The sequence below is a fragment of the Leucoraja erinacea genome, chromosome 2 (genome assembly GCF_028641065.1).
Source record: "Leucoraja erinacea ecotype New England chromosome 2, Leri_hhj_1, whole genome shotgun sequence".
NCBI lineage: Eukaryota > Metazoa > Chordata > Chondrichthyes > Rajiformes > Rajidae > Leucoraja > Leucoraja erinaceus.
Window position 1 is genome coordinate 14,046,941 of NC_073378.1, and position 72,089 is coordinate 14,119,029.

The window sequence follows — 72,089 nt, forward strand, 5'->3', positions numbered from 1 at the left end:
TCAGTAAGGCCTTTGACAAGGTTCCTCGTGGAAGGTTGGTTAAGAAGGTTCAATGGTTGGGTATTAATGGTGGAGCAGCAAGATGGATTCAACAGTGGCTGAATGAGAGATACTAGAGAGTAATGGTGGATGGTTGTTTGTCAGGTTGGAGGCCAGTGACGAGTGGGGTGCCACAGGGATCTGTGTTGGGTCCACTGTTGTTTGTCATGTACATCAATGATCTGGATGATGGTGTGGTAAATTGGATTAGTAAGTATGCAGATGATACTAAGATAGGTGGGGTTGCGGGTAATTAAGTAGAGTTTCAAAGTCTACAGAGAGATTTATGCCAGTTGGAAGAGTGGGCTGAAAGATGGCAGATGGAGTTTAATGCTGATAAGTGTGAGGTGCTACATCTTGGCAGGACAAATCAAAATAGGACGTACATGGTAAATGGTAGGGAATTGAAGAATGTAGGTGAACAGAGGGATCTGGGAATAACTGTGCACAGTTCCCTGAAAGTGGAATCTCATGTAGATAGGGTGGTAAAGAAAGCTTTTGGTGTGCTGGCCTTTATAAATCAGAGCATTGAGTATAGAAGTTGGGATGTGGTAATGTTAAAATTGTACAAGGCATTGGTGAGGCCAATTCTGGAGTATGGTGTACAATTTTGGTCGCCTAATTATAGGAAGGATGTCAACAAAATAGAGAGAGTACAGAGGAGATTTACTAGAATGTTGCCTGGGTTTCAGCAACTAAGTTACAGAGAAAGGTTTAACAAGTTAGGGCTTTATTCTTTGGAGCGCAGAAGGTTAAGGGGGGACTTGATAGAGGTTTTTTAAATGATGAGAGGGATAGACAGAGTTGACGTGGAAAAGCTTTTCCCACTGAGAGTAGGGAAGATTCAAACAAGGGGACATGACATGAGAATTAAGGGACTGAAGTTTAGGGGTAACATGAGGGGGAACAGACTTCTTTACTCAGAGAGTGGTAGCTGTGTGGAATGAGCTTCCAGTGAAGGTGGTGGAGGCAGGTTCGTTTTTTATCATTTAAAAATAAATTGGATAGTTATATGGATGGGAAGGGAATGGAGGGTTATGGTCTGAGTGCAGGTATATGGGACTAGGGGAGATTATGTGTTCGGCACGGACTAGAAGGGTCGAGATGGCCTGTTTCCGTGCTGTAATTGTTATATGGTTATATGGTTTATATGGTTAAGTCCAGAACAAGGGGTCACAGTTTAAGGATAAGAGGGAAGTCTTTTAGGACTGAGATGAGAAAAACATCTTTTAAACAGAGAGTGGTGAATCTGTGGAATTCTCTGCCTCAGAAGGTAGTTGAGGCCAGTTCATTGACTATATTTAAGAGGGAGTTAGATGTGGCCCTTGTGGCTAAAGGGATCAGGGGGTATGGAGAGAAGGCAGGTACAGGATACTGAGTTGGATGATCAGCCATGATCATATTGAATGGCGGTGCAGGCTCGAAGGGCCAAATGGCCTACTCCTGCACCTATTTTATATGTTTCTATGCTTCTATCTGTCCCCAGTCTCTCTTCTGGAATGTCGCTGGTTTCTTCCACTGTGAAGACTGACCCAAAAAACGTATTCAATTCATCATCCATTGTATTATATATAATAGCTGTGAAAGTCCCCCCTATAGCTCTCAGGACTTTTTTGAGATGAAATTGGAAGAAACTGTTACATTATTAGAAGTAGTTAAAGTGGAGGTAGACAGATCTGTGAAAGACTGTGGGATTGAGGGCTATGGGGGTCTGGCACTGAAACGTGGTTGAGGCCTGGGGTAGATCAGCTGTGATCATAATGAATGGCAGGGCAGGCTTTAGAGGACAGGTTTATTTTAGTTTAGTTTGGTTTAGAAACATAGAAACATAGAAATTAGGTGCAGGAGTAGGCCATTCGGCCCTTCGAGCCTGCACCGCCATTCAATATGATCATGGCTGATCATCCAACTCAGTATCCCGTACCTGCCTTCTCTCCATACCCCCTGATCCCTTTAGCCACAAGGGCCACATCTAACTCCCTCTTAAATATAGCCAATGAACTGGCCTCAACTACCCTCTGTGGCAGAGAGTTCCAGAGATTCACCACTCTCTGTGTGAAAAAAGTTCTTCTCATCTCGGTTTAGAGATACAGCAAGGAAACAGACCCTTTGGCCCACCAAATCCGCGCCGACCAGTGATCCCTAGGGTCAACTATTTTTTACAAGTTACCGATGCCAATTGTCCTGTACGTCTTTGTAGTGTGTGACAAAATGGGAGAACCCAGAGAAAACTCACTTGGACACAGGGGGAACACACAAACCCCGTACAAACAGCACCCATGTTCAGGATCGAACCTGGGTCTCTCGCGCTGTAGGGAGGCAACTCTATCTTTGTGCGGTATCCTGGTGCTTCTGTTTTCTAGTGTTCCTCTGAATCAGCTATCCTTGATTAACGATGAATCCGTTTCCAAGGATGAGTGAACTCTTGTGGAATGTCAGTGTGTATGAAACTAATATTTAAATAACGTCACCTACTACTTGTCAGCCCAAGCATTGTCATAAGGTCTGGAGCTATGGCTATCAATGTAGTTGTTTCCAAAGATTATCAATGGCAAAAGTATCATAGAAACATAGAAACATAGAAATTAGGTGCAGGAGTAGGCCATTCGGCCCTTCGAGCCTGCACCGCCATTCAATATGATCATGGCTGATCATCCAACTCAGTATCCCGTACCTGCCTTCTCTCCATACGCTCTGATCCCCTTAGCCACAAGGGCCACATCTAACTCCCTCTTAAATATAGCCAATGAACTGGCCTCGACTACCCTCTGTGGCAGAGAGTTCCAGAGATTCACCACTCTGTGTGAAAAAAGTTTTTCTCATCTCGGTTTTAAAGAATTTCCCCCTTATCCCTAAGCTGTGACCCCTTGTCCTGGACTTCCCCAACATCGGGAACAATCTTCCTGCATCTAGCCTGTCCAACCCCTTAAGAATTTTGTACGTTTCTATAAGATCCCCTCTCAATCTCCTAAATTCTAGAGAGTATAAACCAAGTCTATTCAGTCTTTCTTCATAAGACAGTCCTGACATCCCAGGAATCAGTCTGGTGAACCTGACTTTCAATAGTTTCATCTTATTATTTGGGAATGGGCTGATTCTCGAGTTTCTGTCCTGTCAACATTTATATCTGAAGTTTCTGCTGCTCAGCTCACTAATCCTATAATTCAAACTTGAAACATATATGGGGCATTGCATTGCATTGGCTGAATGTATCACTGGTGTTAGGTGGAGAAGTACAGAACAGGATGAGGTTGAGGATTTATCCCTGTCATAATCTATGTCAGTTCATCTCAAAAGGTCCTGATAGAAACATAGAAACATAGAAAATAGGTGCAGGAGTAGGCCATTCGGCCTGCATCACCATTCAATATGATCATGGCTGATCATCCAACTCAGTATCCCGTACCTGCCTTCTCTCCATGCCCCCTGATACCTTTAGCCACAAGGGCCACATCTAACTCCCTCTTAAATATAGCCATTGAACTGGCCTCAACTACCTTCTGTGGCAGAGAATTCCACAGATTCACCACTCTGAGGAGTGGGAGTGGCGGCGCCTAACGGCAGCGGCTCGACTACAGTCGTCTGTCTTTTTTTATTTTTGTCTTGTTAAATGTATGTCTTTGAGTTAGTTTTTATTTATTTGTTTTAGCTGTATATATGTGGGGGGTGGTGGGGGGGCTGTGGGGGAAACCGTTTTAAATCTCTTCCCTGTGCGGGGACCCGACTATTCCCTGTCGGGTCTCGGATGTCGTTGGGCCTAACATCGTGGAGCCTGCGGCGACCTCCGGCCGGGACTAACCTGAGGGCTCCAGTTGCAGAGCCTGCGGAACTGACATTGCGGAACTGACAGAGCTTCGGAACGGGAAGAGCTGTGATGGCGTGCGGCTGCGACCCGACTTTTGGAGTTCGGAGGCACCGGCCGCAGACCCGGTGGACGGGAACATCGGGAGCTCGCAGGTCCCTGGTGGGAGACCGCTTTTCCGAGCTCCGCAACGGCGACTTCTCCCGCTGGAATCGCGGGTTTAAAGGACATGGAGCCGGGGCCTAACATCGCCCGGCGTGGCTTAAACGGCCTCAGGACTTACCATCGCTCGCCGGGGGCTTTAACATCGGAGCCCCAGTTCGCCTCGACACTGCAGTTGGACTGCTAGACCGCGGGAGAAGGAACAAAGGGAAGAGATAAAGACTTTGCCTTCCATCACAGTGAGGAGATGTTGGAGACTCACTGTGATGGATGTTTATGTAAACTGTGTTAAGTGTGGGTCTTGGATTGTTTTGTAATGTAAAAAACTGTAGAAATGATATTTTGTTCAAACCTAGGTTTGAATGACAATAAATAGCATTCTATTCTATTCCATCTCTGTATGAAAAATGTTTTTCTCATCTCGGTCCTAAAAGAGTTCCCATTTATCCTTAAACTGTGGCCCCTTGTTCTGGACTTCCCCAACATCGGGAACAATCCCTGACCATTGAAATGACCAGTTTCTCTGGCCTAATGCGAGGAAATATAAAAATAGGTGCAGGAGTAGTCCATTTGGCCCTTTGAGCCAGCACCGTCATTCGCTATGATTATGGCTGATCATCCAAAACTATTTTTATTTTCTGATTCTTCTTCCCTTGCCTGCACATCAAGGGGCCGGTGCTTTTCTGGGATAAGTTAGTAATACACAAGATATATGTATCTGAATCTGAAGAAGGGTCTCGACCCAAAACCTCACCCATTCCTTCTCTCCAGAGATGCTGCCTGCCCCATTGAGTTACTCCAGCATTTTGTGTTTATATATGTTTCAAATCTAGGGAGGGACTGCTGGGTATGTGGAGATAATAACACGGAAGTCATGATGGTTTAGATAATTGCTTGATGTTCAGTGCGGACTCAGAAGCCCAAAAGGACTGTTTTCTTGCTATATGTCTCTATCTCAACCCTATCGCTGTGCCACTGTGCCTATTCTACCAAGGCGCTCTGGATCGCATGTGATTTAATCATCAGGATCACCCTACCATGAGGGTACTTGTGTGGCAGGAAACCAAAGATCTCGGAGCAAACCCACGCAGGTCATGGGGACAACGTACAAACTCCGTACAGACAGCACCCGTAGTCAGGATGAAACTTTACCGCTGTGCCACCGTGCTGCCCATTAATGGGCGCCATGAATGCAGCAGAAACCAGGCAGTGAATCTGAGGTACTTCAAGGAATCCTTCTCCACCATTCGCAAACATATAAAATTATAAAAGGACAGGACAAGCTAGATGCAGGAAAAATGTTCCCAATGTTGGGCGAGTCCAGAACCAGGGGCCACAGTCTTAGAATAAAAGGGAAGTCATTTAAGACTGAGGTGAGAAAAAACTTTTTCAAAACTATTTTTGTTATAAGTTTTATGTCAAAACTTATTGTTGTGAATTTGTGGAATTCCCTGCCACAGAGGGCAGTGGAGGCCAAATCACTGGATGGATTTAAGAGAGAGTTAGATAGAGCTCTAGGGGCTAGTGGAGTCAAGGGATATGGGGAGAAGGCAGGCATGGGTTATTGATTGGGGACGATCAGCCATGATCGCGATGAATGGCGGTGCTGGCTCGAAGGGCCGAATGGCCACCTCCTGCACCTATTTTCAATGTTTCTATGCTCTAATCAGGAAGCTCTTGGGTTGCTGCTCTGATTCACTATCTAATTCTCCCACTGTCCAGTGACACCAAAGTACACTGGGTAAATTAAGAATATGGTCATGTCAGATTGCAAATCCAACTCCCTTATCCTACTACAGTTAAACACAACACTTTTTGACCTTCATTGTATCCATTCTAGATAGGGGCTTGAAGACTCGCATTATTGGAGGATACAAGAACCAGTGGAACTACATCCAGCCTGAGTTAATGCCATCAGAATGACAAGGGGGGGGAGATACATTACTGTCTGGAATTAATATGTCTTCCGGCCTTTTTAATAGGGTTGCAGTTAAAACCTACAGTTAAAAATGTCCCAATTGTTTATTCTTGACAATCTCTTTTTTTGTACTTGTTAATCCTGCATATTTGGCAATCCATTTACTGCTATTGTGCTTCTCATCAGCCTGAAGACAGTGGTCATTTGAAACTCATCTAAACTTGACAAGTAGATAGCTGAGATAAACAGAGAGAGGGCTGCAGGCAAAAGCAAAGTCTCTGGAGTGAAAAAAAAAGTAATCAACAAGTAGATTGTTTAATTCAGCTCTGTTCATGTGCTGTTCTGTTCCTTCCTTGTACTTCTGGCACTCTGTATTCAATGACCTGAGAGCCTTTTAAAAATAGGAATGATGGTGAAATAAAATCACCCACCCCTCATTTAGAAAATAAAAACCATTATAAACAGCATGTAATGAATTGTGGTGAAATTATGTCCGTTGTTCGATCGGAATTTTAAAGCACTAGAGTATTTTTATTCTGTATAACTTATTGAGTGAAACTGAATTATTTTATTGATGTCACATTATGTACCATGAATTACACTCCATAAAGATGTTGCAGGTGGTATCTGGAAAAAAAAAAAGGCAATTCTTGCATTTATTTTCCTGGGCAGTCTTTCAAGGTTCTCTGGATAAACTTGCTTCCACTCCACGTCAGTTCAGTTTCGTTTATTGTCACGTGTACTGAGGTACAGTGAAAAGCTTTTGTTGCATGCTAACCAGCCGGCAGAAAGACAATACATGATTGCAATCGAGCCGTTCACAGTGTACAGGTAGTAAGAAATGTTGCTGCGTGGAGTAGAGATTTAAAAGTGTGGAGCGATGGTAATATATGATTGTAGATCTGCATCTGTAGCTAGCAGGCAAATAGTCGCCTGGGTTGGACGCCATCTTGGAAACAGGTCTCCAGTTCTCCAATTCTCACTAGGCCTGGTTTGTCGCTGCAAGAAGATAAGACCCTATTAAGAACTTTTGAAACTGTTGGCACCAGAAACGTGGCGACTCTTTGTGTACTGCCTAGGTGAAGTCCGTTGTATATATTTACCAGATTAACCAATGAACCATATAACCATTACTGCACGGAAAACAGGCCATCTCGGCCCTTCAAGTCCGTGCCGAACATGTATTCTCCCCTAGTCCCATCTACCTGCACTCAGACCATAACCCTCCATTCCTTTCCCATCCATATAACTATCCAATTTATTTTTAAATTATAAGATCAAACCTGCCTCCACCACTTCCACTGGAAGCTCATTCCACACAGCTACCACTCTCTGAGTAAAGAAGTTCCCCCTCATGTTACCTCTAAACTTCTGTCCCTTAATTCTCAAGTCATGTCCTCTTGTTTGAATTGTCCCTACTCTCAGTGGGAAAAGCTTGTCCACATCAACTCTGTCTATCCCTCTCATCATTTTAATGATCTCTATCAAGTCCCCCCTTATTAAGGGACAGAAGTTTAGGGGTAATATGAGGGGGAACTTATTTACGCAGAGAGTGGTGGCGGTGTGGAATGAGCTCCCAGTGGAAGTGGTGGAGGCAGGTTCATTGGTATCATTTAAAAATAAATTGGATAGGCATATGGATGAGAAGGGAATGGAGGGTTATGGTATGAGTGCAGGCAGGTGGGACTAAGGGGAGAAAAAATTTGTTCGGCATGGACTTGTAGGGCCGAGATGGCCTGTTTCCGTGTTGTAATTGTTATATGGTTATATGGTTAACCTTCTGCGCTCCAAAGAATAAAGACCTAACTTGTTCAACCTTTCTCTGTAACTTAGTTGCTGAAACCCAGGCAACATTCTAGTAAATCGCCTCTGTACTCTCTCCATTTTGTTGACATCCTTCCTATAATTAGGTGACCAAAATTGTACACCATACTCCAGAATTGGCCTCACCAATGCCTTGTACAATTTTAACATTACATCCCAACTTCTATACTCAATGCTCTGATTTATAAAGGTCAGCACACCAAAAGCTTTCTTTACCAACCTATCTTCATGAGATTCTACCTTCAGGGAACTGTGCACAGTTATTCCTAGATCCCTCTGTTCAACTGCATTCCCCAATTCACTACCATTTACCATGTACGTCCTATTTTGATTTGTCCTGCCAAGATGTAGCACCTCACACTTATGAGCATTAAACTCCATCTGCCATCTTTCAGCCCACTCTTCCAAATGGCCTAAATCTCCCTGTAGACTTTGAAAATCAGATTGTATGCAAAAACTAAGAATCTCCTTTTACCTAGGTACATGTGACAATAAATTATTGTTGAATCATTGAACCATTGTCTGAGGTGGTGAGAAAGTCAACATGGAATCCATGGACTATGTCAGAGTCTAGGGACTGCTGTTAGAGTCTTTCTGGATTCTCCTTCTCTGTTTTGATCTGTCATGGTCAGATACATCCATTTGTCCAGTGAGGATGTTACATTTTTCTGGGAGGTTTTATGAAAATCATTGAAGCCCATTCTCTGGTTTACTGGAAAGCTCCTGGCATGGCTGACCTCTGAATAAAGAAACAAGGAACTGCAGTGGCTGGTTTACAAAAAAAATGACATGAAGTGCTGGAGTAACTTAAGCAGGGTGTGAAGAAAGGTCCTGACTTGAAACATCACCTGCCCATGTTCTCCAAACCTGCTGAGTTACTCCAGCTCTTTGTGTCTTTATTTCATCTGAATAGAGAACTTTTTTTTGGATTCTGATGTCAGCCATATGAATGCTCAGTGAAGCCACCCAAGTGGATTTAAAACTTAATAGTTATATTTTGCAGGACCTCGTCATCTCAGTCAATGCCCGTGCCACCAACGGAATGATAAATAGAATCAAGGGATATGGGGAGAAAGCAGGAACGGGGTACTGATTTTGGATGATAAACCATGGTTATATTGAATGGCGGTGCTGTCATGAAGGGCTGAATAACCATATAACCATATAACAATTACAGCACGGAAACAGGCCATCTCGACCCTTCTAGTCCGTGCCGAACACATAATCTCCCCTAGTCCCATATACCTGCGCTCAGACCATAACCCTCCATTCCCTTCCCATCCATATAACTATCCAATTTATTTTTAAATGATAAAAACGAACCTGCCTCCACCACCTTCACTGGAAGCACATTCCACACAGCTACCACTCTCTGAGTAAAGAAGTTCCCCCTCATGTTACCCCTAAACTTCAGTCCCTTAATTCTCATGTCATGTCCCCTTGAATGGCCTAATCCTGCACCTATTTCCTATGTCTCTATGTTTCTACCATATTATTCTTGGTGATGGACCATGAAATGGCCCACCCAGAGCATATTTTGTTCCTTTTCTACCATCAGTGCTTCTTCCAAATTCTTTTGAACAGAAAAGAATACTGAATCTGAGGGGCGAGGGAGGAAGTTAGGTGCTAATCAAGAGGAGATTTCTTGCTCATGCTTCAAGAGTCTGGAGTGTTTAAATGCAATATGTAGTGACAACGGAACAATGGAATTCTTACTAGCAGCAGCATATCTCCTTCATTCCTGGGAATTCAGAGTTGCCGAACCAGGCCGTGATGCAACATTCAAAATCAGATTCAGATTCAGATTCAGATTCAATTTTAATTGTCATTGTCAGTGTACAGTACAGAGACAACGAAATGCATTTAGCATCTCCCTGGAAGAGCGACATAGCAAATGATTTGAATAAATAATAATAAATGTCCGGGGGGGGGTGGTGATTGGCAGTCACCGAGGTACGTTGTTGAGTAGAGTGACAGTCTCTCCGTTCCTCGACCTGCTGGTTCGGCAACGGAGAGACCTGATAGATAGATAGATCCTTTATTGTCATTCAGACCTTACGGTCTGAACGAAACTATGTTGCCTGCAGTCATACACAGAATCAATAATAACAAAACATACAATAAACACCAATTAAACATCCACCACAGTGAGTTCACCAAGCACATCCTCACTGTGATGGAGGCAAAGTCTTAGTTTCCATCTCTTCCCTCCTTGTTCTCCCTCTGCGCTGAGGCGGTCGATCCAGGCCGGAGATGCCGCTCTCCAGTCCAGCGGACCTCCGTGGTGATGTCGCCGCTGCCGATAGCCGGAACGCCATCCCCGCTCCGAGACGGCCCGCCACAGTATCAGTTCTCCGGGCCGCCGCCCCAGCTCCAGGTCTGGATGCAACATCAGCTTCTTGGTTTGGTCGCCGCCCCAGCTCCAGATCCTGCAGTCTCCGAGCCATGGGTACGCTGTATGTAGCTCCAGGGCCGATGCCCCAGCTCCAGGAGCTGCCCCAGCTCCAGGCCGCCGAAGAAAGCTTCTGGTCCCGCAGTCGCTGCTCCAGGTCCCGCCGTCTCCGCTCCGGGCCGCTGCCCCGGCTCCAGATCCTGCAGTCTCCGCTCTGGGCCGCTGCCCCCGCACCGGGCCCCTGCCCCAGCTCCGGGCCCCGCTGCATCAGCCCCAGGCCGCCGCCGAAAGCCAGAACGCCGCACCAGCAAGTCGGGCCACCTGTAGCGTCTCCCGGATGGTAGGAGGTCAAACAGTCCATGGTTGGGGTGAGAGCAATCCTTGGCGATGCTGAGCGCCCTTCGCAGACAACGCTTGCTTTGGACAGACTCAATGGAGGGGAGCGTGGAACCGGTGATGCGTTGGGCAATTTTCACCACCCTCTGCAGTGCTCTAATGTGTACACCTATAGAAGTACAAGAAAATATTCATCAACATACCAAATCTCCTCAATCTTCTAAGGAAGTTAGAGGCATTGACAGGCTTTCTTTGCAATTGCATTAATGTGCTGGGTCTAGTGCAGATCTTCACACCCAGGAACTTGAAGTTGTTAACTCTCCACCGGCATCTTGTCGATGTAGACAGGTTTGCAGATCCTCGGCTTTCGTTTTATCTGGAGTCAACAATCAGCTTCTTGGTTTGGCTGGCGTTGAGGGTAAGATTGTTGTTCTGGCTACAGAGCCATGGGTACAGAGTATGTAGAGCAGGGTATTGAGCACACAGCCCTGAGGTGGTCATGTGCTGATGGTTATCAAGGAAGAAATGTTACTGTCAATTCATACTGATTGTGGTCTGTCATTGAGGAAGTCGAGGATCCTGTTGCATAGCGATGAACGGAGACCCAGTATCTTGAACTTGGTAACAAGTTTGGAGGGGAATTAATAAATAGAGTCATAGAGTGACACAGCATGTAAACAGGCCCTTCAGCCCAACACCCAGACTTCCATCTATTCTATCCACGTACTGAAATTTGGAACTGTAATGTGTATTGTAATTGTAATTTTTAATATTTTTTTAAAACATTTTTAATATTTAATATAATCTTTAAACATCTGCCTAAGAATACTACCTATTCATCCTTCACCATTTTGCCTTTATAGATATGTATATAGCGCCGCTGAATTGTGCACCTATCCCCTCCCCCCCCTCTCCCTTTTGTTTTTGTTTTCTGTTTCTTGTTTTCTGTACTAAATTATATGTATGCACTGAGTACAAGCAGCTTTTAATCTCATTGTACATGTATAGTGACAATAAATGGCATATCTAAAAATATATATATATATATCCACACGGGCCAACATGTCCCAGCTACACTATTCCAACCTGCCTGCATTTGGTCCATATCTCTCCAAACATGTCCTATCCATGTACCTGTCTAACTGTTTCTTAAACATTGGCACAGTCCCTGCCTCAACTACCTCCTCTGGCAGCTTGTTCCATACACCCACCACCCTTTGTGTGGAAAAGGTAGCCCTCATATTCCTATTATATCCTTTCCCCTCCACCTTAAACCCATGTCCTCTGGTCCTCGGTTCACTGTGTGGTCAGGTTGGGCCGAAGCGTCTGTTTCCATGCTGTATCAGTCTATGTCTCTGTGACTCTCACTGGAGAGATGGAAGGAAATAAAAATGTGTTTCATGTCATATCAAAAATTGATCAGTCCATACTACTGGACTGGATATTAAACATTTCAGCAGCATCTTGATCAGTTGGGCAAGTGGAATGATTAATGCTGCCACCATCTCGAAGGTCGCAGGATATTGGGGTGGAAGAGACGGTTCATTAGCTGGACTTCACAGACCATGTAGGCGCGGTTATTTGGCAACATATCAATCTATCAATAGAGTAGAAACAAGGAACTGCAAGTGCTGCTTTACAAAAAAAAGACACAAAGTGCTGGAGTAACTCAGTGGGTCAGGCAGCATCCCTGGAAAACATGGATTGGAAATGTTTTGGGTCGGGTCACTGACCTGCTAAGTTACTCCAGCACTTTGTGTCTTTTTATGAATAGAGTAAATGCATTGTCTTCCCTTCAAATCTGTTTTCCACTCTCGGTTGTGCTCTAATTTTGTTCTTTTCACTGGTTATCTAACCCTTCATAAGTTCATAAGTTATAGGAGCAGAAGAAGGCCAGTCAGCCCATCGAGTCTAAACCGCTATTCAATCATGGCTGATCTATCGTTCCTTCTCAACCCCTTTCTCCCATCTTCTCCCCATAACCCTTGACACTTATTAATCAACGACCTACCAATCTCCGCCTTAAAAATGCCCAATGATGACCTCCACAGCCATCTGTGGCAATGAGTTCCACAGATTCACCACCTTCTGACTTAAGATGGTTTCAGTGCCCTTTTTATCCAAAGTTGGCAATGCAAATACGTCACAGGGTGAAATACTATGCAGTATTCATTCATATCTAGTTTAGTTTAGTTTAAAGATACAGCGTGGAAACAGGCCCTTTGACCCACCGAGTCGGCACTGACCAGGGATCTAGGGACAATTATACGCAAGTTAATTATATCAAGCCAATCAACCTACGTCTTTGGAGTGTGGGAAGAAACCGAAGATCTGAGAGAAAAGCCATGCAGTCACAGGGAGAAGGTACAAACTCCAAACACACCGCACCCGTAGTCAGGATCGAACCTGGGTCTTTGGTGTTGCAAGCACTGTAAGGCATCAACTCTACCGCTGCGCCACCGTGGCCACCCAAACTGGACCATCTTTGTGACATGGTATGGTAACTAATCAAGTCAAGTCAAGTCAAGTCAAGTCAAGTCAAGTCAAGTTTATTTGTCACATACACATACGAGATGTTCAGTGAAATGAAAGTGGCAATGATCGCGGACTTTTGTGCAAAAAGACAAACAACCAAACAAACTATAAACACAATCATAACACACATATACCTTTACATAATAAATAATGGAAGGAAAAACGTTCAGTAGAGTTAGTCCCTGGTGAGATAGGCATTTACAGTCCGAATGGCCTCTGGGAAGAAACTCCTTCTCAACCTCTCCATTCTCACCGCATGGCAACAGAGGTGTTTGCCTGACCGTAGCAGCTGGAACAGTCCGTTGCAGGGGTGGAAGGGGTCTCTCATGATATTGTTGGCTCTCGAGTTGCACCTCCCGATGTATAGTTCCTGCAGGGGGGCAAGTGAAGTTCCCATAGTGCGTTCGGTCGAACGCACTACTCTCTGCAGAGCCTTCTTGTCCTTGGCAGAGCAATTCCCAAACCAGATGGGAATGTTCCCGGACAAGATGCTTTCCAGCCGCCGCTGCGTAGAAGCACTGGAGGATCCTCGGAGACACTCTGAATTTCCTCAATTGCCTGAGGTGGTAAAGGCGCTGCCTTGCCTCAAACCATGACTAAGCAGAATTAGAATAGTGTTTAAGAGGAAATATGAGAATTAGAATAGTCATGCGCTCATTTATCCAGTGCCATCCCATGGTCTTCCTACGTGTCTAACACTTTGCAGAGTTTTAGAATGAATGCATCATGTTTTACGATTACCATCTTGACAATCTCTATTTTACCTGGTCTAAAACCCTCCTTGATTTTATCGTTTCTGGAGTAAAACACCCGAACATCTCAAATCTCTCTACGCCATTGTAATCTCACAATTTTACTTGAAATATCTCCTAGAAATTGCTGGTCAGACACATATTCTCGTCATTAGCACCACATGCATCAGAAAGTATAAAAACAGCTAAACTATTGTAAAACAAACAAGATGACTTTTCTTTGAAAAGATGTATGCTACAGGCATTCATTTTATGCAGTGTCACTTTTAACTGTCTGCTTGAGTACGTTTCTGCATTGTTAAGACCTTAAAGCTGGAAGTGGGTGTTGGGTGCTTGATGTAATCCTGCCTGAGGCGACCGGCAAAAGCTGTTTAATGACGCAACTTGACACATCGGTGCGAAAAGCCTACATAAATGTGCGAACATTCCCTTAAAGTGCTTGTTGAACACATTAACTATGTGTTAAACCATATGAGGAGTGTTAGATAGCAAGCTTGTCTGCAGATAAAACAATAGTCATTACCGAAATCTGCATGATACTCCATGAAGCACAACAGGTCTCCTCCCTTCTTTGTAGGAAATATATTTGCATTTCTATTGTCCTAAATGAGCAACAAACAAACAAGCTGGTCCCACTGAAACAAATATTTTAACAGACTCTGCAATCTGATTAACCAGAAGCCAACTACTCCCAGCCACACACAATGTCCTTACAACTCCAATGATAGAATGTTTCTTTCAATTTCTTCTTGTCTCTTAGTTACAATGATCTAAGTGTAGACTATGTGGTGTCGAATGGAAAGAGCCCTTCGGCCCACCCAGAGTAAAATAGAGCTGCCCATCATTTTTTTTCCAGTGCCAGTTGTTCTTTTGAAAGGCAATCCAGTTAGTTATCCTCATAAGGATATAAGGTCACAAGGAATAAGGGTAGAAATAGGCCATTCGGCCCATTGTCTACTCCGCCATTCAATCGCGGCTGATCTATCTCTCCCTCCAAACCACATCCTCCAGCCGTCTCCCCATGATCTCTGGCACCTGTACTAATCAAGAATCTATCCATCTCTGCCTTAAAAATATTCACTGACAGCCTCCACAGCCTTCTGTGGCAAAGAATTCCACAGATTCACCAGCCTCTGACTAAAGAAATGTCTCCTCATCTCCTTCCTAAAATAACGTCCTTTAATTTTGAGGCTACGACCTCTAGTACTAGACTCTCCCACTAGTGGAAACATCCTCTCCACATCCTCACACCTCCTGTGATCTACTTGCCTTCCCCTTTTGCCCTCCCGACTTCCTTTTTTAGCATGCTCCTTCAGTCAAGAAAAGGCACAAAGTGCTGGAGTAACTCGAAGGAGCATGCATATAAAGCAGCATTGAACCTTTGGGACACTGAACCAAGTATTTATCCATCATAGATGAGGCCCTCACACGTGTCTCCTCGGTACCACGCAGCTCTGCTCTTGCTCCCCGCCCCACCTAATCACACAGGGACAGAGTCCCCCTAGTCCTTACCACTCACCCCACCAGCCGTCGCATACAACACATAATCCTCTGAGATTTTTTCCATCTCCAAAAGGATCCCACCACTAGTCACATCTTCCCATCTCCTCTTTCCGCCTTCCGCAGAGACCGTTTCCTCTGTAACTCCCTGGTTAACTCATCCATATAACCATATAACAATTACAGCACGGAAAACAGGCCATCTCGGCCCTTGAAGTCCGTGCCGAACATTTATTTTCCCCTAGTCCCATCTACCTGCACTCAGACCATAATCCTCCATTCCTTTCCCGTCCATACACCTATCCAATTTATTTTTAAATGATAAAATCAAATGTGCCTCCACTACTTCCACTGGAAGCTCATTCCACACAGCTACCACTATCTGAGTACCACTCTCTTTCCACCCAAACCACTTAGGACCACTTATGACCCTTATACCTTATGACTTCTGTGGCTTCTGAGATCCAGATTTAGGTGTTTTAATTGTTATGTGCATCAAGGTACTGTGAAAAGCTTTGGTTTGCATGCTATCCAATCAGATCAGATAATGCTTTACATAAATACCATCAACCCAAACTCAAGTACAATAGGTGGAGCAGAGGTGAAGGTACAGAGTGCAAAATATAAGGACAAAAGTGCTGGAGAAACTCAGCGGGTGCAGCAGCATCTATGGAGCGAAGGAAATAGGCAATGTTTCGGGCCGAAACCCTTCTTCAGACTGATGGAAGGTGGGGGGGGGGGGGGGGGGGGGGGGGGGGGGAGCCCGAGGGGGGGGAGGAATGGGAGAGACAGCAAGTGCAAAATATAGTTCTCAGCACTGATGAGTGTTAAGGTGACTGATAAGTCCAAGGAGGGAGCAGATAGGTAGTACTCACTGGGAAGGGATAGTTTACAGTTTATGGTCAGAAGAAGGGTCACAACCTGAATCGTCACCTGTCCATGTACTCCAGAGATTCATAAGTACATAAGTGATAGGAACAGAATTAGGCCATCCAGCCCATCAAGTCTACTCTGCCATTTAATCATGGCTGATCTATCTCACCCTCCAAACCCCCTTTTCTCCATCATTACCGACACCCATACTAAACAAGAATCTATCTATGCCTCTGCCTCTGGTGACAGAGGTTATGGGGAGAAGGCAGGAGAATTTGGTTAGGAGGGAGAGATAGATCAGCCATGGTTGAATGGTGGAGTAGACTTGATGGGCTTAATGACCTAATTCTACTGATTGAGTTTTTTGGAGATGTAACCAAAAAGGTTTTTCCAAAACCTAGGTTTTAGCCAATAAAAACCTTCAGTCTGAAGAAGAGTCATCAGCTCATCTACTTCCTGAGAAGATTACGGAGAGTCGGATTGTCAAGGAAGACTCTTTCTAACTTCTACAGGTGCACAGTCGAGAGCATACTGACTGGTTGCATCGTGGCTTGGTTCGGCAACTTGAGCGCCCTGGAGAGAAAAAGACTACAAAAAGTAGTAAACACTGCCCAGTCCATCATCGGCTCTGACCTTCCTTCCATCGAGGGGATTTATCGCAGTCGCTGCCTCAAAAAGGCTGGCAGTGTCATCAAAGACCCACACCATCCTGGCCACACACTCATCTCCCTGCTACCTTCAGGTAGAAGGTACAGGAGCCTGAAGACTGCAACAACCAGGTTCAGGAATAGCTACTTCCCCACAGCCATCAGGCTATTAAACCTGGCTCGGACAAAACTCTGATTATTAATAACCACTTTCTGTTATTTGCACTTTACCAGTTTATTTATTCATGTGTGTATATATTTATATCATGGTATATGGACACATTTATCTGTTTTGTAGTAAATGCCTACTATTTTCTGTGTGCTTTCGTGTTTCTAGCTTCAGGTTCCTGGGGGTCAACATCTCCGATGACCTCTCTTGGACCCACAATACCTCAACTCTGATCAAGAAGGCTCACCAGCGTCTCTTCTTCCTGAGGAGACTGAAGAAGGTCCATCTGTCTCCTCAGATCCTGGTGAACTTCTACCGCTGCACCATCGAGAGCATCCTTACCAACTGTATCACAGTATGTTATGGCAACTGCTCTGTCTCTGACCGGAAGGCCTTGCAGAGGGTGGTGAAAATTGCCCAACGCATCACCGGTTCCTCGCTCCCCTCCATTGAGTCTGTCCAAAGCAAGCGCTGTCTGCGGAGGGCGCTCAGCATCGCCAAGGACTGCTCTCACCCCAACCATGGACTGTTTACCCTCCTACCATCCGGGAGGCGCTACAGGTCTCTCCGTTGCCGGACCAGCGGGTCCAGGAACAGCTTCTTCCCGGCAGCTGTCACTCTACTCAACAACGTACCTCGGTGACTGCCAACCACCCCCCCCTCCCCCACCGGACACTCCTCCCACAGGAAAAACATTATGTCTGTATATATGCTAATGTAAATATTTATTCAAATCATATGCTATGTCGCTCTTCCAGGGAGATGCTAACTGCATTTCGTTGTCTCTGTACTGTACACAGACAATGACAAGTTGAATCTGAATCTGAATCTTAAGCAAAGCAAGAATTTCATTGGCCTATACAGGGGCACATGACAATAAACTCACTTGAACAATCATTTAATAGTTTGAGAAGGCTTTTCAATATAATGTACTCTCACAATGAGGACAAACAAGATATTTCAGTTGTTACGCTGGATGCAGAGAAGGCATTTGATCAAGTAGAATGGCAGTATTTATACAAGGCACTCCAAAAATTTAATACGGGAGAGAATTTTATTAGATGGGTTAAACTACTTTACGATAGACCTACGGCAAGAATATTAACTAACAATATGCTATCTCCAAAATTTTACTTATCAAGGGGTAATAGGCAAGGTTGTGCCTTATCACCATTGCTATTTGCCCTTATGATAGAACCGCTGGCCGAAAGGATTAGAAATCACCCAAACATTCACGGATATAACACTAAGTACTCAAAGAATAAAATTTCATTATACGCTGATGATATCCTTTTATATATTATTACAGGTGCACAACCTTTTATCCGAAGATCCAAATAACGAAAAGCTCCGAATAGCGGACATTTTTTCAGTCCTTGAAGAAAGGTCCTTGAAAACGTTCACCGAGGGCGGCCCGCAGAGGTGACAGCGGAACCTCCGGTCGGTCCTCGAAGAAAGGGGAACTAAATCCCCATTCATAAAAGAGAAGGTGAGGGTATATTGCGCGGGAGGGTTAATAATTGACAATATGCTGCTGCCTGCCCGCTGAGTTAAAAAGTCCCCACGGTAGGACTCACGATACACAGTGTATCGTGAGTCTTGCGTGGGAACTTTCTAAACTCAGCGGGCAGGCAGCAGCAGATTGTCGCTCCCTTCAGTTTCACCCCACCTACACCCCTCTGCTTCCTGGCCATGTGTGTGACCCCTTCCCTCCCCTCTCCAGTTCCCCGCCCATTGCACCGGTGCGGGGGCTTTGCACTGTCTTCACGTCGGCGATGCCAGCCAGCAGGTCAGTGCCAGTCACCGGAGACATCAGGACCAACGGGACACCGACCCCCAGGCCCACTGCAAGCATGGAGATCCCAGAGACCCACAGCCAGCAGCAGCCCAGCCCCGTTCCAATTCCAGAGGAACACGCTCCCCGTAGGGACCGAAGCTGATGGTGTGCAAGGTGCGTCTTGGTCTTGAGGTTGCAGATGAGGGGGCGCAGCTCGGGCTGTGACGTCTCCGGCCACCTCCCTGTACAGGAGCTGAGACTGGGAACTGTACCGCCATTGCAGGTGAGCAGGAGAGTGGGGTTGTTTGCAGTTGCAGAGGGAGTAGGCAAGGGCGGTACAGTTCAAGTCAAGTCAAGTCAAGTCAAGTTTATTTGTCACATACACATAAGAGATGTGCAGTAAAATGAAAGTGGCAGTCTCAGCTCCTGTCCAGGGGGGTGGCCGGAGACGTCAGGACCAACGGTACACCGACTGCAAGCACGGAGATCCCGGAGACTCACAGCCAGCAGCAACTCTAGCCCAGCCCCGCTCCAACTCCAGAGGAACCCGGGTTGCGGATGAGGGGGCGCAGCTCGGGCTGTGGGCGAACTGCCACTTGTCGCTGTAGCGGCCCATCGGGGAGCGGGTTCCTGTTAGTCCTGACGTCTCCGGCCACCCCCCTGGACAGGAGCTGAGACTGGGAACTGTACCGCCCTTGCCCCCTCCCTCTGTAACTGCAAACACCCCACTCTCCTGCAAGGGCCATACAGTTCCCAGTCTCAGCTCCTGTACAGGGGGGTGGCCGAAGACGTCAGGACCACCAGAAGCCGTTCCCCGATGGGCCGCCATTGCGACAAGTGGCAGTTCGCCCACAGCCCGAGCTGCGCCCCCTCATTGGGACACCGACCCCCAGGCCCGCTGCAAGCACGGAGATCCCAGATCAGCAACTCCAGCCCAGCCCCGCTCCAGCTCCAGAGGAACACGCTCCCCGTAGGGGCAGAAGCTGATGGTGTGCAAGGTACGTCTTGTTCTTGGGGTGGCGTAGCTCAGGCGGTGGGCGAACTGACACTTGTCACCGTAGCGGCCCATCGGGGAGCGGATTCCTCTGGAGTTGGAGGGACAGGGAGACACAGCGGCTTTTGAGAATGGTGGGCAATCACTTCCAAAGTTCTGCCCACACAGTCAGTACACCTCTCCTATACTTGTCTCCCGCACTTAGATTATCTCGCAGAGAACGATCCCAGCCTAACGCTCCCTATTCTCTCCTATTCTGCAAGAAAAAACGACATTGAAGACTCAAACTTGCGATCGAATAACTGCCGGGATCGAGGCGCAAACTCGCGATCTTGCGGATATGAGCCGAGCATTCTACCACTGAGCCAGCCGTTAAAATCTACGCTAAAAATCTTCCAATCCGAAAGCCGAAAAATTCCGAATTACGATAAATGTCTGGTCCCAAGGCTTTCGGATAAAAGGTTGTGCACCTGTAATACACAAACGAGTATACCCACATTATTAACACTAATTGAGGAATTCGGCTCTTTTTCAAGATATAGAATAAATTGGAATAAAAGCGAAATTATGTCTTTAAAACCACAGGATTCGAGACACTTACTAAAATTCCACTTCAAAATTGCAACAGAAAAATTCAAGTATCTGGGTATTCAAATTACGAGAAGACACAAATCATTATTTAGTGCCAATTTTATGCTACTATTAAATAAACTGAATGATATGATTAAATTTTGGAAAACGCTTCCGCTCTCATTGACAGGTAGAATTAACGCTATATAAATGACTTTCTTACCACAATTAATATATTTGTTTCAAGCGATCCCAATATATATTCCAAAATACTTTTTCAAAAAACTAGATTCTACTATCACTAATTTTATATGGGATTACAGAGCACACAGAATTCAACAAAAGCATTTGTGTAAACCTAAAGAAGTTGGGGGTTTATCATTACCTAACTTTATGTATTACTACTGGGCAGTGCATATTAAGAACATAATGTACTGGTTGGATAGTTCCACGCAGCAGTTGGAGTGGATAAGAATGGAGAAAGAGGAGTGCTATCCGCACGATATAGGAACGATCCTGCTCTCACCGATAAAATTGAATAGTATAAGAAGAACCCAATTATTCACAATATAATAAGAATTTGGAAACAAATAAAAGTATCCTTGAAATTAAATAATCTATCAGTACTAACCCCACTATTGAACAACCCCGCATTTAAACCTTCTCTCATAGACAACACATATCAACAATGGGATAGACTGGGGATTAGGAAAGTAGGGGATATGTATGAATTGGGCAAACTGTTATCATTTCAACATTTAAAATTAAAATTTAAACTGAAGGATAAACAATATTTTAAATATATACAGATATGTGACTTTATGAAGAAATATATACATAGATTTCAAACTATACTTTTAGACCCTTTAGAAGAAGCAATGAATATTAAGGCTGATTCACAAAAACTAATATCATACTTTTATAATAATATATTAAATAGAGAATTACCCTCAACAGAAGCAATAAGAGAAGATTGGGAACATGAGCTAATGATAAAGATCTCGAAGGATAGATGGGAAAAGTATTTGATCAATACACATAACTGTTCTATTAATGCAAGACATAATTCAATTCAAATTATTACATAGACTATATTATTCAAAAACGAGGTTGAATAAATTTTATCCAAACGTCTCTCCCAGATGTGATAAATGTTTGTTTCAAAGTGCTAATATAACACATTCATTTGTAGGATGTACAAAGTTGAATAAATTTTGGAGCGATATATTTGATATATTTACAAAGCTTTTCAAGTCCACAATAGAACCTAAAACGGAATGGATTATATTTGGAATAATAGTAGAAGATATCAATTTAAATAAAGACCAAAAGGTTTTTTTAATTATGGGTTAATAATTGGAAAGAAATTGATACTTACATTTTGGAAAAATACAACCATACCAACTGTTAAAATGTGGATTAGGAATATGATGGACATAGCACGCCTTGAAGAAATGGGACTCCAACTAATAGATAAATATGACCAATTCTTAAGGAGTTGGTCTCCTTTCATCGACTTTTTGGAATCATGTGATGCAGCGGTACCGTAAAGATTGTTGATTTCAGTTCATGCCACGGATAGATCTACATCTCCGAATAAAGATTTGAAAATTTCTCTTTTGAGGGGCCTTCTCTCCTATTTCTACTTTCCACTTTTTCTTTTTTTTTTTATATATATATATACACACTTCACGTTTTTCTATTCTCTACCATCTATTTTTCCTCTTTTTCCCCTTTCTATTGTTTTCTTTTTCTTGTCTTGCTTACTTCCTTCTCAAAACATAAAACCAAAGGTTGTACATAGAATGGATTACGGTATGACATAGTTGGCACCTAAAATTAGGTTCCACTGGTACACAAAATTGCTGGAGAAACTCAGCGGGTGCAGCAGCATCTATGGAGCAGCAGCAGGTTCCACTGTACTCTTTTGTACTGTATTAACTTCTAATAAAATAAACAAACAAAAAAAACAAAAAACTATTAGTGTTCCCCAGGGTTCGGTGGTGGGCCCATTGCTGATTGTTATCTATATCAATGATTTGGATGTTACAGAAAAAATGTTGTCAAACTGGAAATGGTGCAGTAATGATTTACAAAGATATTGCCAGACTCAAGGGCCTGAGCTGTATGGAGAGTTTGAGCAGGCTAGGATTTTTGTTCTTGGAGTGCAGGAGGATGAGGGGATATCATAGAGGTGTACAAAATTATGAGGGGAATAGATCGGGTAGATGCACAGAGTCTCTTGCCCAGAGTAGGGTGAAGGGTGGTGGGCCTATGGACCGATCTGCCAGAGGAGTTAGTTGAGGCAGGTACTGTCATAACATTTAAGACACCATTGGATAGGTCCATGGGTAGGACAGGTTTCACCTCATTGGTGAAGAGCTGCCACAGGGGATCCCAATCCTCTACAGAACAGAACTTAATAGGTTGAAGGCCAAGAGCAAAGTCAGTAACACCGCCATCATGGAGCTTCAGTATGCGGACGACTGCACCATTGCAACACACTCTGCACAAGACCTCCAGGGCATCCCGAATACCTTTGCCAAGGCATACAGAGCAATGGGCCCAGCCTTAAACATCAAGAAGACCCAGGTCCGACATCAACCTCCACCCAACCAGCCGTCTACCCAGCCCACTATAAAAGTGGACAACACCACTCTTGAAAACGTTGACCACTTCCCCTACCTTGGCAGCATTCTTTCCTCAATAGCTGACATCGGCTCTGAGGTCAACCATCGCCTATGTTGTGCCTACGGAGCCTACGCCAGACTCTGGAAAAAAGTCTTTGAAGGCCAAGACCTAAAGGCTCAAACAGAACTGCTGGTCTACAGAGCTGTTGTCCTCTACACCCTGTTGTATGGAGCAGAGTCATGGACCACCTACAGCAGGCACCTGAGAGCCCTGGAACAATACCATCAAAGATCCTTACGAAAGATTCTGAGGATCAGCTGGGAGAACAAACGCACCAACATCAGCGTCTTAGAGGAGGCCAACATGACCAGCATCACCCCCACAATGATGCAGCACCAACTTTGATGGACTGGCCATGTCATCCACATATCCAACACACGTCTCCCCTAAACAAATCGTGTACAGGTGCACAACCTTTTATCCTAAGATCCAAATAACGAAAACCTCCGAATAGCGACATTTTTTCGGTCCTTGAAGAAAGGTCCTTGAAAACGTTCACCGAGGGCGGCCCGCAGAGGTGACAGCGGAACCTCCAGTCGGTCCTCGAAGAAAGGGGAACTAAATCCCCATTCATAAAAGAGAAGGTGAGGGTATATTGCGCGGGAGGGTTAATAATTGACAATATGCTGCTACCTGCCAGCTGCGTTAAAAAGTTCCCACGGTAGACACGATACACAGTGTATCGTGAGTCTTGCGTGGTAACTTTTTAACTCAGCGGGCAGGCAGCAGTAGATTGTCGCTCCCTTCAGTTTCACCCCACCTACACCCCTCTGCTTCCCGGCCATGTGTGTGACCCCTTCCCTCCCCTCTCCAGCTCCCCGCTCATTGCACCGGCGCGGGGACTTTGTACTGTCTTCACGTCGCGATGCTAGCAACACAGTGCCAGTCACCAGAGATGTCAGGACCAACGGAACACCGACCCCCAGGCCCACTGCAAGCACGGAGATCCCAGATCAGTAACTCCAGCCCAGCCCCGTTCCAACTCCAGAGGAACACGCTCCCCGTATGGGCAGAAGCTGATGGTGTGCAAGGTGTTCTTGGGGTGGCGCAGCTCGGGCTGTGGGCGAACTGCCACTTGTCGCCATAGCGGCCCATCGGGGAGCGGATTCCTCTGGAGTTGGAGGGGGAGGGGGGTATTGTGCTGTTTGATCGCCCCCTACTATTCCAGGGACAGGGAGACAGGACGTTCACCGAGGGCGGCCCGCAGAGGTGACAGCGGAACCTCCGGTCTGTCCTCGAAGAAAGGGGAACTAAATCCCCATCCATAAAAGAGAAGGTGAGGGTATATTGCGAGGGAGGGTTAATAATTGACAATATGCTGCTGCCTGCCCGCTGTTAAAAGGTTCCCACGGTAGACACGATGCACAGTGTATCGTGAGTCTTGCGTGGGAACTTTTTAACTCAGCGTGCAGGCAGCAGCAGATTGTCGCTCCCTTCAGTTTCACCCCACCTACACCCCTCTGCTTCCCGGCCATGTGTGTGACCCCATCCCTCCCCTCTCCAGCTCCCCGCTCATCGCACCGGCGCGGGGGCTTTGCACTGTCTTCACGTCGCGATGGCAGCCAGCAGGCTAGTGCAGTCACCGGAGACGTCAGGACCAATTGGAAGTCGACCACCAGGCCCACCGCAAGCACGGAGAACCCAGAGACCCACAGCCTGCAACAGCAGCCCAGCCCAGCTCCAACTACAGAGGAACCTGGGTTGCGGATTGTAAAATGACTTACTGCACACACAAGTCTTTTACTGTAACTGTTTATTAAACTAACTCTTTTGCACTATGCTGTAGCTGTCCGTGGTCATCACTGGAGCTAGAGAGCGAGCTAGAGGTGGGGACACTACAATTATACTGGAGACAATGGGGAGTGGTTAGTAATACGGGAGGTCACTATGGTTAAAGGAACATGCACTGATCTACATCCTTCCTCTTGGAAACAAAAGCATGGCAGGTACTATACAGAGTGACCACGGCTCATACGCTACGAACACCAACCGCACCGGCAACAGTACAACACTATGCGAGCTCCCCGTAGCGGACCGGCGGCTTGACCAGCCGGCCAGAGCGGGTGCGTAAGCCGCCCTCCTCCTCATCGTCGGGAACAGAAGGGACAGCAGCCGGGGGATCGGCAGGAGAGGCGGGCGGAGGAGAACGCGGGGCTCCGGGTGGAGAAACAGGCTTGGCAGGCGAGGTAGGTTTGACGGGCGAGGCCGGCTTGACAGGCGAGGCAGGGGAACGGGCGGACAGTTGTGAGGGTAGGGTGCGCGGCATGCGAGGGGTTGTCGGGGCGTGAGGGGCAACGGGAGTTCGAGAAGAAATGGGGGGGTGGGAAGGATCCGCTGGAGGCGGAGTGGGCTCATTCACGAGCAGCAGGTGCTGGCGGGAGCGACGGTAGATAGCCCCCTCGTAGTCGACGAAGTAGGAGCGCGGAGAACCGGCGTCGCCGACTACGACGGCCAGGCGGTAGTGGCCAGAGGGGGACTGCATTCGGACAACCTGCCCCGGGAACAGACGTGGAAGGGGCCGGGCGGATCTGTCGAAGGAGCGCTTCTGGATCGCCTGTTTTTTGACAATGCGCTCAGTGACAGTGGCAGGATTTTGTACAAAGGGCTTGAGGGATTGCTGGGAGACCGGCAGGGGAGGTCTGGTGGTGCGTGACATTAGGCGCTGGGCAGGGGAACCGAGCGCGGGGTCGCGGGAAATGTTGCGGAGGTTAAGCAGGGCAAGGTGGAAATCAGCACGGAACAGGCGGCAGTGTTCCAGCAGCTCCTTGGCGCTACGTACGGCCCGCTCAGCAAGTCCGTTGCTCTGAGGATACTCGGGGCTGCTGGTAATGTGGTGAAAGTTCCAACGGGCAGCAAAGGTTTTAAACTCGTCGCTGGAGAATTGGCTGCCGTTGTCGGACCGGAGGGTCACCGGGGAGCCGAAGGTGGAGAAGTGGCGGCGAAGTTTCGAGATGACAGAGGCAGAGGTGATGGAGGTCAGCTGGTCGACCTCGAACCAGCTGGAATAGGAGTCCACCAGGACCAGGAAGTGCTTTCCGCGCCACTCAAAGAGGTCGGTGGCAACGGCCATCCATGGGAGCTCTGGAGCCGGCGGCTGCAGGAGAGGCTGGCGCTGCTGATGGGGGTGCAGGGTGTTGCAGGCAGCGCAGGCGGAGACCCTGTCACGGATGTCCTGAGCCATACCTGGCCAGTAGAATTGGCTCTGGGCATGGGATAAAGTAGCTTCCACCCCAGGGTGGCCGCTGTGAGCAGTCTGGAAGTAATGATCCCGCAGTGCGGCAGGCACCACGACTTTGTGACCCTTTACCACCACGCCGGCGTGAAGCACCAGTTCATCGCGAACGAGGAAATAAGGTGCAGCGCCAGCAGGCAGTTCGGAGCGACGGTCAGGCCAACCACGGCGGATAACGTCCGCAAGTTGTTGCAGGGCAGGATCATCAGCAGTGTGTTGCACCAGGGGACTGCATCTGCTGTGAAGGAACAATGTTGACGTTTAGTACCAGAAGGTCGGAGGATTCGTACGGGTGGCGGACAACGGAAGGCAGCGGAGCACGAGACAGGGTGTCAGCTACAAACATGTCTTTGCCCTTACGGTAGACGATCTGGAACGTGAAACGCTGGAGCTGCAGCATCATGCGCTGCAACGGGAAGAAGCAACATGGATAGGTTTATTCAGGATTGTCACCAACGGCTGGTGGTCAGTCTCGATGGTGAAAGAGTTGCCGAGGATGTAGTCCTTGAACTTAGAACAAGCGAATACCACGGCAAGCAGTTCTTTTTCAATCTGGGCGTAGCGCTGCTCGGCAGGGGTCATGGTGCGAGAAGCGTAGGAGACGGGCAGCTGAAGGCCGTCGTAGAGCTGCAGACAAGCGGCACCGAGACCGAACTTGGAGGCATCGCAAGTGAGGATAATGGGTCGGTGCAGGTCGAAATATTTCAAAGTCGGGGTAGCGGCAAGCTTCAACTTCAGAGTCACGAAAGCCGACTGATGGTGCGGGAGCCAGACCCACGCGGAGTCCTTTTTGATTAGTTCCCGCAGGGGGGCACTCAGTTCACTGAGGTCGGGTATGAACTTACCCAGGTAATTGACCATGCCCAGGAAGCGCTGCAGGCCAGGGACGTCGGTGGGAGCAGGCATATCTGTGACCGCTGACGTTTTCTGGGGGTCGGGCTTGAGACCCCCTGCCGTGAAGACATGGCCAACGTAAGTGACTTCCGGGACCCGGAATCGACATTTCTTCGGGTTAAGCTTGAGGTTTATCACCCGCGCTCTGTCCAGGACTTTGCGAAGGTTCAGGTCGTGCTCAGCAACGTCCCTCCCGTACACCAGAATGTCATCCACGATGATGGCGCACGGTAAACCGGCAAATAGCTGCTCCATGGTGCGCTGGAAAACCTCGCTGGCGGAGTTGATCCCAAACGGCATGCGGAGGAAACGGAACCGGCCGAAGGGAGTGCTGAAGGTAGTGAGGAATGAGGAGCGTTCATCCAGAGGGATCTGCCAGAAGGAGCTCTTGGCATCTAGGACTGAAAAGACAGTTGCAGGGCCGACCTGTGCAGCAACGTCCTCTACCGTCCGCATGGGGTAGTGGGGGCGCTTGATGGCAAGGTTGAGGTCCTTGGGGTTGATGCAGATCCGGATCTCGCTTTTGTCCTTCTTGGCGGCGACGACCATGGTGGAGACCCACCTGGTGGGAGCGCTCACCTCCTTGAGGATGCCCATGGTCACCATATCACGCAGAGTAGACTCCACGCGGCCCTTTATGGCAAAGGAGACGCGGTGTGCCGGCCGAATCACCGGGTCGACGCTCGGGTCGACAACAATCTTATAGTCGCAGGGTAGTTTGCCCAGAACGTCATCAAAGCGGTCGGGGTACTCGGTCAGTGGGTCCATGGGGGCCTGCACTAGGTGAATGCTGTGGTGGAATGAGACTAGCCCCAAGTCCTGACACGCACGGGCGCCCAGCAGGGTGACGTTGTCAGAGTCCAGGAGGTGGAAAGTGAGGGGCCGAGAGGCCTCTAGAACTGTACAGATAAGAGTTGCCTTTCCCACGGGAACCAGGACTCCCCCCCCCGTAGGCATGGAGGCAGGTGTCGCCAGGAAGAACTTTCTCACCAGATCTGATCTGCTTGAAAAGGCTTATTGACATAACATTGGCGAAAGCGCCAGTATCGACCTTGGCTGAAAAGGAATGGCCGTTCACAGTAACATGCACAGAGGGATCCGTAATCAGAGCAGGTGCACCCAAGAGTGAAAAAATAGTTGGATCTTCATGTGATGGGAGTGCATCAGAGTCTGGGAGCTCCTCCAGGTCGTACTGATGAAGCAGAGCGCTATCAGGGAGTTCAATGTTGTTCAGATCGGCGAGGTTGTTTAGACTCCTTCTCGGAGCAGGGACGGGCTTCCCACGGGAACGGCAGGCGGCAGAAAAATGGTTGAGTTTGCCACAGGAAAGACAGGTCTTGCCCTGTGCTGGGCAAACGTTTGAGGGATGTGCTGTAAAATGACAGTTAGGGCAGCGGCGCGGGACAGTCGAGGTGGCGACCTTTATGGGGAGAGCTGCGGGGTTTCGCCGTGTAGTCAGGCGACCGGCTTGACCGGTGAAGTTAATGTCCTGGGGAGCCTGTCTGGACACGGAACCAACGGCTTCGGACATGCGGGCAGCATACATAGCATCCCGCAGTGTCAGATCGGGTTTCACTAGGAGCTGCTCACGCAGTCTATCGTTGCGGAGACCATTGACCAGGACGTCCCTAATCAATTCGTCAGGGGTGATTGTGTCAAGGCGGCAGCGCTGAGCCAGGTGATGCAAGGCGGCAATATAAGTGCCGACAGGCTCGCCTGGCAGCTGCTGCCTCTGGAAGAATTTGAAGCGTTCTATGATGTTGTTGGTGGGTATATCACAGAGGGCAGCAAACTTAGCGATGAGACATACCGGGTCGTTACGGTCCTCTCCGGCGGCGAAATGGAACGATGCATACTGATCCATAGCTGCAGGTCCCGCGAGGTTGAGCAATAGGTGAGCCTGTACAGCAGGGGTGGCATCAGGATGGGCAATGGCAATGTAGTGTTCGAAATCGCGCTGGAACACGGTCCAGCGATGGACAATGTCCGTGTCGAAAACCAACGTGTCTGGTCGACGACAGGAGTGGGACATGATAAAACGAACGGAGGGAAGGACTAGGAGAAAGAAATAATAAAACAAAAACCGATAAACAGGAGACGCAGGTCTACCGCTGTGACACCATGTAAAATGACTTACTGCACACACAAGCCTTTTACTGTAACTGTTTATTAAACTAACTCTTTTGACACTATGCTGTAGCTGTCCGTGGTCATCACTGGAGCTAGGGAGTGAGCTAGAGGTGGGGACACTACAATTATACTGGAGACAATGGGGAGTGGTTAGTAATACGGGAGGTCACTATGGTTAAAGGAACATGCACTGATCTACACGGATGACGGGGCGCAGCTCGGGGCGTCGTAGGGGCCCATCGGGGAGCGGGTTCCTGTTGGTCCTGACGGCCACCTGCTATCCTCCGGGAACTGTACCGCCCTTGCAGGAGAGTGGGGTTGTTTGCAGTTGCAGAGGGAGGGGGCAAGGGCGGTACAGTTCCCAGTCTCAGCTCCAGTCCAGGGGGGTGGCCGGAGACATCAGGACCAACGGGGCAGCGACCCCCAGGCCCACTGCAAGCACGGAGATCCCAGAGACCCACAGCCAGCAGCAACTCCAGCCCAGCCCCGCTCCAACTCCAGAGGAACACATAGGGGCAGAAGCTGATGGTGTGCAAGGTGTTCTTGGGGTGGCGCAGCTCAGGCTGTGGGCAAACTGCCACTTGTCGCCGTAGCGGCCCATCGGGGAGCGGATTCCTCTGGAGTTGGAGGGGGAGGGGGGTATTGTGCTGTTTGGTCGCCCCCTGCTATCCCCGGGACAGGGAGACACAGCGGCGTTTTTAGACTGGTGGGCAATCACTTCCAAAGTTCTGCCGACACAGTCAGTACACCTCTCCTACACTGCATTTCATACAAACATTTATTCTGCAAGAAAAAACTACATTGAAGACTCAAACTCGCGACCGAGTAACTGCCGGGATCAAGGCGCAAACTCGCGACCTTGCGGATATGAGCCGAGCACTCTACCACTGAGCCAGCCATTAAAATCTACGCTAAAAAAATTCCATTCCGAAGACCGACAAATTCTGAATTACGAAAAGTGTCTGGTCCCAAGGCTGTCGGATAAAAGGTTGTGCACCTGTACTCTCAACTGAAGGAAGGTCGGCGAGCCCCAGCGGACCAAATAAACTCTTCAAGAACAGTTGAAGAAATTCCACATCACATCGAGCAACTGGGAGCAAATTGCACTGGACAGGCGCTCCTAGAGGAAACCCATGCAGGAAGGAGCAGCACGTCATGAACCAGAGCTACGCCGTGTCACAGAGACAAAGCGATAACCTCGTAAGGAGAGATAGAAGGGGGCCCGACGTCTACCAACCACCGCCAGTCTCCATCGCCCACGTTGCACCGAGGTGTGTGGATCGCAGATCGACCTCTACAGCCATCTGCAGACCCACAAGTAGTCGACCCCATGGAGAGGAGAGTAGAGTCATACTCGTTTTGAGTGACTGCCGAAGATGATGAGAACAGGTTTAGTGGGTTACGGGGCAAGGGCGGGCAGGTGGGACTAGTGTAGATGTTGGTCGAAGGCCCTGTTTCCATGCAGTATGACTCAATAATTCTACTTCAGTGACAGTAAAGGGCCTTTCAAACGAGCATGTGACTCCATGCAGCAAGTGCGACCTAAACGGCATGTCCCACGAGCAAGTGACTCCATGCGGCAAGCGCAACCTAACGTGGTCGCTTGAGCTGTATGGCCTCGCGGGGCCGATCCCACTTCGATCGCCGGAACCGTATGGAGTTGTGCGGAGCTGGTCCCGACATCGCGCGGGGCTCTGAAAAACTGACCATGTTCAAAGATTTTGCGCGGCACTGGCCCACAACCGCCTCGACGCCGTACGTCATGAGCAAACTTCCCGCGGACTTCGCTCGAACTTCATGTCCCTCACTCGACCTCCGCGCTGCCCCCGCTTCTGGTTTGGTCGCATTTGCCGCATGCAGTCGCATGCTCGTGGGACAGGCCCTTAAGGGTCCACACAACTAACACTAATGTTAGAAATAGGTTCACCTGTACCTGGATGTACAGGTGAATCTATTTTAGTCTCTTCTCCCTGTCCAGTTAGGTCAAAGTTACACTCAGTTGGTTCTTTGGCCGGGCAAAATTGTTTGTGATTTGTTTTTGTCTTGGGACAATTTACAGAAGGCAATTAACCTACAAACCTGCATTTCTTTGGAACATGGGAGGAAACTGGAGCACCTTCGGAGAAAACCCACACGGTCACAGGGAGAACGTACAAACTCCATACAGACAGCAGCCGTAGTCAGGATTGAATCTGGGTCTCTGGTGCTGTAAGGCAGCAACTCTACTTCTGTGCGACCCTGCCACCCTGCGCCATCGTGTTTCCTATTTTACAATAATAACTTTGCTTCAAAATTATACGTTTCACTATTTATATCCTGGAAATGCCTTGTGGTCACAACATATGTCACACAAATGAAATCTTTATTTTCTCCTATTCTTTCTGACACACTTAACTTTATAAACTTTCTAAAGATTTTATATTCTTGAAAATTTAAGAAATTACAGGAAAGACCATATTTTTCTTTAAAAGTAGACACACAAAATGCTGGAGTAACTCAGCAGGACAGGCAGCATCCCTGAAGAGAAGGAATGTGTAACGTTTCAGATCGAGACCCTTCTTCAGACTACTTGGGGAGGCGGGGGGGGGGGGGGGGGGAAGGGAAATTAGAGATATAGACAGTGACGTAGAGAGACAGTGGCGGACAGGGTCTAAAAATACTGGTTGCCAGGAATCAAAGGGGGCCCACCCACAACTGCAATGCTATCATTTAACAGGGGCCCACTTGCCATCACTTGCTATCACTTCATCAGGGGCCCACTTGCCATCGGGCAAGCTGACACCTTGGCCAGTCTGCCACTGTTCAGAGATATAGAACAAATGAATGAAAGATATGCAAAAAAGTAATGATGACAAAAGAAACAGGCCATTGTTAGCTGTTTGCTAGGTGAGAACGAGAAACTGGTGCAACATGGGTGAGGGAGGGATGGAGAGAGAGGGAATGCAGGGGTTACTTGAAGTTAGAAAAATCAGAAGTCATACCAATGGGCTGTTAGCGGCCCAAGCAAAATTTGAGATGCTGTTCCTCCAATTTGCGATTAGCCTTACTCTGACAATGGAGGAGGCCTAGGTCAGTGTGGGAATGGGAAGGGGGATTAAAGCATTTGGCAACCGGGAGATCAGGTAGCTCCCGGTGGACTGGGCAAAGTTTACAGCTAGGGTACACAAAAATGCTGGAGAAACTCAGCGGGTGCAGCAGCATTTATGGAGTGAAGGAAATAGGTAACGTTTTGGGCCGAAACCCTTCTTCAGACTGAGTTTTCAGCTAAATGATCGCCCGGTCTAGGTTTGGTCTCTCCGATGTATAAGAGTCCACATCTTGAACAACGGATATGGTAGATGAGATTAGAGGAGGTGCAAGTGAACCTCTGTCCAACCTGAAAGGACTGCTGGGGTCCATCTTTTTTCTTTGTTTGGACAATGCCAAATAAAAAGAACAACAAAGACTGACACTTTCTGCAAAAATGCATTTTCTCCATTTGTCCCCAGTGTATAAGTGGAACAATGTTCAATGTGACTAGTTAGGGGTTAAATGTTTCATATTGATACCGAATATTATTTTGTTGTACGATATTAAGCTGCAAAATATTATCCTATTTGCAGAGCTGCCATCATTCTCAGAGTATAAGATATCACATAATTACCAAGAGCTCTGTGGGAAGACTGTGGGGTTTGAGATATGTGATTGTTTTGAAATGGATCTAAGAGGACTGACAATTACTGTGGCTTAATGGCGATAAATGTTAACACTTCCTCGGGCTTCACCTCTTGCCTTTTAAATAAATTTAAAATATTACTGCATGTCTTCATTTTTTTAAATGACAAAGTAGAAGATAATAGGTCCCTAAGAACTCACTCTTAATCCCTCAGCAACAGACAGCTGCAACAGCGGAATAAGTTCAGAAGTTCAAGGGAGAACAAAGGGCCTGGTGTGCACCATTGTATGTGAATCCAACACCTATCTACTCCTTTTACATCTCCAACCTGCTGCTGTGTTGTTTATAATTTAGCAGTGCACGGGAAAAAAGTACTATTGATGCAGTCAAGTCATTCAATTTCATTCACTGGCAGTACATAGAAACATAGAAATTAGGTGCAGGAGTAGGCCATTCGGCCCTTCGAGCCTGCACCGCCATTCAATATGATCATGGCTGATCATCCAAATCACTATCCCGTACCTGCCTTCTCTCCATACCCTCTGATCCCCTCAGCCACAAGGGCCACATCTAACTCCCTCTTAAATATAGCCAATGAACTGGCCTCGACGACCCTCTGTGGCAGAGAGTTCCAGAGATTCACCACTCTCTGTGTGAAAAAAGTTCTTCTCATATCGGTTTTAAAGGATTTCCCCTTATCCTTAAGCTGTGACCCCTTGTCCTGGACGTCCCCAACATCGGGAGCAAACATCCTGCATCTAGCCTGTCCAACCCCTTAAGAATTTTGTAAGTTTCTATAAGATCCCCTCTCAATCTCCTAAATTCTAGAGAGTATAAACCAAGTCTATCCAGTCTTTCTTCATAAGACAGTCCTGACATCCCAGGAATCAGTCTGGTGAACCTTCTCTGCACTCCCTCTATGGCAAGAATGTCCTTCCTCAGATTTGGAGACCAAAACTGTATGCAATACTCCAGGTGTGGTCTCACCAAGACCCTGTACAACTGCAGTAGAACCTCCCTGCTCCTATACTCAAATCCTTTTGCAATGAAAGCTAACATACCATTCACTTTCTTCACTGCCTGCTGCACCTGCATGCCTACTTTCAATGACTGGTGTACCATGACACCCAGGTCTCGCTGCATCTCCCCTTTTCCTAGTCGGCCACCATTTAGATAATAGTCTGCTTTCCTGTTTTTGCCGCCAAAATGGATAACCTCACATTTATCCACATTATACTGCATCTGCCAAACATTTACCCACTCACCCAGCCTATCCAAGTCACCTTGCAGTCTCCTAGCATCCTCCTCACAGCTAACACTGCCCCCCAGCTTAGTGTCATCTGCAAACTTGGAGATATTGCCTTCAATTCCCTCATCCAGATCATTAATATATATTGTACATAGCTGGGGTCCCAGCACTGAGCCTTGCGGTACCCCACTAGTCACTGCCTGCCATTGTGAAAAGGACCCATTTACTCCTACTCTTTGCTTCCTGTTTGCCAACCAGTTCTCTATCCACATCAATACTGAACCCCCAATGCCGTGTGCTTTTAGTTTGTATACTAATCTCTTATGTGGAACCTTGTCGAAAGCCTTCTGGAAGTCCAGATACACCACATCCACTGGTTCTCCCTATCCACGCTACTAGTTACATCCTCGAAAAATTCCATAAGATTCGTCAGACATGATTTACCTTTTGTAAATCCATGCTGACTTTGTCCAATGATTTCACCACTTTCCAAATGTGCTGCTATCCCATCTTTAATAGTAAGATTAAACGAGTACTTACCAGTACGAAGTTTGATCTGTATTTTATGAGGAGTTACGATGAGGGATTACGTGAAGAACCCACCCAGTGCACAGGCGCGGCATACTTCCAAGCAGCGGTGTGGAATCGCAGGTAGACACAATATTTGAAGTAAAGATAGTAAAGATTAAAGAGACATCAGTTTTCTAGTTTGATCCATATACTGAGGGTGGGAGCGGAGGGCACGTAATCCCTCATCGTAACTCCTCATAAAATACAGATCAAACTTCGTACTGGTAAGTACTCGTTTAATCTTACTATTTTACTTCGGAGTCACGTGAGTGACTACGTGAAGACTTCAAAGGTCTGTGATTTCAAACCGTGTAACAGCTATATCACTCGCTGCCGAAGTTTTCGAGGGAGGAAGTGGTATCTAAAGACCAACGAATCTGTTTGTTTTTTAAAACAAAAAATGTTTATTAAACAATAACAAATCAAAATAGCTCCCTTGGGCTTAAATTATAAATTTGCAGTTTCTAAAATCTTTTCTGCAAACAAATCTTTTTTCATCAGCGGTTTGTCATAGAATATTCGGAACGTCGACTCCCTTGACCATCCTGCTGTGCTTAGGATGTGGTCTATGGGAACATCCATCCGTTCCGCCGCTGACGTAGATGCTGCCCTAATAGAATGGGATTTAAAAACGTCAGTGTTAATCCCTGCAGCTTTCAGGACCTGTTTTAACCACCTAGATATGGTTTGGCTGGTTACCCGTCCAAAAGGCTTCTTGTGGCTGACCCATAAGGCTTTTTCACTCCCTCTAAGTGTATGGGTTGTGTCTACATAGTTGTATATGTGGGTCACTACACACAGCCTAGGTTCTGGAGGGTAGGCCCGGAAGATTAATGGTGAGTTGGGCATACCTGGCCTACTTTGTTTAACTAAACCCGGCATGACGAATGTGATGCAGTCTGGGGTAGTTACCATGTTGTCCAGTCGTAGTTGATGTAGCGACTGGACCCTTTGTGCAGAGACGAGCGTCATTAGCATTAGTGTCTTGAGCGTAGATTGCTCTAGACTGAGGGATCCCGCCGGTGGCCATCCTCTGAGGTGTGATAACACGACACTTATATCCCATACATGGGTATATCTGGGTGTAGGGGGTTTGTTGTTGTAAATCCCCTTGAGGAGTTTTATGACTAGCGGGTGGGACCCTATGCTATGGTGTCCTGTTGGCATGAGGTAAGCAGACAGGGCACTTCGTGCTGCATTCACAGCACTGTAGCTCATCTTCTGGTCATGGTGTAAGTGGGCCAGGAACTCCAACACGTCGGTGATTGAGGCTGTCTTATACGACGTCCCTGCGTCCAAGCAGTATTGCTCCCATTTCTTGACGTATGTCAGGTACTGCTTCTTAGTTGAGTCTCGCAGGGATGCCGACATGGTGGTGATTGTTCGTTCTGATAGACCCAGTCCCTGGTAAGGCCTGGTTAAAACCTACAAACCATGAGTTTTAAATTTTGATGGCATGGATGACTTATGCCGGATACTGGGTGAGTCAATAGTTGTGGGTGACTATGAAAGACCATAGGTGACTCAACCACCATGTCGTGAAAGACTGGGAACCATGGTTGGGTAGGCCAGTCGGGTACGACCAAAATCCCTGAAGCAGAGTCTGACTGTATTTTCTGGAGTACCCGACTGATGAGGCAGAAGGGAGGGAAAGCATAGAAGAAGAAATTTCCCCAATCCAGCGTGAAGGCATCTACCGCTGCTGCCTCTGGGTCTGGTTCCCAAGCCACATACATGGGTAACTGGTGATTCAATCTAGACGCAAACAAATCTATATCTGGCGTTCCATATTGCTTAATAATTTTTGCAAACATTTTTGGATCTAACATCCATTCGATGTTATCATTGAATTTTCGTGACCTGGTGTCTGCCACTGTGTTTAGCTTACCTGGTAGATAGGCAGCTGATAACCAAATATGTCTCTTGACACCCCATTGCCAGATTGTATTAGCCAATTTGTCGCATGATAATGATTTTATGCCACCCATGTGCTTGATGTAAGCCACCACCGTTGTATTGTCAATCTGTAACCTAACATGCACGTGCTGCATCTTAGATGCATATGCTTTTAGCCCATAAAAGGCGGCCAGCATTTCCAAATAATTTATGCCTAGTGAGTGTAGTAGCGATGACTCTGAATTAGTCCATCTGCCACCTGTGCTGGATATAGAGTTAGTAGCTCCCCAGCCTAAAGCACTGGCATCCGTCGTGATGACTAAGTTAGGATTAGTGATGACAATGGGACTGTAACTGTGCCAAACATTTTCTGACCACCACTGAAGTTCTGATATAGCTTCAGTGGGTAAATACATTGTTCGGTCATAATGCCCCCTACTTTGATGTAGTGCATGTGCCCTTGCTCTTTGCAAATTTTGATAATGCAAGGGTCCAAATTGTGTAGCTGGAAATGCTGCTACAATACTTCCAATTACTCTGGCAACATGCCGGATCCTTGGTTGTTTGTTAACGATTAAATTGTTGCATGCTTGTGCTAATGCAACCTTTTTATCCCTTGGCAGAGTAACAGTCATGTGGGTAGAATCAATGGTGAAGCCTAGATAGTCCATGTTAGTTGACGGCTTCAATTTTGATTTATCTGGGTGTAGAACAAATCCCAACGTTTCAAGGAGCTGTTTAGTAGCTAAAACTGCTGCGACAGCTAATTCCTTGGTTCTTCCCAATAGAAGAATATCGTCCAGATAAGCCATGACTAGGTATTTTTTGTTCTCTTAATATTTTCATGGCTACTTTAAGAATTTTGGTAAATAATCTGGGAGCTGTCGTTAAGCCATTGGGCAGTGTTCTATACAGCCATAGTTGCCCCATCCAGATAAATTTTAGGTATCTAAAATGATCCTTGTGAATGGGTACTAAATAGTAAACATCTTTGATATCTATGCTTGCCATGAAGTATCCCTTTGAGATCAGTTGTCTGGCAGTGACAAATGTCTCCATTTTGAAATGTAGATACTCAACAGATTGATTTAGTGATGTTAGATCAATGATGATGCGACATCCACCATCTTTTTTGGTTTTAGTAAATATGTTTGATACAAATTCCAATGGCTCATGTCTGGTCCTTTCAATGACTCCTTTAGACATGAGCCTCTCTAGTTCAGCCTGTCCTTCCCGCTTTTCTTTTTCAGTGGGAAGGAATACCCTTTGGGGTATATGCTGAACCGGCGGTATTATGCCTGTTTTAAATTCAATGTTGTATCCACTAATACTGTTGAGTATGTATTTGTTGTTAGTGATAGTACACCAAACATGTTTGAACAAACGTAATCGCCCTCCTGTTAATAAAACACCCTTGTTCAGTGTATGTTGACAGGAACCAGACCCACCTACCTCCAAGTTCATTTTTGGGAGCGTCTCCGTTTGTAGGTTTGGGTCGAGGGCGTTCTTGATGGTGCTGTCACGGGGCGGCGTATCTTCCCACGGCTCCGCTCTGGGCCCCTCTCTAAAAAAGAGCTGTGGGGGTAGTGAGGAGCGGTCGCCAGGCTTTCACCAGTCCGGTATCTGCTGGTGGATGCCGAGGGGTGCTGCCAACTGGGTGTCTTCGCCCTGCTCGGCGCTGGTCCTGCCCTCATGAGGCCCACAGGTTTGGCAGCCTCTTCGAGTTCCTTCAGCCTTTTCCCGAGGTCAGCCCCAAATAGCAGTGCCTCTTTCTCTGGCGCAGGGGCTCTACATAGCCCCGCATATTTGGGGTTGAGGGCAGGCCTAATGTTTTCCCGCCTCAAATTGTTCATTTCGAAGTGGGTGTTGCACATAAGTGCAAGGACATCCTGTTGGGGGGTAGTGAGGTCCATATTCTCAGCGGACCGAGCAAAGGCGGTGATGGCTGCGGTATGGAGCTTCAAGATGCGCTGCATCTTTAGCTCTTGGCTTCTGATGTGTTGGCCTAGCTGGCTCCATATTTGGCCATTGACAGTCTTGACCCGCAGCGCCTCACAGTTCTCGGGTGCCGTATAGGTGTCGAGTGCCTCTTGGAGTACTTTCTCCTGGAGGGGTTTGTTAGAGAGCCGGTTTATACTTGCCGCCATTTTCGGGTTCAGCATTCTCCCGGCCCTCGGGGGCGCCGCATATCGGTCTACTACACCCAGCAGCTCTTCTTCCTCCTGCTCCCCTGGCATACTTGCACAGTCGTCCGCCTGCCCATGTGATAAGCCAGCCCAGTCCTGGCCTCCCTTGCTGACCTCAAACAAGGAGGGAGCAGAGGGGTGAGGTGACATTTTGGAGGAGGCCTCAGCCCGTCCTCCGTGGTGATGCTTTGCCTGCATCTCCTGCTCGAGCATTTGCTCGAGGAGCTGCCTCATGCAGCTCAAGCGGCTGTCTCCCCGTTTTGCCGGTGGAGACCGTTCCCGTTCCTCCGACGAGTCGGAGACCACCGGCCGATCCATTTTGCGGGTGGATTTCCTCCCTGTGCGCGGTGTTGAAGTCGGCGGCACAGGGAGCGGCTCGGGGTCGGGTGTACGGGAGCGTTCAAACTGCTCCCCCGCCGCCAGTGGCTGCCGCCCAGATGTCGAACCCTCCTCGGGGGGAGTTGGGCAGGCAGTCCGTTTAGTTTGTCGCTTGCGGGTTGCCATGTTAGCGACTTTCTCTGTAATACAAAAAACTCACTTACCTGAGGTCTTGTTTTTATCCTGCAGCTGGAGAGCCTGACTCCAGTTGCCGCCGCTGTTGCGCTGCTGGCGTAATGCCGCGCCTGCGCACTGGGTGGGTTCTTCACGTAGTCACTCACGTGACTCCGAAGTAAAATAACTGACTCTAGCAGTTTCCCCACTACCGATGTTAGACTAACTGGTCTGTAATTCCCCATTTTCTCTCTCCCTTCCTTCTTAAAAAGTGGGGTTACGTTTGCTACCCGCCAATCCTCAGGAACTACTCCAGAATCTAAAGAGTTTTGAAAGATTATTACTAATGCATCCACTATTTCTGGGGCTACTTCCTTAAGTACTCTGGGATGCAACCTATCTGGCCCTGGGGATTTATCGGCCTTTAATCCATTCAATTTACCCAACACCACTTCCCGGCTAACCTGGATTTCACTCAATTCCTCCAACTCCTTTGACCCGCGGTCCCCTGCTATTTCCGGCAGATAATTTATGTCATCCTTAGTGAAGACGGAACCAAAGTAGCTATTCAATTGGTCCGCCATATCCTTGTTCCCCATGATCAACTCACCTGTTTCTGACTGCAAGGGACCTACATTTGTTTTAACTAATCTCTTTCTTTTCACATATCTATAAAAACTTTTGTGGTCAGTTTTTATGTTCCCTGTTTTTATGTTTTCTTTCATAATCTATTTTCCCTTTCCTAATTAAGCCCTTTGTCCTCCTCTGCTGGTCTCTGAATTTCTCCCAGTCCTCCGGTATGCTGCTTTTTCTGGCTAATTTGTACGCATCATCCTTCGCTTTGATACTACCCCTGATTTCTCTTGTTATCCATGGATGTACTACCTTCCCTGATTTATTCTTTTGCCAAACTGGGATGAACAATTTTTGTAGTTCATCCATGCAGTCTTTAAATGTCTTCCATTGCATATCCACCGTCAACCCTTTTTGAATTAATTGCCAGTCAATCTTGGCCTATTCACGTCTCATACCCTCAAAGTTACCTTTCTTTAAGTTCAGAACCATTGTTTCTGAATTAACAATGTCACCCTCCATCCTAATGAAGAACTCAACCATATTATGGTCACTCTTGCCCAAGGGGCCACACAAAACTGCTAACTAACCCTTCCTCATTACGCAATACCCAGTTTAAAATAGCCTGCTCTCTCGTTGGTTCCTCAACATGTTGATTTAGATAACTACCCCGCATACATTCCAAGAAATCCTCTTCCTCAGCACCCCTGCCAATTTGAATCACCCAATCTACATGTAGATTGAAGTCACCCATTATAACTGTTTTGCCTTTGTCGTACGCATTTCTAATTTCCTGTTTGATACCATCTTCAACTTCACTACTACTGTTAGGTGGCCTGTACACAACACCCACCAGCGTTTTCTGCCCCTTAGTGTTTCGCAGCTCTACCCATACCGATTCCACATCCTCCAAACTAATGTCCTTCCTTTCCATTGCTTTAATCTCCTCTCTAATCAGCAACACTACCCCACCTCCTTTTCCTTTCTCTCTATCCCTCCTGAATATTGAATATCCCTGGATGTTCAGCTCCCAGCCTTGGTCACCCTGGAGCCATGTCTTCGTGATCCCAACTATATCATAGTCATTAATAGCTATCTGCACATTCAACTCGTCCATCTTATTACGAATGCTCCTTGCATTGAGACACAAAACCTTCAGGCTTGTTTTTACAACACTCTTACCCCTTATACAATTATGTTGAAAAGTGGCCCTTTTTGATTTTTGCCCTGGTTTTGCCGGCCTGCCACTTTTACTTTTCACCTCACACATTTAAGAAACCCTTTCCCTTTAACTCCATTATCCACTATCCCATTCGACACCCCACCCCCCCTTATCCAGTTTAAAACCACCCGTGTAGCAGTGGCAAACTTGCTTGCCAGAATGCTGGTCCCACACCTGTTAAGATGCAATCCGTCCCCTTTGTACAGTTCCCCCTTACCCCAAAACAGATCCCAGTGATGTAAGAATCTAAATCCCTGCCCTGTGCACCAGTTCCTCAGCCACACGTTCAGGTCCCGTATCTCCCTGTTCCTGCTCTCGCCAGCACGAGGAACTGGAAGCAAACCAGAGATAACAACCCTGGAGGTCCTGCTTTTCAGCATTTGTCCGAGCTCTCTAAAGTCACGCTGCAGAATATTCATCCCCTTCTTTCCGACATCGTTTGTGCCGACATGCACTACCACTTCCGGATGTTCACCTTCGCCCTTGAGGATTTTCTGCACTCTGTCCGTGACACCCTGGATCCTGGCACCAGGAAGGCAGCGCACCATCTTCGCATCACGTCTGTTGCCGCAGAAACCCCTGTCCGTACCTCTCACAATGGAGTCTCCCACTACAATGGCCTTGCCTGCCTTAGGCCTTTTTGGTTTGGGCTCAACAGCCCTATTCGCATCGCAAGCCAGTCCACCGCTCAGTGTAAACACGTCTTCTGTCCCAACAGCTTCTAAGTGGGTGAACCTGTTCACAAGAGGTACAACACCCGGGGACGTTGGCATTCCATGCTTCCCTCCCTTTCTCACTGTCTCCCACCTTCTCTCTTCCAGTACCTTAGGTGTAACAATCGTACTGTAGGAATTGTCGAGGAAGACTCTGTTTCTCGGACAAACCGGAGGTCATCCAGTTGCTTCTCCAGTTCCCCAACACGGTCCATCAGGAGCTCTACCTGGATGCACTTCTCGTATTTGTAGCAGCCAGAGGCACCAGCGGTGTCCTTGACCTCCCACATACTGCAAGCATCGCACTGAATCAGCTTGCCTGACATCTCCTTCTTTCGTCTCCCTCTCAAGCGTATTGCGTGGTCTCCTCTCCTCAGCCTCCTCACTGAAGACTCTCGAGCCAAAGACTCACAGTTTTCTCACAGGGCCGCTCCTCACTGCCGCTCCCCAAGAGCAGTCTTGCTTAAATTGACTGATAAATTGCCTGATTTACCAATTTACAAACCAAATTCCTCAGTTTTCAACTGTTTTCCCGGCTCTGACTCACGTCTCTCCTCCCACTTGGGCTAGAGCCAATCAGTCGTATCTCTTGCTAATCTGCTGCTTCTGTTGCTCCCAAATCTACAGCAGTTCTGAGTAAAGTCTGCCTGTCCTTGTCCTGTACTTTTCTACATGCATTTGGAATGTTGTACTCCTGAGCCTCAACCATTTTGGAGTTCAAAGATGCATCCCTGCTCTGATGCCTCTTGCTGTGAAAAACTGATGGAGCTTGAGGTGTGCAAAAGTTCTGACCAGAAACTTCATTCCTAATATTTAGCCAGCACTGACAGGAATGGAGAACCCAAGCTCGGTGCTTCAGAGGTCTTTACTCACTTAGTCATAGGTTCCTAGTGTTGTCCTGCATGAAAACAGATTTTCAGCCCAATTTGTACATGCCAAACACAATACCCCATCTAAGCCAGTCCAATTTGCTTATGTTCAAAAATTAATGTTCACAAATTATAGGAATAGAATTAGGCCATTTGGCCCCTCACTCCGCCATTCAATCATGGAAGATTTCTGCCTCCAAATTCTTTTTTCCTGCCTTCCATAACCCTTGACACCTGTTCTAATTAAGAATCTGTCTATCGCTGCCTTAAAAATATCCACTGACTTGGCCTCCACAGCCCTCTGCAGCAATGAGTTCCACAGATTAACTACCCTCTGACGAAATAAATTCCTTGTCACCTCCTTTCTAAAAGAGCACCTTTTAATTCTGAGGCTATGACATCTGGTCCTAGACTCTCCCACCAGTGGAAACATCCTTTCCACATACACTCTATCTATGTTGGGCCCATATCGCTCTAAACCATAGATAGATATGTGTCTGTGAGCCACAGTTACCCATCTGGTAAGTTGCCAAGTTAGTTACCTATTGCATTGAGACAGGAAGCGAGTTATCCAACTGCAAGTGGCATCACAAACAGTGAAAATCCAGCTTTACACAATATCTGTACACGTTCTCTTCCTGCAGGGCTATCTCCGATTATTCCCTCTGAAACACAATATTTATTGCACTCATTGTACTGGACTACAAGGCATCAGATTGCTGATATTTTCCTAGACACATTATAGATTGCTCACATAAATCTCAAGCCAAGGAGGGACATCCCCACAGGTATGAGGCAATTGTGACTCACACTTGTCATATAAATTACCATGCCAAGTTATAATTATAGTCTGACCTGAAACGTCACCTGTTTCTTTTCTCCAGAGATGCTGCCTAATTGCTCCAGCACTTTATGTCTATCTTCGGTAGAAACCAACACATGCAGTTCCTTCCTACATATAACCTATTCCCTCCATTTTCGGCACAATGCTCAGCTTTTAAGATAAAGAAGGACCCATATTGGCACCCAACCCAGGGGACTCCCTTTATCATGTGGATGGCTCGTTTGTAATCATGCATTGTCTTGCCGCTGACTGGTTGGCATGCAACAAAAGCATTTCACTGTACCTCTGTACACATGACCATCAACTAAACTCAAATTCAACTCATAATGTTAGAGCAGAACCAGAAATAGAGCAATCAACGAGGCCAAAGTACATTATTGGTCTGCACATGTGGGACTGATCTTTATGCAACACCTTCTCAAATGTCGTTAATTTACAATGTATTACAACTTTTTATTTTTTTATTTTCACTAACTCACTCCAGAATCTACTACTCACATACACATTAGGGGCAATTTGCAGTGGCCAATTAACCCTCCAATCTGCATATCTTTGGGATGTTAGAGAAGAATGGAACACAGAGAGGAAACCCATGCGATGACAGGGAAAAGGAGCAAACTGCAGACAGACAGTAGCCGAGGGGAGATTTGAACCCTGATCTCTGGTGATGTGACAGTGGCTCACCGCCTCACCAATAGGTAGTAACTTTCAGATGAAACTTTAACTGATGTACAGTCTATGCCAACATCTCTGGAGAGAAGGAATGAGTGATGTTTCGGGTCGAGACCTTCCTGCAGACTCACATGAATTGTCTCGACCTGAAACGTCACCTATTCCTTCTCTCCAGAGATGCTGCCTGTCTCGCTGAGTTACTCCAGCTTTTTTTGTCTAATTCGGTTTAAACCAGCATCGGCAGTTCCTTCCTACACATTCTGTCTATACTAGATGGACCCAAACTGCTGGAGAAACTCAGCGGTGACATTTCAGTTCAAGACCCTGCTTCAGACTGAAGAAGGCTTGACCCAAAACGTCACCCATTCTTTATATCCAGAGATGCTGCATGTTCCTCTATCACTCCAGCATCCTTCCAACACATACTGTAGACCCTCTCAGGTTTCGTAAAACAATTAATGGTAATATTCGAACTAGCTTCGATGTTTCATACAAATTTGTCCAGAGTTTAGACCGCACAACTTAACTAATTTTGTGTAGAATTGTACTGATGTCCTGATGGAACCCCACGCTACGTGGCCCAACGTCATTGTGAGGTGATCCCACCATCGGAAACCCAGTCCAGGCTGCAACAAAAGCGTGACATTCAAAAACAGTGGTGTGACAAAACAAGTCGGCCGCTGCCACCATTAACCAGGGGGCAGGTGGTTCGTTTGCAAACTGACAAAGGTCATGACCGTATCAGTGTGATTTCTGGAACTGCCTCTGAGCCACGCTCATATTTGTCAGTGCTGATGGCGGCACATACAGACGTAGTAGACAACATATCCTGCCTGTGAATGAGCCGGCTCCACCTCCGTATTATCCAGACCGTACAAGTGTACTTCCATCCACGTCCGGCGGCATTGGTCCGCCTGTACCAGCACAATAACCCACTTCTGAAACGGCTGTTCTGCCTCCTCCGCCTGTGCCAAACTCCCCTGTTTCACCACCGGGAATGCTGTTTCAATCTCCACCACCAGTCATACCACCAACTCTGTCTCCGGTGGTGAAAAATAGAGATGGTTTATATCACACACATGCTGGTCGTGTTTGCAAGCCCACCGTGAAGTATCCGGACTATGTTTGACTTTCCTCCAGTTTATTATCAATTGCTATGCATGCCTTATTTAGACAATGATTTTGTACTGACATTGAATTCTTTAAGAGGGAGGATGTAGATCAGTGTCACTCATGTTATGAGCCATACTGTGGCTCCGCCCACTGGTTTAATAGAAAGCCTTCTTTCCCTTTCTTCCCCAGTCTTGAGTTGTGTGTTAAGATGAAGTTACCTATGCTGTACTGCTAATAAATGTCTTTGGATGTTAATCACTTTACATGAGTTAAGGCCAATGACACCAGCAAACACATCTTCCCTACCTCTTTATGTTCAGTACTATAATGGGATAATAATGTTCCTCCACTCTAGAATTATTCTCAACAGCCACCTCTTTTCCTTCTTCACTGTCACATGTAAACATGGCAGACACAACTTCTCCCAATTTTGTTAGTCCTTGCTGTCTCCTCCCCTTCCTCAGTCCCCCTGCTGTCTCCTCCCATCCCCCAGCCTTCGGGCTCCTCCTCCTTTTTCCTTTCTTGTCCCCGCCCACCCCCACCCCCGATCAGTCTGAAGAAGGGTTTCGGCCCAAAACGTTGCCTATTTCCTTCGCTCCATAGATGCTGCTGCACCCGCTGAGTTTCTCCAGCTTTTTTGTGTAACCCTAAATTATGTATTTTCACTCCCTCCTTGTTCAAACCCAAGCTCCCAAATGACTTCTAGCCAGAGCAGCAACTTCCCTGCATCTCTTTCCAGTTTACACCCAGCATTTGCACCTCACGATATACTTACCGCTCCTTGATGTGATCGAACAAAGACTTGATGACTCTGTCCTGATTTGGCTGATATTGCTGCTTCCCAGATGGGAGCTGACGGGGCTTTAGAGCGTGTTTTCTTCAGCACACAAGCATAACTCTTAAACCTCCAGTGGCTTGACAATTCAAACACTCACCATTCAGTTTTCTGTCAGTGAACTTATTCCAACGAAGCTTCAGAATCAGTGAACTTCTTTCATTAGTGAAGAATTGGGCCGTAAACTGAATTCAATAATCTGAATTCGGAAGAAGGGTTTTGACCCAAAACATGACTTTTCTTTATCTCCAGAGATGCTGCCTGACACTGAGTTACTCCAGCATTTTGTGTCTAGTTTTGGTGTAAACCAGCATCTGCAGGTCGTTCCGACACAATAATTTCTGAGTCTAACCACAGCCTCTATCTTTTTGGAAAACAATGATGATTCTGCCTTCTCTCCTTCGCTCCATAGATGCTGCTGCACCCACTGAGTTTCTCCAGCATTTTTGTGTACCTTATGATTCTTCCTTTCTTCTGTACACCTCCTTTACAACCATTTGCATTTGTCTCTGCTTGCCTCATTATAATTTGTTCTGCCTTTCAACACCATCCCTTTGGAACATTTATCATCTTCTCCACTTTTTCTGTTCAATCTCCAACTGTCCTCAGTTCTGATGAAAGGAGTTTAACCTGAAAAGTTCTCTCCCTGAAGAAGGGTCTCAACCCGAAATGTCACCCGTTCCTTCTCTCCAGAGATGATGCCTGTCCTGCCGAGTTACTTAGCTTTTTTGTGTCTCTTAGGTTATCTCCCTTTCTCATTCCCTAGGTGTTGCCTGACCTCCTGAGCATTTAGTTAAGTTTACAATACAGTACAATACGGTTTTATTCATCACATTGCACATAAAGTGCAAGTGAAATTAATTTGTCAGCAGCGGTACAATGATAAAGAACACACAATACACAATAAAGATTTAACATAAACATCCACCACAGCATTCATCACTGTGGTGGAAGGCACAACATTTGGCCAGTCCTCCTCCATTTCCCCCCGTGGTCGGGACCAGAGTCCAGAGCCAGTCCATAGTCGGCTCTTCCCCACCGGAGACCGCGGCTTTAGGTTGGTGTAGGCCGCAGGCTGGCGGTCGAAGATTTAATGTACCCGCCGCGCTGCAGCCAGAAGCACCGGCAGTCGAAGCTCCCCTCAGGGGTGATGGTAAGTCCTCGCCGGGTCCACGGTAAACGTTGGCCGCGGGCCGGCGGTGGTGGCTTCTTCTTTCCCCGGGTCCCCCATGAGAGATGCAGATGCCGCTCAGATGCCGCTCCAGCTGGAGCTTTGTGGACCGCGGCTTCAGGCTGCCGGCTGCCGCTGGCCAGCGAAATCGAGAGATCCCCTCCGCGAGAGCCCCAGTGAGGGCTCGCCCGCTCTGCGCCGTGAGTCCGCACTGCACCTGCCGCTGAAGCCCCGGGCGCGTCTCCGGGAAAAACCGCGCCGATCCTCGTTGTTAGGCCACGGGGGAGGCGAGCTGGAAAAAGTCGCCTCTCCATGGAGGAGTCGACCGAATGGTTTCCCCCTCACCCCCCCACACCACCCCCCACACAAGACACACAAAGAAACAGTAAAAACATACTTTAAAACATACTAAAAAAAACCTAAAAAAGTTGCGGAAAAAACGACACGCTGCTGACAGGGCGCCGGCTTGCAGCGCCCCCACCGACATTGTTTAGAGACACAACATGGAAACAGGCCCTTCGGCCCACTGAGTTCACGCCGACTATCGATTGCTTATTTACACTTATCCCATTTTCTCATCCACTCTGTGCACATTAGGGGCAATTTTACAGAGCAATGAAAATGAGCAAAAAATGTAGCATGACCCCAAAATCTAGTTGACTGGTGAAAATATGTTGCTGAAAACTGAGATAAATAGGACAGAAAGGTATAATGTTGTTGAAACTAGTTATGCATTCTGCAGAAAATACTACAATAATTTGGTTGGAGAATTATTATGCTGAGCGTTTGAAATGGGCTGGACAATTTCAGGCTGGAAACCCATTGTGACATGAAACAATAATTATTAGAATGAAAATAAAGACAGGGATGTTTTGATACGTTGAAAAAAGGGCCTCGCCGGGTTTAGGAGCAGAAAGTGCTGTAGAACTCATTAATTTGTTCTCTCTATTCCAGTACAACAGATCCAAGCAGCCACAGAAAACGAGGATAATTTGTGGAGAACTGCCTGGCCCTGTGTAATCTTCTCAAACAACAAATGTCCAATTGTTCCAGGGAACTGGCAAAGCAACAAACCTCACACTGTCGATTTTGCCCCATAATTAGCAAGCAGTTACTGTCATGCACGTCTGATGTCGGTAGAGAATGAATTGCCTAGAACAACAGGACACACTGCTTTCATGGTCAGCCCAGGGTGGGAGGGTTTTCACAGACAAGAATGCAGCTGAAAATGATGAGAGCGGCTCTGTCCTGATTTGGCTGATACCGCTGCTTCCCAGATGGAAGCTGACGTGGCTTTAGAGCATGTCTTCAGCACCTGACTGAGATCTAGTTAAGCATTCATAAGCTCCGGAGAAGAGCAATCCCAGACCCTGCTCTTATCTGAAAGGCTACCTTGATGGCATATGCCAAACAGATGCCTGCATTGTCTCTTCCAGGCCTGTGTTCTTGGCAGGAGGCATTTTTCCCATGGCCCAATAAATCATTTTAATGACAGAATATTGCAGGATCCCGAGATATTAAATCAATAAGTTCTATTCAGCAACGCAGGAAAAAAGAGAGCGGGGGAAGCAAGTCACCTGAGAACCTGGCTGACGGGAGATGGCCCTTTATGATTATTTTTTAAACTACAGAAGAGCCTCTGATCTCCCGGACATCAAATGTTGACGATTTTAAAGGGCAAAATTCAAATTCACCGGGATTGGAAACCTTGTCAGTTCTTTCTTTATTTTTTCTCTCCATACGATTGTTTCAATTTGTTGCATAAAAAAACCCTCTGATAAATAAGTCTTATTTTTACAGGCAATTTAAACCTGATTATTATATACTCAAATATTAAATCCAGTTTTGCAGAAATGTCCTTTTCACTGTACACAAATTAAAAATCAGTCTTTGGAAGCACCCCCAGGTTCAAAATACAGCTAGAGGAGTATTTGCTCTGCTTAAGTGAGCAGCTAGGTCACATACCCAGTTAGGAAGGCCGCTATTGGTATTGAAAAGCATAGAACTGTAGATGCTGGAAATCTGAAAGAAAAACACCAATTTAGGGAAACACATCGCAGGTCATGTTGCATCTTTGGAAAGGTGTCTTCATCAGAACTGGGAAAGAGAGTAAACAAGTTGAGTAGTGGAAGTGTCAAAGACGATTGAACATAGAAACACAGAACAATGGAAAATAGTAGGCCATTCGGCCCTTCGAGCCTGCACCGCCATTCAATATAAACATGGCTAATCATCCAACTCAATATCCTGTACCTGCTTTCTTCTCTCCATCCCTTTAGCCACATCTAACTCCCTCTTAAATATAGCCAATGAACTGGCCTCAACTACATTCTGTGGCAGAGAATCTCAGCATCTCTGGACAGAAGGAATGGGTAACGTTTCGGGTTGTGACTCATCTTCAGAATGAAAGGGGAGAGGGAGACACAGATATAAGGAAGGCTAATGTGTGAAAACGAGACATCAAAAGAGATAAAAGTCAAGGAAAAGTCAAGTAGAATAATGATCTATTCTTGGGATACGTTGCATATAAGGTCATCCAGCCAATGGGTTAGAGGCGCAGATACAAAGGAGATAAAAATTGAACAAAGGAGCATAAAAAATAGGAAATGAGAGCAGTTAGAGAGTGAGGATAAATAAAGAAATGTAAAAACATCAAATGCAGATCTATCGGACAGCAACTCGGGCAGTGAGCATTTTAGTTCAGTTTAGTTTAGTTTCAAGATAGAGCGCAAAAACAGGCTCTTCGGCGATGCTCCCGCCGACCAGCAATCCCTGTACACTAGCCCCATCCAACACATTAGGGACAATTTACAAATTTTACTGAAGCCAATTAACCTACAAACCTGTACATCTTTGGAGTGTGGGAGGAAACCGGAGCACCCGGGGAAATCCAACACGGGTCACGGGGTGAACGTATAAACTCCGTACAGACAGCACCTATAGTCAGGATCGAACCTGGATCTTTGGTGCTGTAAGGCAGCAACTCTACCGCTACGGCCAACATGGCACCCCATATGAAGAGAGAGAAAAATGAGTCCATATCGCAGGTGGATTGGCAAGTTCTAATAGAGGGATAGCAAGTTAGCTGAAGTTGTATAATGGATATTAGAAGTTTAGAAGGCAGCAACATGCCACTGGATGGATTTAAGAGAGAGTTAGATCGAGCTCTAGGGGGCTAGTGGAGTCAAGGGATATGTGGAGAAGGCAGGCACGGGTTATTGATAGGGGACGATCAGCCATGATCACAATGAATGGTGGTGCTGGCTCGAAGGGCCGAATGGCCTCCTCCTGCACCTATTTTCTATGTTTCTATGTTTCTAGGACAGGGCAGTAATGTATTTGACAAGGTCCCACTTGGGACACTGGTTAAAAAAATGTGCGACCATGGGATCCAGGACTAGTTGGCAACCTATCCAAAATTAACTTGGCAACACAAGCAATAGAATGGTGGAGAAGGCATATGGTATGTTTGCTTTCATAGATTGTGGCATTCAGTGTAAGAGACAGGATGTGGCTTTATAGGACTTTGGTTAGGCTGCATTTGGAGAATTGCGTGCAGTTCTGGTCGCCCCATTACAGGAAGGATGTGCAAGGTGCAGAGTAGATTTACCCGAATGATGCCTGGATTATGGGATATTAGCTACAGGGAGAGGTTGGATAGACTTGGATTGAATGTCGGAGGTTTTGGGGAGACCTGAAAGAAACTCATGAGAGTGTATCAAATCGGTAGATGCGTAGATAGGGTAGACAGGCACAATCATTTTCCCAGAATGGAAAAATAAAGTACGAGAGGGCATAGCTTGAAGGTGAGAGCGGAAAGGTCTAAAGGAGATGTATGGGGCAAGTTTATTATCCAGAGGCTGGTGACGTGCCTGGAACTTGCTACCAGGGGTGTTTGGTTTAAGCATGTAGTCAACTATGACCAGTCTTGTGGAGGAATGAATGGTACTGGGGAAGAAATTCAGCAAAAGAAAAGAGTGCATGACAAGTGTAATGTTTTCATTTATTCTTCCATTTTTGGATATTAGATGATCAATACATGTATATAATGGGTTTACAACATTTGGGGAACTGCAAAAGGATTGGTGCCCAAGTTCTTTTCTTTTCTTCCGGTTTTCTCCCTTCAACTGCCGATGGGGTCAAAACTCATGGCCATTATTTCCCAAATATTTCCCAGCTGTGCTGCAGTCTCCAGGTGATTTACTGACACATTATTCAGTAACTGTTTTGGACATGTCATTCCCCAAACAGCTGCCATGTAACGGAAAGACGAAAATGAGGTTCAACGTGTTAATTCAAATCTGACTTTCCTTACCTTGCATGCAGACATACAGTGGCACATGTCTGTACAGTAGGTGCCGTGCAAAGCACCCTATCACAGCCGTTTAACATTTGTAAACATTCAAACAAAGTAATAACACCCAAATCAATATTTTTTAAAATCTTGTACTCAAATTCAATTTGAAAGCTAATGCTGAGCTATTTTAAAGATATTTTTTTTCGATTCTCAAACATTTATTTTCATACATGGGCATGAAACCACAAGTTTTACGGTCTCTGTGCATGTCAAAGATGGGACTGGATAATAAGATCAAAACTGGCATTTTATTCCATTATCCTTTATAAGGAATTGGAATCTGAATTCAGATTGAATTAATTAAGACATTAAGAATTTGTATGAATGTAAAAGGGTCAGGTTCTGACACTTTAAGCTGCGAATTGACTTCTGTGAAATTATCCTCTGTATTGTATGGTCGTAAAAACTCTGTAATTAAGTTAGGCTGGATTTTTCTTGGAGCTTGTTCCAAAGCTGCAGCTTTGCTCCTATAGCTGCACTGGACGCAGTGTGGTTCTGCATGAAGAAACATGGTGTGATGGCAGAGAGGGAGCAGCTGCCAGGAAATTCTCGCCAAACATTTTCCAAGGCGAAAGGCAAACTGAAAAACAGATCTACACTTTGGAAAACATTACACTCTGGAAGAATGAATGAACATAAAGCAGGGAATTCCTTCTAATGTTTCACTATAACGGTTTGTTATGGGATATTGTATTTTGTGGTAACCCAGTTATTCCCACGCAGGAACCCATGATATTATCCTGGATAAAACAACCTATTATACTTGAGATTGTCTTGATTATATTTAGGTATAATATTATTTCATTGATTGGATAGTATGCAAAACAAAGCTTTTCATTGTATCTTGGTACACATGCCACAGAGTCATAGAGTCATAGAGTGATATACAGTGTGGAAACAGGCCTTCGGCCCAAATTGCCCACACCGGCCAACATATCCCAGCTACACTGGCCCCACCTGCCTGCATTTGGTCCATATCCCTCCAAATCTGTCCTATCGATGTACCTGTCTAACTGTTTCTTAAACGATGGGGTCGTCCCAGCCTCAACAACCTCCTCTGGCAGTTTGTTCCATACACCTACCACCATTTGTGTGAAAACGTTACCCCTCAGATTCCTATTAAATCTTTTCCCCTTCACCTTGAACCTATGTCCTCTGGTCCTCGATTCCCCTACTCTGGGGCAAGAGATTCTGTGCATCCACCTGATCTATTCCTCTTATGATTTTATACACCTCGATAAGATCACCCCTGATCCTCTTGCACTCCAAGGAATAAAGACCCAGTCTGCTCAAACTCTCCCTATAGGTCATGCCAATAACAACCTACACAAAACCATGTAAAAAAGGAATATGACAACAAAGATACTGACCACTTGGTCAATCCAATTGCCATTTGGTGTAACCCTACCCTCAATAATGCACAAGATATTCCTACTTTTTTTCAACTTACCTCTCTAACACAATCATATTGTACTAACTTAATCCAGGAGACATGCATACAAAAGGTGCAGCAGAAGGGCTCTCCTTTCTTATGGCCATGTCATAATCCTGGAACTTCCAACCCAACAGCACTGCAAGAATCTAGAAAGAAGGAACTGCAGATGGTAGTTTACACAAGAGGCCACAAAGTGCTGGAGTAACTCAGCAGGTCAGGCAGCATCTCTGGAGAACGTGGATAGGTGATGTGTTTGGTCGGGATCCTTCTGTCAAGGGACTCGATCCAAAACATCATCTATCTATGTTCTCCGCAGTTGCTGCCTGACCTGCTGAGTTACTCCAGCACTTTGTGTCCTCCAGCACTGTAGGAATACTCTCAACACAAAGGCGGCAGGTGTTAAAAAGGGTTAAAAAATCACCATCTTCCCAAGGACAGTGTGGGAACAGATTCAGGTACAGATTAATTTGTTATCATATATAGCAGGGTGCAATGGAATTCCATGTTCTCATGAAACTCACAGAGTATTCAGTATACATACAAAAATGATTTAAAAAAAACCAAGGACAGATACAATGCCGAGTGCAAACAGCAAACTGGTACAAGATTATAACCAAGTAGTTTAAATTAATTATAAAGGCAACATGATTTTAATGGTATTGCCAATTAGGTAGATTTAAGAGTAAGGCAAGTCTCCGGGAATGGGGTGCGAACAAGTAATTGATCCTGACCTTTTTAATGATGTCAACGATTGAATTAAAAGAACATCAAATATAGGGATGGTGTTTCTGCTCAACATGATGGAATAAGTTCAAGGTCAAGTTCAAGTGAGTTTATTGTCATGTGTCCCAGATAGGACAATGAAATTCTTGCTTTGCTTCAGCACAACAGAACATAGTAGGCATTTACTACAAAACAGATCAGTGTGTCCATATACCGTAATATACATATGTACACACATGAATAAATAAACTGATCAAGTGCAAATAACAGATAATTGGTTATTAATAATCAGAGTTTTGTCCGAGCCAGGTTTAATAGCCTGATGGCTGTGGGGAAGTAGCTATTCCTGAACCTGGTTGTTGCAGTCTTCAGGCTCCTGTACCTTCTACCTGAAAGCAGCAGGGAGATGTGTGTGTGTGGCCAGGATGGTGTGGGTCTTTGATGAAACTGCCAGCCTTTTTGAGGCAGCGACTGCGATAAATCCCCTCGATGGAAGGAAGGTCAGAGCTGATGATGGACTGGGCAGAGTTTACTACTTTTTGTAGTCTTTTCCTAATAAATGCAGTGTAATTGAATATTTTTGCCTGTGTAAATATCACATGTTCAATCTTCCACAGGTATGAATATAATTGAATAACTCAAACAACCTTGAAACTGCTTTGGACAGAAATAAATGATCCTGATGATCGAATCAGCACTTGATCCAATTCTAGCTACTTTCTCTTGTCAACCTTGGCTGCACCACCTTGTCTGAAGTGAAATAGAACTCCTCTGCTAAAGCTCCCTGAAAGAAGCCTACTTTTACCAGTTTTCCACCTCATCAATTCGTAAGTGTCAAAGTCTGTCTGTAACTTGAACCTTGGAGACAAGAGAAAGCTTAGTGCACCATGAGTCAGTCTTTTGTAATCCCTGGCCTCTGGTGTTGTTACCTCTGCCTATCACAGCCTTTAGTACTGTGTGCTGTTTTATGTAAGTGCTCCCTTAATTTTTTATCTCCTGTTCTTTTATAAATTATTTCTCTTCCACTGTCTAATTATCTTTTCCCCCTAGCTCTCCCTCAATCTGTGGTTAACATAACAACCAGAGAAAGGTGGACACAAAATGCTGGAGTAACTCAGTGGTTCAGGCAGCGTCTCTGGAGAGAATTAATGGGCGTCATTTTGAACAAGTTGAATACTCCAGCATTTTGTGTCCACCATAGGTTTAAACCAGCATCTGCAATTCCTTCCTGGACAATCGGAGAAAGGTATCGGCAGCAGAAGAACAGGTTGGAGTAAGATTGTAATAGGGAACATATGGGTCAAATACCCAGATCTGAATATATAGAATATATCCACCCCCTCTCTCTTCCCTTCCCTTCCCCTCTCTCCCCCACCCCTTCCCCTACCCTTCTGTTCCTCTTCCACCACTCCTCCATCCCTCTTCCACCACTCCCGCTACCCCTCTACCCCTCTCTCCCTCCCTCCCCACTCCTCTCCCCCTCTCCCTCTCCTCATCCCTCCTCCCACCCCCTTCCCTCTCTACCCCAGCCCCCCTTCCCTCTCTGCCCCTGCCCCCTCCCCTACCCATCTCTCCCTCTTCCATCACTCCCCTACCCCCCTCTCCCCTCTCCTCCTCCCTCCCCACTCTTCCTCTTCTCCCCCCCCTTCCGCCTCCTCTCTCCCCACTCCTTCCCCTCTCTCTCCCCCCACCCCATCCTTCCCTCCCTCCATCCTTCCCTCCCCTCCATCCCCCCTCCCCCCACGTCTCTCTCCCCATCCCCCTCTCTCACCTCCTACCCCGCTCTCCTTTCCCTCCCAAATCTGTCCCGTTTCCTCCTCCTCCTCTCACCTCCCTCCCGTCTTCTCACCTCCCCTCCCCCCACCTGTGTGTTTGGGGGGTGGTTAATGTGAGTGTGATGCCGCAGCCCCCCCCCCGCAAACGCCGTTAGGGAAACAGACCCAACGGGTCTGCACTTGGTCTAGTATAATCTAATTTTCACCCAACAAACAGCTAACAATGGCCTTTTTCCTTTATCATCGCTACTTTTCGCCTATCTTTTGATTCGTTGTTCTTTATCTCTCTAGATCATCGTCTGTATCTCTCGTTTCCCTTACCCCTAACCAAAGGGTCTCGACCTGAAACGTCACCCATTCCTTCCCTCCAGAGATGCTGCCTGTCCCACTGAGTTACTCCAGCTTTTTGGACTACCTTCTGAATGTATAGTTACATCAACTTGAGTTTATTGTCATATGCACAAATACGGTGCGATACAGGTACAATGAAATTCTTTTTTTCACTGTCTTATAGATGTTAATGTTTTTGTGTTTGTCTCAGTGCATGTGATGCTTTTGCAAGCAAGAGTTTGATTGGCCTTCAAATCTCGTTGTATTTGTGCATATGACAATAAACTCATCTAGATTTGAAAAGGCTTATGAAAATGCCATCTACAGCCAGCCAGGACAGAATAAAAGGAAAGAGAGGAAGGTCAGAAAAATTGTTTCAAGGATAACTTGAGGTAAGTACCAAAGGAATGTGACTTTCAGCTTGAAACTTGGAAGAGCTTAACAGAAATGGCAGAGTCTAGATTTCTGCTGTGAAGTATGGCCCGGCACATTTCAAAATCAACAGAATATTAACAGCTGTAAAAAAGCACTGCCATGGAACAGTCAACAAAAAAGCAGAGAGCAATGTTTAAAGGATGGTTAAAGCTGGATGAAACTCAGCGGGTGCAGCAGCATCTATGGAGCGAAGGAAATAGGCAACGTTTCGGGCCGAAACCCTTCTTCAGACATGTTTAAAGGATGATTGATGACACTCAAACTCACAGTCGCTCATCCCATTGGCTTTCTAATTCTATACCCATGTACATAAGGTCATAAGGAATAGGTGTAGAATTAGGCCATTTGGCCCATCAAGTCTACTCCATCCAGGGCCGGATTTAGATGAAGTGAGGCCCTAAGCTGTTCCACTTGTGAGTCTCCCCCCCCACCGATTTGCAGCCGAGCGTGGCCAATGAGATAAGGGGCCGGAAAGCTGCACTTTATTTATTTATTTATTTATTGCCACTGCTAGTGTCGAGTTATTGGCTTAAAACACTATTATTCTGAAATGGAGGGCAAGGAAAATGACTGAAGGGTTGTTTAGACACTACAGTGCATTGTGACAGCATATGTAAGAAAGGTCAGAAAAGTTTTGCTGAGGTTAAATATCAATCATATTCCTTTTTAATAGCACAAGAAAATAGGAGCAGGAGTAGGCTATTCCGTCCCTCAAGCCTGCCATACCATTCAATACGATCACTGCTGATCCATGCTGGCCTCAACTCCTCTTCTGTGCCAAGTCCTCATAACCCTCAATCCCTCGATGGTTCAAATATTTCTATCTATTGTTACTTCAGCCAGATTCTAATCATCAACTCACTGCTGACCTCCACACAGTCGCTCAAGTGGGGAGGGGTGCCCTTTAACTAACCTTAGAGCAGGGTTTGGGTTCAAGTGTCTCACCAATCCTGTAGTGCCAGAATGTCACAACAATTATGTTGCTTGTGTGGACCTTGAGGTTGAAATCACTGCTGCACCCAGACTAATGTCTGCACATTAGTGTGTTGAACTCACTAGATAGCATACCACAGATTCCGAAGATAGACACAAAGTCCTGGAGTAACTCAGCGGGTTAGGCAGCACCTCTGGAGAAAAACGATGGGTGGCGTTTCAGGTGGGGACTCTTCCTCAGACTGTCTGAAGAAAACTGGGGCAGTCCAAAGAAGAGTCCTGACCCGAAACGTCACCCATCCTTTTCTCCTTGAGATGCTGCCTGACCTGCTGAGTTACTCTAGTACTTGGTGTCTACAATATTTACTAGCAACTGCAGTTCCTTACTACACATAAAACTGATCCCTGCAGCCTGCTGAATGCAATTGGTTTTCAATTAAAAAAAAGAATGGCTGTTCCATTAAAACCAAGGTACAGTGGGGTGGAAATTCCAGGTCTGCATTTAAAACAAATATTCATTGCATCAATTTTATCGAGATCTGTAAAATCATTAGGGGTATAGATGTGGATGGTTACAGTATTTTTCCCAGAGAAGGGTAATCTATATTCATAGTTGAGGGGTCCTGAGGATAACTTTTCCACACACAGTATGGTGCATATATGGACATAAGTTGCCAGAGAAAGCTGCAATGGTGGATACATTTACTAGATTTAAAAGACATTTGGATAGGCACATGGATAGAAGAGGTTTCAAGGAATAGGTCCCGAATGCAAGCAAATGGGACTATGCCTAATTCGTAGCCAGCATGAATGAACATGGAACATAGTCCGTGTTCGGCACGGACTAGAAGGGTCGAGATGGCCTGTTTCCGTGCTGTAATTGTTATATGGTTATAGAGCCATACAGCACAGGAACAGGCCCTTCGGCCCACAATGTCTGTGCAGAACATGGTCGAGTCCAACTCTCATCTGTCTGCACATAATCCATAGTTGGGTTGGGAAGATGAGTTAGGCTGAAGAGTTTCTTTTCATGCTGAATGATTCTACCACTCTAATCAATTCATGTGTGTGAAGGTCAAAATGCAAGAGTAGATGAATAAATAAAAACATTTCATGGACAAAGTAAAATTCATTACGTGCCACAACTAACTCAACTAGTTCAGTCTAGTTTAGTTTAATTTATTTTAGTTTTGTTTTGATTAGTTTATTATTGTCATGTGTAGTGAGGTGCAGTGAAACGTTTTTGTTTGCATGCTATCTAGTCAGAGTAAAGACTACACATGAATACAATCATACTGCTTGTACTCGCTAGAATTCAGAAGATTGAGGGGGGTCTTATAGAAACTTACAAAATTCTTAAGGAGTTGGACAGGCTAGATGCAGGAAGATTATTCCCGATGTTGGGGAAGTCCAGGACTAGGGGTCACAGTTTAAGGATAAGAGGGAAGTCTTTTAGGACCGAGATGAGAAAATCATTTTTTACACAGAGAGTGGTGAATCTCTGGAATTCTCTGCCACAGAAGGTAGTTGAGGCCAGTTCATTGGCTATATTTAAGAGGGAGTTAGATGTGGCCCTTGTGGCTAAAGGGATCAGGGGGTATGGAGAGAAGGCAGGTACAGGATACTGAGTTGGATGATCAGCCATGATCATATCGAATGGCGATGCAGACTCGAAGGCCCGAATGGCCTACTCCTGCACCTATTTTATATGTTTCTATGTTTCTATACTACTCACAGTGCACAGAAAAAGGATAAAGGTGCACCATTTAGTACAACATTTAGTGCAACTAGCTAGGAAAGGGAATGGGAATGTACTATGTTTCTATGTTTCTATTAATGATACTACATAATGGCAACCTGTCGCTGTAGAAAGTGCAGTCATGTTTTCCCCTCGTTATTGAATAAGCTGCTGAGTCTCACTGTCGACTGGGTGGCAATGTGGTTAAAGTGAGAGAAGGCAGCTGGATGCAGTGGGGCTGTCCCATCAATAGGAGGCAGCGCCACTAGGGAAGGAGGAGTGACTGCCCTTGGTGTAAAGAGCCTATTTGCCAGTGCAGGGGGCTGTAAATCTGCTTCCATTTCTGAGAGGAAGCACACACATAGTCATTACCCATGAACAAGAAGGAGGATTGAACCTTTCCTGTTGCCGTTATGCTATTTTGGTTTTCTTTTGAATCTCCACTTGTGAAACAAATGCTTTTGTGAAAGACCTGGTCAGAATGCCATGAAACTGCCGACAGAGATTTATATCAGCGCTTTCTCTGATGTAAAGGACATGAATCGCCTTGTAGATGCAGCCTGTGTTTACTTTGGCCTTTACAGCTCAATTTTCCGGCCATCGTAAACATACGTCACAAAACCCATAACTATCAGAAACACAGGCATCCCTTTTTTTTTGCTCACCAGAATGTTCTCGGAGAATTAGAGCTCACTTTTTAAAAGCTCCTTTCAAGTTCTTTGAGTGGGGACTGTTCTGAAGGTTGGCATTGTGCAAAGAAGGAAGTGCATTTTGATCCTAGTCTGGAGCAGCTTTTGCAAGGCTCATTCCTGTGGCCAGTCCTTGATCCACACATCTTGCTACGCACTCAGCTACAACCCGATGCTGGATTCTACAAGACAGGTCAACAGTGAGATCCTGTTTTCGGCAAGGCTTCCTGGTGGCTGATATTAGCAAATCCGGGAGTTTTGGCTTCTAGAGGCGGCCAGCTGCTTAAAGCCTGCGTGTCTAAAGCCACCGTTGTTGGCACTGGTCTGAGTGGGCATGAAAGCAGCTTCGGCTCAGTGAGCTGATCGCAGTCTGGGCAAAGGTCCAGCCATTAGCCTCGGAGTGCCCAGGTCCGCATTCTCTCAGGGTTCCTGTTCTGAACCAGTGCAGAAAATAACTAAAACCCAATCAGCAGCTTCAATAAACAGTTCATTCTGCTTCCCAGTCAAGATGACAATCTAAAACAGCCCTGACTATGGACCTGGGGCGTAAAACTGTATGTAACAACACAGATTTGTCACACACCAGGCCATGGTATGTTGCAATAATTCAACCCAAAATACCATTTTGAAGGCAATTGAACCAAACTGCTTAAAAAGGAACTGCAAATGCTGAAAAATCGAAGGTAGACAAAAAATGCTGGAGAAATTCAGCAGGCGAGGCAGCATCTATAAAGCGAAGGAAATAAACAACGTTTCGGGCCAAAACCCTTCTTCAGACTGTGTCAGGTTTATGAGAAAGCCCTTAGTAAGTAAGTAAGTAAGTTTTATTTATATAGCACGTTTTAAGTCAACTCGCATTGACACCAAAGTGCTTGATATAAATTAAATAATAAGTTTCCATACAAACCATAAAAAAGGTTAAAAAAGATAAAGAAAATGGACACAACACATTATAGAGTTCAACAAAAAACGTCCCCCCACAGCAGAATCAAAAATATCCACTGTGGGGAAAGGCACCAGAAAGTTAAGCCATTCTTCCTCTGAAACACCCGAGGTCGGGGCCCATTTGTGGCCTTGCAGCCAGTCCGATGATTTTCAGGGCCCTCTTGCCGTGAAGATGGAACTCCGGCGTCGGGTGAAACAATTCCTCAAGCGGCTGGGAAAGTCTGGAGCGGCTGCCTCCTCCCCGGATACCGGAGACCGGGACACTCGTAGACCTCAGGCCGCGCCGGTTGGAGCTCCGACCCCGGCGAACTCGATCCCTGGCTCCGCGGCGCTCCAAATCCAGCGCCGCCCGCGGCCGGACGCCCGCAGCCACAGCTCCGCGATGTTGGGAGTCGGTGGCCACAGCGCTCCGGACCTTACCGCACGGCGACCCGGTAAGGCATCGCCCGCTCCGTGGCTCCGCACCGTGATGGTGTCCTTGCGCTGTGCCGCCGCCGAAGCTGTAGTCCCGGCCGGTCCCGACAGGAAACGCCGCTCCATTCCCGATGGTAGGCCGCGAGGACGGGGCAAATAAGCAGCTCGGAGGGATGCTGCCTCTCCGACCAGGTAGGGGACTAAAAATTAAAGTTTCCCCCTTCCCCACCCCCACCCCCACCCACCACATAAAAGACCTCCACTAACATTTTGGACAGGACTTAAAATTAAAAAAAGGTGAAGAGACGGACTGCGGGCAGGCTGCCTTACGCAGACGGCGCCCACTCCTGCACATCTGCCATCTTAAACCATTCAACCCTTTGTTGAATGGTTTAAGATAACTCTTCAGGATTTTGACTTTAGTTTAGTTTAGTTTAGCGATACAACGCGGAAACAGGCCTTTCAGCCCACCGGGCCCGCACCGACCAGCGATATTAACACTATCCAACACCCACTAGGAACAAATTTTACATTTACCAAGCCAATTTACCTACAAACCTGTACGTCTTTAGAGTGTGGGAGGAAACTGAAGATCTCGGAGAAAACCCACATGTTAACGGGGAGAACATACAAATTCCGCACGAGCAGCACCCGTAGTCGGTATCGAACCCGGATTTCCCGCGCTGCGAGCGCTGTAAAGCAGCAACTCTACCACTGTACCACAGTGCCGCCATGTGCAAGACTTCACCTTGTTCAAGGGTCCTGCACATGCAATAAATATAAACAGGGCACTAGATTTTGACTGATCAATGGTGATAAATCGAACCCTTCAATGGAACTAAAAGCCAGAAAGTATATAATTCATTTTACACCACAGCTGTTTTTCAAGGATAAAATCTTAGTGTACAATGTGGTGGCACACCGGTAGAGTTGCTGCCTAAAGGGCCTGTCCCACAAGCAAGCGACTCCATGCGGTGAGCGCGACCTAACGTGGTCGCTTGAGCCGTACCGCCTCGCGGGGCAAGTCCCAATCCGATCGCCGGAGCCGTATGGAGTTGTGCGGAGCTGGTCCCGACATCGCGTGGGGCTCCGAAAAACTGACCGTGTTCAAAAATTCTGTGCGGCAACGGCCTGCCGGCCCGCAGCCGCCTCAACGCCGTACGCACCGCCTCGACAGGAGTGCGCAGCGTCTTGACGCCTTACGTCATGCGCGAACTTTCCGCGGACTTCGTTCAAACTTCACATCACTCACTCGACCTCCGTGCGGCCCCCGCTTCCGTTTTGGTCGCGCTCGCCGCATGCAGGCGCATGCTGGTGGGATCGGCCCTGTACGGGGATCACTCGACCTCCGCGCAGCCCCCGCTTCCGGTTTGGTCGTGCTTGCCGCATGCAGATCGCATGCTCGTGGGACAGGCCCTTTACAGCACCAGAGACCCGGGTTCGATCCTGACTACAGGTGTTGTCTGTACGGAGTTTGTACATTTTCCCCGTGACCTGCGTGTGTGTTCTCCGGGATCTCTGGTTTCCTCCCACACTCCAAAGCCTAGAGATTTGTAGGTTAATTGGCTTGGTAAAATTTTTAATTGTCTCTCGTGTGTAGGATAGTGTTAGTGTGCGGGGCGGCCTCAGTGGGCCAAAGGGTCTGTTTCCGCCCTGTATCTCTAAACTGAATAAAATAAACCAATTTTCCCCAATGAGGAAATTGAAAATTACTCATGGGATGAGGAGCCAAGGCAAAAATGTATTTGACGTGATAACCTGTGCTTTCACATTTAAAGGATTGCACATTGTAATCTTTTCAAGTTTCAAAGCCCTAAAATAAACAAAAAACAAATGATTATTGTTGAGCCCAGCAGATGAGTGTCTAAAGCATTCGTGTAACATTCCTCCATGCATCATTTCGTCTTCTCATTTGCTCTTCCACATGGCATTTTGCCCTCCCAGTTGCCCTTCACGAATGATTATAATGGAAGCATTAATCCATAACGACAGGGGCAGAGGAATCTTGTACAAACACATTAAGCATTTCACTGCTGTTGTTGCTGTTGTACTTTCCAAATCACGGCAGCTTAATTGGACTACACAATAAATTACAAACCCTGCAGCGCAAAGAAAGAAGACTTGCAGCCACAGATATTGACCGAGATTTTTAGCCCTTGCACAGTCTTGGATGGCCTGGCTGAGAGCTCCAGTTGGAGTATGCTCATGTTGTTTGTGATCCTGTGCTTCTAATAAAGGGCAAGCCATTTGGGACTGAGATGAGTGTAGATTGACGATGCATGTGAACCAATCACACATAAGCCAGCATCGCTAACCCCACCCCACTATAACACTTATACTAACACTCATTCCCAGCACTGCCAGTTCGAGCAGCTAGGATGCACTGACAACCTGTTGTCATCAACGCTGTTAAGCTTTAGTGCTCATTAAAGATGTGTTTAAATCAAACACGGTTTCTGGCACATGCTTACATGGTGTCAGAAGTGGTCTGACCCACTCCTATATTATGGTTTTTATTTGATCTTTTGGGAGTTTAGTTTTACTTTACGATGGCCTCTTCTTGTCGATAGCCTGACCCTCTTGTCTTTGATGTGGATATCAGCGAACGCTGGGCCACGTTTGAATTTGATTACCAGCGCTACATGAACATTGCACACCGGAATGAACCAGATGCTGTCAAGGCCACTCTCCTGCTCAACCTTGCGGACCCAACCCTCCCTGGACATCGCTGGCGGCAGACATTTTCGAATGGTGCGGAAAGCACTACCTCGTTCTGGTCAACTACTTTTCTAACTGGTTTGAAGTAGACCAACTGACCTCCCTCACGTCTGAGATGGTCATCAAGAAGCTGAAGAGACACTTCTCCGCCTATGCCGTTCCTGTTTGCCTGAGAACCGACAATGGTCGGCAGTTCACCTGCCACATGTTCCAGCTTTTCGCAGACCAATGGAACTTCCAGCACGTCACGAGCAGTCCCGAGTATCCACAGAGTAATGGATTCGCTGAACGTGCTGTCAGAAGTGCCAAGCACTTGCTGGAGGGAGGAGAGCGCATTTCAAAGTCAGACGTCTATCTCCTGAATCTCAGAAACATTGCCAGAGACGGACCTTGGGATCGCCAGCACAGTGACTGATGTCGAGATTGACGAGGTCTCCGGTCCGCACCGCACACCAGCGGCTGGTTCCTCGTGCGTTGGAGTCTGCCACTATCCAGAAACGTCTCCAAGAGAAGCATGACATCCAGAAACGATCATACGACAGTTCCAGCAGACCACTCGAGCCTCTGTTGCCGGGGGAAGGTCGTCCGTCTACGAACTTCAACTGGACATTCCCGTCTGGGCACTGTTGTCAGCCCGACTGACGAGCCACGATCCTGCCTGGTGGACTGTGAGGGAGCGGTATACCGGAGAAGTCGACAACACCTGCTTGCTGTGAGGGAACCCCAACCACCGCCTGCTGGTCCCTATGCTTCACCACTCCAGTTCCAGCCGCCTTCTGCGATGTCTCCCACCCATCCCCGCATGCCTTACACCCCTCCTCGTCCCTTGGTCTCCACTAATCACGGGGCCTCACCTACTACATGTTTCCCTTTTAGGGCACCACAAGCCTCTCCCGCGCAATTCTCGCCTCCAGGCTCTCCGTCCCCTCTTTCAGGAGAGGGCAGGGAGGGTTGGGTCCGCACACGCTCGGGCCGTGTTAGCAGACCGCCAGACAGATATGGCGAGTATGCTTAACTCCATGGCATGGGTGCCCTTTCCACATTTAATCCCAAGGGGGAAGGATGTAGATTGATGATGCATGTGAACCAATCACACATAAGCCAGCATCACTAACTCCACCCCACTATAACACTTATACTAACACTCCTTCCCGGCACTGCCAGTTCGAGCTGCTAGGATGCACTGACAACCTGTTGTCATCAACGCTGTTAAGCTTTATTGCTCATTAAAGATGTGTTTAAATCAAACACGGTTTCTGGCACATGTTTACAATGAGGGAAAACATTTTCACCCAGAGTTGTGAATCTGTGGAATTCTCTGCCACAGAAGGCAGTGGAGCCCAATTCACTGGTTGTTTTCACGAGATAGTCAGATATAGGTCTTAGGGTCAATGGAGTCAAGGGATATGGGGAGAAAGCAGGAACGGGGTACTGATTCTGGATGATCAGCCATGATCATATTGAATGGCGGTGCTGGCCTGAAGGGCCAAATGGCCTACTCCTGCACCTATTTTCTATGTTTCTATGATGAGTGAAATGACCAAGGCCTGGAGACTGCTGCATAGGTTACACCACCAGTCGATCCCTCAGTAAGTCCCACCAAACACAGCAAGCACAGTTTAGTTTAGTTTTAGTTTAGAGATACAGGGTGGAAACAGGCCCTTCGACCCACTAATTCCAGGATGACCAATGATCAACCATACGTTCTATTGAACACACGAGGGATAATTTACAGGCACCAATTAACCTGCATGGTTTTTGGAATATGGGTGGAAACAGAAACACCCAGAGAAAACCCTGCGGTCACAGGGAGAACATAGTTAGCTAGGAGCGAATATGGGTCTCTGGTGCTGTAAGGCAGGAACTCTACCGCTGATAGACACAAAAAGCAGGAGTAACTCAGCGGGACAGGCAACATCTCTGGACAGAAAGAATGGGTGATGTTTCGGGTCGAGTCCCTTCTTCAGGCTCTACCGATGCATCACTGTGACCTCAAATATCAACGTTGTGGATTTATATAAGATCATGAGGGGCAGAGAAAGGGTGAATAGCCACAGTTTTTTCCCCAGGCTGGGGAGTCCATAACTAGAGAGCATAGGTTTCAGGTGAGCGGGAAAAAGTTTTAAAAGGGATCTGAGGGGCAGTAAATGTGAGTAAATCCAATCCCTAAGAATCGACTCCAATCATTTCTTTGCAACTGATGTGGCACAATAGGACAGTGCATCGGTAGAGTTGCTGTTGCACAGAGTTGCACAGTGCCAGAGTCCCGGGTTCAATCCTGACTGTTGGTGCTGTCTGCACAGAGTTTGTACGTACTCCCTGTGATCGCGTGGGGTTTTCTCCAGGTGCTCCGGTTTCGTTCCACATTCCAAAGACATATGGGTTTGTATGTTAATTGGCTTTGGTAAAAATTGTAAATTGTCCTTAGTAAGCAGGATAGTGCAAGTGTATGGGAAGATCACTTGTTGGTGCAGTCTCGGTTGGCCAAAGAACCTGTTTCTACGCTGTATGTCTAAGGTCTAAATGTAAAGCCTAAAGATGCACGGCTCACCTGCCTATAGGCTCCTAGTTTGTTTTTGTTGCCCTTCTTAAGCAAAAGAACAACGTTGGCTATTCTCTACACTTATGGAATCTCACCTCTGTTATAAAGAGGATATAAACATCATGTTTCGACTGCAGCAATCTCTCGCTGCCCTCAGTATCCTGGGATTCCATCTTAATGTTTTTCAAAAGTTCCAACACCTCCTCCTTCTTAATATGACCATGCTCTGGAATATCAGCATACACCATTACACCTGATCTCACTATTATACATACATCTCCTTCTCCTTGGTGAATACCGATGTAACTTATTTATATATGACCTCTTCTACTTCCTCTGGCTCCAGATATACATTGCCTCCTTTGTCCCTAAGTGGACCTACCCCTTCTCCAGCTACCATCTTGCTTTTAATATACATATAAAACCATTTGGGATTCTCCTTAATCCCACGCAAGAATATTTCAAGGCTCTTTTGAGCCCTCCTAATTCCTTGTTTAACTTCTTTCAGGTCTGAGATCCAACATCAGACGTTTATGGCCTGAAACACATGGGATCCACGTTCAATCCTGACCTTAGGAGCTACCTGTTTGAAATTTAGATCTTCTCACTGTGACTATACAGGACTTTTCCATGTTCTCAGTTTCCTCCCATAGCCCAAAGATGTGCGGGTTGGTAATTGTAAATTGCCGCTAGTTTGTAGGTCAGTGGTAAAATCCAAGGAGGGCGAGGTTGATGAGAATATGAAAAAAATAAAATAAATTGGATTGGAAATGGCAGCTTCGGAGGGTAGCCGGCGAGCCAGTCCCATGGTCCGTGGCTTCAGGGGGAGCCGCTGAGCTGGTCCCCATGGTTGCACTGAAGGGCCAGCAGATCGTAGCTTCAGGGGGAGCTGGTCACGCATGGCCGAATGGAAAACGCAACAGTTCATGGCCTGCAGGAGGAAGTTGCTGAGCCTGCCCCCAGTTCGTTGGCCCCAGCGGACCACAGGCCTGCAAGGGGGAAGCTGCTGTGTCCGCTGGGGACCAGGGACAAGGAAGATGGAGTCAGCCGGGCAAGGGGGGAGGTCGGTAGGAGAGGAGAGGGAACTGGAGTCTGGCCTCTTGGTCGGCTGCGAGAGGCACCCAGGGGAACAAAGAACGGACACGGAGTGGGATGTGGCATCCAAGGAAAGAGACGGCTGGAGGTCAGCAACAACCTGGGACTTGCCTGATACAGGAGCGTGGACTTTGAACATGGCGTCAATACAAGTCACCTGCGGCTCTGTAGATTATTCCTGTACACTTGCTAATCAGGGGCATGGTGATACTCTTCTGGACTGTCTGTAAGGAAAAAAATGTCACTGCGTTAACAATTAACATATGTGACAATAAAAAGCACAATTGACAATAGACAATTGACACTATAGGAAAGGACCCACAGTGCTAGAGTAACTCAGTGGGTTAGGCAGCATCACTCGATAACATGGATAGGTAAGGTTTTGGGTCGGGACCCTGCTACAGCATAACATTCTGGGGCCTAAACAAGTGATAAACCTGCTACCTGAACCCAGTCAACGGATACTAGCTCAGGGTAAATAGATTTCAGTTTATTGCTGGTCGTTTATTTCTGGATAAACTAACTAAACTTTTGGGTTTGCTCCAACTTCAACCTTGGCCAGAACTCCATTGACTTACAAACTGCCAGGAAGTCCAGGGAAAGATAAGTCGCCTGGTCCAGTCATTATAGAAATTTCTCATGATGTTGTGATTAACTTTAGTATCCGAGCAGGATGTACACAAGTATAAATCTATGGCAGAATTTACAAAATGGGCAAAATATTTGCTTTACGCTGAGAAAAAATGAAAATTGCATTCTGAAAATTTGTAGAGTTATTTGGAATAGGACTGAATATACAATGTATAAACCTCTTCACAAGCCACTTCCTTCCCATCCTCAGCTATTCCTGCCAACAAGCCCATCCGTTCTTCTCTCCCTCGTTTACTTATCTACTTTCCCCTTCAATGCATCAATGCTGTATTCCATAACTTCTCATGGTGATTTATGACTTTATAATTCTTTTTGTCCGTGCTCTGTAACTTTTTTGTTAAAAACAAATCTACTGGTTCCAAACCTGGTAGCACTTAGAGACGGGCAATCACAGCAGGGACCAAGCATGCTAAAGAGACTTAAGATTAGGATCACAGTGAAAGTCCTTTCTTCACGCCTGATATTCTATTCATGCTGATGAAGAAAAGGCTGAAGAAAAGTTTATGCCCCGATCTTAGAAGATTGAAGGGGGATCTTATAGAAACTTACAAAATTCTTAAAGGGTTGGACAGGCTAGATGCAGGAATATTGTTCCCGATGTTGGGGAAGTCCAGGACATGGGGTCACCGTTTAAGGATAAGGGGAAATCCTTTAGGACCGAGATGAGAAAAACATTTTTCACACAGAGAGATTGGTGAATCTCTGGAACTCTCTGCCACAGAAGGTAGTTGAGATCAGTTCATTGGCTATATTTAAGAGGGAGTTAGATGTGGCCCTTGTGGCTAAAGGGATCAGGGGTATGGAGAGAAAGCAGGTACAGGTTACTGAGTTGGATGATCAGCCATGATCATATTGAATGGCTGTGCAGGCTCGAAGGGCCGAATGGCCTACTCCTGCACCTGTTTTCTATGTTTCTTTGTTTCTACTCCAAGACATTTTGTTCCGAGAACACAGACTGCACCCAAGGTCAGGTGCGAACCTGGGTCACTGGCGCTGTGAGGAAGCAGCTCTACTAGATGTGCCACTTTGCAGTGCTGCCACTGTGTTGCATGGCATAAGTCAAGTCAAGTCAAGTCAAGTCAAGTCAAGTTTATTTGTCACATACACATATGAGATGTGCAGTGAAATGAAAGTGGCAATGCTCGCGGACTTTTGTGCAAAAGACAAACAACCAAACAAACTATAAACACAATCATAAACACACATATACCTTTACATAATAAATAATGGAAGGAAAAACGTTCAGTAGAGTTAGTTCCTGGTGCGATAGGCGTTTACAGTCCGAATGGCCTCTGGGAAGAAACTCCTTCTCAACCTCTCTGTTCTCACCGCATGGCAACGGAGGCGTTTGCCTGGCCGTAGCAGCTGGAACAGTCCGTTGCACGGGTGGAAGGGGTCTCTCATGATATTGTTGGCTCTGGAGTTGCACCTCCTGATGTATAGTTCCTGCAGGGGGGCAAGTGAAGTTCCCATAGTGCGTTCGGCCGAACGCACTACTCTCTGCAGAGCCTTCTTGTCCTTGGCAGAGCAATTCCCAAACCAGATGGTAATGTTCCCGGACAAGATGCTTTCCATCGCCGCTGCGTAGAAGCACTGGAGGATCCTCGGAGACACTCTGAATTTCCTCAATTGCCTGAGGTGGTAAAGGCGCTGCCTTGCCTTACTCACGAGTGCTGAGGCGTGTGATGCCCATGTCATATCCACAGAGATGTGGACTCCCAGATATTTAAAACAGTTCACCCTATCCACAGGATCCCCATTTATACTCAATGGAGTGTACGTCCTCGGATGATGTGCCCTCCTAAAGTCCATGATCAGCTCCTTCATTTTTTTGATGTTCAAGAGGAGGCTGTTATCCTGGCACCAGAGTGCTAGATCAGCCACCTCCTCCCGGTAGGCCTTCTCATCGTTGTCTGAGATCAGGCCCACCACCACAGTGTCATCAGCAAACTTAATTATTGAGTTGGAACTGAACCTAGCCACACAGTCATGTGTGTACATGGAGTACAATAGGGGGCTGAGGACGCAACCCTGGGGCGATCCTGTGCTCAGGGTGAGGGACTTCGATGTATTCCCTCCCATCTTGACTACCTGTGGCCTGGCGGTGAGAAAGTCCAGGACCCAGGCACACAGGGAGGTGTTGAGCCCCAATTCCAGTAGCTTCCCGGCCAGTCTGGTGGGGGACATAAGAGTTATGTCCGGTGGGGACCTAAGAGTTTAAATTCTTTTTAGACAAGTTGCGAACCAGAATTTAATAAGTTTAATAAATTGGGGTTGAGAGGAAAAGATAGATCAATCATGATTGAATGGCGGATTAGACTTGATGGGCCAAATAGCCTAATTCTGTCCCCATGACATGAACTATTTTTGCATTGATAGTCTGGAATATTTGGGTGCCAATAGGTTGTCTCCTTCCTCTCAGCTGCTGACATGAGATTTCTGCCCTAAACTATCAGTAACATAGAAACATAGAAATTAGGTGCAGGAGTAGGCCATTCGGCCCTTCGAGCTTGCACCGCCATTCAATATGATCATGGCTGATCATCCAACTCAGTATCCTGTACCTGCCTTCTCTCCATACCCCTGATCCCTTTAGCCACAAGGGCCCCATCTAACTCCCTCTTAAATATAGCCAATGAACTGGCCTCAACTACCTTCTGTGGCAGAGAATTCCAGAGATTCACCACTCTGTGTGAAAAATGTTTTTCTCATCTCGGTCCTAAACGATTTCCCCCTTATCCTTAAACTGTGACCCCTTGTTCTAGACTTCCCCGACATCGGGAACAATCTTCCTGCATCTAGCCTGTCCAACCCCTTAAGGATTTTGTAAGTTTCTATAAGATCCCCCCTCGATCTTCTAAATTCTAGCGAGTATAAACCAAGTCTATCCAGTCTTTCTTCATATGAAAGTACTCTGCAGCTCTGCAGTGGTTGGCCTAATTCCTAGTTTCACATTATAACAGCACCCTCTCATGGCCGGAGGAATAAACTACAATTCTATTCAGAAACAAGGAACTGCAAATGCTGGCATGCAAAAGAAGACACAAAGTACTGGAGTAAATCAGCAGGACAGGCAGCATCTTTGAATGAACATATATAGGTGACTTTTTGGATCAGGACTTTCTTCAGATAGATTCTATACAGTCTACCATTCCATGAAGTCATGTCCATGGTAGCTTTTTGTACACACATGTCATACATCTCCCTGGAAAATATGATGTAAATCTCACGTGCCAAATGACCCTTGGCTCAGAAGTGGCCAAGGAGATCAAGGCGGGAGGTGTAAGATCTATTCTACCACATGGAATTCTCTCTCATTAAGGCAGTGAATGATGATTCAATCAATCAGTAGATTTGTAAATTAACTTCAATAAGATGTTTGGATCAAAAGTGGTTATGTTGAACTGTGGTATAAATACAGCGAGATCTCACTGAATAACAGAACTGGCTTAAGGGACTGAATGTTATTTTTGTTTATATGTTCCAATGTCATTACACCATCAGGAAAAGGATGATCATGCTCTTTGACTGTTCCGGCAAACTTCACTTCTCTCACTTTTTCCCAGCAGCTGTTCCAAAAGTCGGAGATCGGGAATTTCTGAGCTCAGGTCTGAGTGTCGCTCCTCTCTCCTCATGCCGTCAGTCAGTCTGCTGCCACTCAGCACTGAGCTGCACATGGGAAAGTTAATTATCAGCTGAGCTACAGAAAGTTACCAGGCATCGGTGGATGTAAACGCAACACATGCCAACCCCTTCAGCAGAGCAAATTAGAAAGCAAAAGAGTTACAGACTGTGCCTTTTAGATGAAAGAATGAAAGGAAAGGCAGTCTGCCTTTGACGAGCTCACTGAGCAACTGCTCCCAAGGCCTGCACAGAACCGGTCCTTAAGCATTCAATTCTGTGGGATTGAATGAGGAAAATAAGCTGCCATAGTCCACTAGCGAAGCAGGAAGGTTGTAGTGGAAATAAAACATCCCATTAGCTCTTCAGGCTCAGCCAAGTGAAATAACTC